General features: G+C 50.2%; 1 protein-coding gene across 4 annotated transcripts; it reads right to left on the minus strand.

Annotated features, from left to right (window-relative positions):
• Positions 1–781: 781 nt before the first annotated feature.
• CB3H15orf39 (chromosome B3 C15orf39 homolog) lies at positions 782–25,994 on the minus strand. Of its 4 annotated transcripts, none has more exons than XM_060618027.3 (3): positions 25,956–25,994; positions 4,062–6,791; positions 782–2,124 (listed from the first exon to the last, which is right to left on the minus strand). In XM_060618027.3, exons 2-3 carry the CDS (start codon positions 6,739–6,741, stop codon positions 1,757–1,759), a joined length of 3,048 nt encoding a protein of 1,015 aa, XP_060474010.1. In that variant the 5' UTR covers positions 6,742–6,791; positions 25,956–25,994; the 3' UTR covers positions 782–1,756. The 4 variants fall into 4 exon arrangements, with proteins under 4 accessions (XP_060474010.1, XP_060474009.1, XP_060474011.1 ...); XM_060618026.3 differs by lacking the exon at positions 25,956–25,994 and adding an exon at positions 10,147–10,324; XM_060618028.3 differs by lacking the exon at positions 25,956–25,994 and adding an exon at positions 9,304–9,713.
• Between the last annotated feature and the right edge of the window lie 44,960 nt (positions 25,995–70,954).

A 70,954-nucleotide genomic window follows, 5' to 3' on the forward strand; every position in this document is an offset into this window, starting at 1 on the left:
CCGTCACTTACCTTGAAGGCTTAACTCCTGGTGGCAAAGCTAGTGGGTTGGGCTCCTCAGCCTTTTGTACTGGGTTAGAGCCCCAAGTGGGGCAGCCAGGAGGCAGGGCCTCACTCAAGCTGGAGGCTCACCTGAGTGCCATCTTCCTTTTATTAACTGAGGCCAGAGACGCACCTAGCGTCTTGCCTAGTGAGGCCACCCGAGTCAGAGAGAAGCCTAACCAAACAGGCCTGGGCTCAGCCATTGGGGCAAAGCAGAGCCAGGAGGGATCCTGTAGCCGGGCTCAGGAAAGACTCACCAACACTAGGACTGACACTGGCAGGTCTGACCAGCCCTAGTAGACCAGCCTCCGGTCTAGATGGAGTGAGACACCACCACAGCAGCCCCGAGAACGAACCTCTGCAGGGAGAGCCCAGCAGAGGCAGGGTCTCTGGAGGGCGTGCTGGGTCTCCCCACACCAGCTCACGTGTGAAGGATGAAGTACACCTTGCTGGGCATGTCCTTGGTGCTGGGGTGTGTGGTGACTAGCATTTCTCACCAGGTGGTGTGCTATAGACCAACAGCCACCAGGACCCACAAGGGGAGGGGCTTTCCCCGAGCAAGGAAGTGGCTGCCCAGTGGGTGTGACAAGGACCCACATGGCCAGAGCAAGCGAGCAGGGGTGCCAGAGAGCCTTGGCACCTTCTGGGCTGGGAACAGGGAGAACTGCTAAGGACTAGGCACCTGATGATGGCCTATTAAACCTGTGGACGCCCCGCCAAACACACAGCCAGGCCCCAGGTCCAAAAACAACCCAATTGCTTTTAATGTTTAATGGCCTGCCTCCAGGGCCCACAGCCTTATGACAAACCTTAGCCAGGCCAAGGGCCCAGCCTGCCAGCCTCTGGCTCAGGTTAGCACTCTGCAGGGAGGTAACTCATAGCAGGCATGACGGATGGGGCTCTAGCTTGGGAGTGCCAGGGGCCCCAGTCCATATCTTCAGAGACCTCCCAGGACTGAGCTGTCATTCAGCCTGTCTCTTCCAGTCCCTGAGTCCCTGCAGCTGCATGACTTCTAGCAAACACAACTTCTTGGGAAAACACACAAGGATGTCAGCCCCAGGCTGTATCCCTGCACCCCCTGTAGTGCAGGAGGGAAGAAGCAGGCTTCCCCAGAGTGCTCCAGGCTGGGGGGTCAGGGCCCAACACCAAGTGAGGGGGTATAGCCCCAGGCTTTCCTGGGGATGACTCTAGAAAGTGTAAGTCATACACACTGTACAATAACCAAGTCTCATGACACACAAAGACTTTCTAGAAGAAGGTTCTGCTTGCCTTAGCCTCCTACTCCAGGCCCCGGCTGGGATTTAGGCCCTGGTCCTGGGGAGGGAGCAGAGAGCAAACCCTAATGGGTGTGTGTCAGGCATCACCCCACAACAACCCTGTGAGGTAGGCTGCGTTGTCCTATCTTACAAATGGAGAACTGGGAGCTCAAGGAAGGAAGTGACTTGCCTGGTTACACAGCAAGGAACACAGGAGCCAGGATTCAAGCCCAAGTCTGTTGAGCTCCAAAGCCCACACATTTTCTCTAAGGAAAAAAACAGGAAGTAGTTCTTTCTAATGAAGGCCCTCAAGTTAAAAGCGGGGTCTCCAGCCCAGTGGGGGCAGCAAGAGCTGGAAAAGCTCCAAGGGTGTATCCACTGATGGCCCTGGGCCGCTGGCCTACAAGATAAGGGTACAGAGTGACCCCCACACAGCAGCTGTCCAAACAGCAACCAGTGCTACAGGTGATGGCTCTGGCCACCCAACACCTGTGGGTGGGGCACGGGCCGATCCGGCCCTGAGGCCTTGTGGCCCCAAGTGGGCAGTGCTAGGCCATTGAGCCAGGCAGTTTCCAGCAGGTTGCGGAAGCGAGCCCTTAGTGTGGGGCCAGGTGGGCTGGCGCTGGTGGCAGGGGTAGGTGAGGCACCGCGGGACCCTTCCCCAGCATTTGCCTCCGCTTTCTCCGGGCCAGGGGTTGGTGGCTTCCTCCCCGGCTTCCTGGCCTTGGGGGCGGGTGACTTCCAGGCCAGGGTTGGGCTTTCTGGCTCATCTCTGGCCATGGTGGGTTCTGAGGAGGGCACGGATCCAGCCTCAGTGTCCAAGTCACCTGGAAAATGAACACACAGTCAGGCTGTAGACCCCAACACCCTTAGGTCCCATCTCCTGGCCTCCCAGCCACCTAAACCAGTGGTTCCACTCTGCTCAGGCCTGGGTGGCCCCAGCAGGGTCACAGACATCATGACCCTTCCCCACACATGCTGGAGGCCAGACCACCAAACCAAAGGGTGTGATTCTCCCCTGGTGATACCAGAGCTCTGTCTGATGAGGGTACTGCTCAGGAGAAGTGTCTGGTGCAAGAACAAAAGGAAAGGGGCCAACAGGCCAGGAACCACTGGCCTGTACAGGCAGGGAAACTGAGGTATGAGAGAGGGCCCTGCTATACATCAGCACCATCATCTTTCCATCACACCACCCCAGAGCTTGGGGTGGAGGAAGCAGCAGAAGGGACAGAAGGGGAGCTTCTGACCAAGAACACACCTACTAGTAAGGGAGGCTGTCAGGGTAACACTAAGGACACCCACAGAAGGGTGGACCCCCCCCCCTCCAAGGATCGGGGGAGGACCCACAGCCCAGGGAGGGAGTGGGGACTGGGATGCAAATCCAGCCAGCGGCAGGAAGCTGGGTCCCAGTCAACTCTGCACTATGCCCCAGATTCCAGCAGGCTCAGTCAGAGCAGGAGGGGACTATGAAGTGCCTGGGCCCCATTGCCCAGCAAGCTGTCCAGGAAATACGCCCCTGTCCTCTCTAGGCCTAACAGCCCAATTGTACAGAAACAAGATGGTCTTTGCACCCATTAGGGCAAATGCCCCAACTGTTTAAGTGCTCAGGGGACAGCAATGCTTGTCACCCAGACCCCAAGCTCCACATTTGTGCCTCATTGCCTCAGGGTCTTCTCCACCCTGACCTGAAACTTGGACAAGGTAAGGGCCCAGGCCAAGGTTGCCATCATGGCAAGGGGACAAGAAACAGTTCCTGTGGAGACACAGCCCAGACACAGGCTTGGTGGCAGGGATGGCAGAGCAGCAAGGGAAGAAAGACTACCGAGAGGGTCACAGGCCTCAGGCCTCAATATGCCACATGTAGGAGAGGCCACGATGGACACCGCCTGGCACCATCACCAAAGTCCTGGCCGAAGAAGTGAGTGTACAACAGCATGAAACACCACAGCAGCTCCCGAGAGCGGGGCCAAGCTACCCACACCAATGCACATGATGCTCCAGGACACAAAAAGAGCGAGCTGAAGAATATGCACAAGGCATCATTTAGTAGGGGAAAAGCAAACCACAAAACACTGCTCCGACTTATGGATGCACCACCCATAAATACGCGGGAGGACTGAAACACTACATGTTCAAAAGGCAACAGTGTTTTGGAGGGGACAGGGGATTCCTGCCCACTTTCGGGGATGAGGTGCCATTCACTGAGATGGAGAAGGCGGGGGGCAGAGGACTTAGGGGGAAGCTCAGGAGCGTGGGTCTGGGAGGAGTTAAGGGTCAGACAGACACCAGGTGCAACATGCCAACATGCATTCAGTTCTTTGCGGCCCAAGCCCAGAAGGGAAGCCGGGCGGGACACAGACACAGTGGGGAAAGACCTCAGATAGAGAACACAGCCTGGTCAGAGCCCTAGAACCCAAAGGAGAAGCCTGCACCAAAGCCAGAGAAGGCACAGCAGAGGAGGAGGAGGGAATCTGGGAAGGTGCTGCACCAGGGAAGGCCGAGAAAGTCTCCATAGGGACAGAGCAGTTGGCATGCTCAGAGGCTTACAGAGGAGGCTGTGAAGGCTCTTCGTGCTGGGGCGAGGGGGGGTCCACAGAGCCTACCCTGGATGGCCAGCCCCCTCCCCAGCATGAGTTCTTGGGCCTCCCTGCCCTTTCCAAGGTCCAGGCATCCCTCAGCCCCTAGCCGTGACCATTCACACAGCCCACACACCTGTCACTCGCTCACACAGCTCCGGTGGCTACTGGGGCTGCCCCATGCTCACCCAGCTGGCGGCGCACACAGTCACGCCACTGCAGGCCCAGCAGGTCAGGGTAGATGTCGGGCAGCTGGCGCAGAGCCAGCAGCTTGAGCATGCGCGAGGTACAGCCATGCAGGGCCCGCTCGCGCAGCGCCCGCTCCTCTGACAGCGTGGTGGGCCGCAGCTCCACACGGTGCTCCTGCAACACATGGTCCACCGAAGCGGGGGGCAACCGTGGGAAGAGCCGCTCCTTCACCAGGTGGATGGGCACGAAGATGGCACCGGCCCGCACCACGTGGGGGAAGGGGCACTGCTGGGTGCACACGAAGCTCTGCAGCTGTGACAGCAGCTTGCCCAGCAGCCCCTGCACGCCCTGGCAGTCCTGCCATGCTGCCCGGCCCCACGGCCCGGCCATCTTGAGCCACTCGCGCAGCTTCTCGGGCGGGGAATGGGCCACCGAGCCCGAGATGGCATCGCACAGGGACGCATGCAGTCCTGTAAAGTGTTGCTCTGGGGAGTCCGCCGTGGCAGGGGTAGAAGCCGGAGTCGGGGCCTGGGCCTGGGCCGGCGATGGAGCCGGAGCAGGGGCTGGGGTCGGGGATGTCATGGCTACAGCTGGAGGACTGGGCAGCGCCAGGTTGAAGCAGGCCACGGGCAAGGGCTGGCTGAGAATCTGCAGACCAAGGGGCACAGATGTGGGCGTGGGTACAGGCTGGGCAGACGCAGGGGCCGGGGTAGGCGCAGATGGGACCACGGCTGCAGGCAAGGGTGCCGGCCGGAGGATCTTGAATTTTCGGAACATGAAGGCCACGGAGCTATGGAAGTTGGTCCTAGGGGTGGCCTCTGTAGTCGCTGGCGCCCCGGGTGCCTCTGGGACTACCTTTTCCAGGTCAGGCAGATCCGAGACCGTGTTTCCCACACCAGGGGCATCCAGGGCCGGGGGCTTGGCATGCGCTACAGGACTAGGAACCCTGACTGGAGCCTCTGCCATGGGCTTCTTCACACTTAAGTCCAGTGCCACCTCCTCTCGAAGCGAGCATCGTGCCTTCGAAGGGGTCTCCCGGGCAGGCAGGGGCTCCCCACAGCCTTTGGCAGGGCTCTCCCTGGGGGCAGGGGCTGAGTCAGGCTCGGCCGCGTCCTCAGGTGCCTGCACATCCAGATAGTCACGGTAAGGGGCCAGGCTGAAGACATTGTCAATAACAGGCATGGGAGGAGAGCTGGGTGGCAGCGTACCCTGATTCTGTGGAAGAGACTGGCGCTCCTGGGCACAGGCTGGGAGTGCCGGTGGGGTGCGAGGGCCCGGACTGTCTTGGATGATAATGGGCGCTCCAGGGTGTTCATCAAGCTGGGGCTGGAGCTGCTCTTTCCTGCAGCTGGGCAGCCACATCTTCTCCTCTGCTTCCCGCACCGGCTTCTCTGCAGGCCTTCCGGGCTCTGGGCATGGCTGGCTGACAGGGAGAGGCTGGCATCCTCGCTGGAAGGCACCGGGCTGTGGCACAGCCTGCACACTGTTTTGGGAAGGTGGCGTCCCTCCGAGCCCTGGGGATGCCCCATAGAGAGAGAGGTCATCCCGGGCATAAGGAAAGCCCAGTGTCTGGGGAGCAAAGTCCAGCGGGCACCGGGGAGCAAGAGGTGGCTCCAGCTTGAGGCCTGGTGAGGGTGCTGGGAGCGGGGCAGAGGGGTAGGAAAAAGTGTCCAGGCCCACTGGGGGCATATAGGGTGTCTGGGCTGCCTGCTGCCTCAGGTAGGGGCTGCTCAGCCCACCAGCTGGGTACCCAGTCCCTTTGTGGGCTCCCAGAGGCTGCAGTGGGAGCACTGAGCTGTAGCTGCCCTGCTTGTCTGGGTGGCGACAGGCTGGTGGGCAAGGCAGGGCCTGTGGAGGGTGAGGGTGAGGGAGCGGGTAGTGGGTGGGCACCGTATCCTGGCAGGCTGGCCCCAAGGGTTGGGCCAGCTGGGTCCAAGGACTTGGGGGGCCCTCAGACAATGCCTGCTTGGGGTCCCCAGAGTAAGGACCCGCATACTTGGAGGCTAGGAAGCCTGTGCTGTGGATGGTCCGATACTTCTCCAGGAATGCCTGACACGGGGAGAAGCCCACGGAGTTTTTGCTGGATCCCCCAGCCGGCACCCCACGCAAGAAGGTGCCATCCAGAGACTGGCTCTTGCCAGGAGTTGGGGTCAGTGAACAAGGCGGGTCAGCCGGGGGTAACAGGGGTCCAGTCACCATTGTCCAATCAACATCCAGTGGCCTCTTCACCGCCCCTTCGCCCAGGCAAGTCGAGAGCCCGTAACACAGAGGGCTGCGGTAGACAGGTTTGGGGGCCGCCAACGGTGGACCTGGGTAGGAATGAGACTGGGGACCGAAGGGCAGGAGCTCAACGGGGCCAGAGTCCTGCACCTTCTCAGAGCTTTCTGTTGGCGGGCGGTAGAGCAGGCAGCTGGTCAATAGGTTGTCTGTCCGAAGAGGGGGTCCTGCCACGCTGGTAGGGTACAAGGGTGGGTATGGGGTCCAGGATGCCAACCGCTCAGACCCTGCCTTGGGAGCACCCCCCATAGGGCAGGAAAAGTAGGCACCCTTGTAGCTGCAGGGGTCCTGGTTACCAGCAGAGGGGGGCAGGCTGTGCCCGGGTCCGGGGTCTGCCTCTAGGCGGGGGAGCTTGCCATATACCACAGGCCCCAGGGTCCCCAGTGGCCGCTTCTCCGCCATCACTGTGAAGGCTTCAAGCCCTCAGGGGCCCCGGCTACTCAACTGCTGACCTGGGGGAGAGAGAGAGAAAGAGAGAAAGGGAGGGGCTGTCAGAATGGGTTCCAGACAAGCAATGGAGGACTGCTGCTCTCACTGGCTTGTTGCCACACCTAAGAACTTGGCACTTAGTAGATGCTCGATAAAGACTATGAATGAATGAACGCATGAGTCATACAACACAGAGATTTCCAATGTATACTCCCCACCCCCATCCCAGGAGCCTCCTTCTGTTCAGCTTCTCTCCACATGACTCCCAAGACCCCTTTCTTGGGGTTTCAGACTTTACAGAGCACAGTCTGAGGATCAGCTCACTTGGTTACCCCCGTTCCCCATATTGGGATGAAACCCATTCATCCCAACGTCACTGATAAAGGAGATGGGACAAGAGGTAGGCTTCCTACCTCCCACTATAGCTCTCACTACAGATGCTATAGGGTTCTCAAGGTGCCCACTGCAGCCAAGATGTGGAATTGGACATTGTCTGTGAATTCAGACTTCCTGAGACACTCTTCAGCTCTTACTCTCTGACCTGCCAGTCTTATCAAAAATGTCAGAGCTAAGCCTGGAACCCAGGTCCCTCAGCCCAGAGTGACACAGACACTGGGCCTGGTTTCGCAGGGTAGGGCTATTCCCCCAGGAGAGGCTGTGGGGTGCACAGCTTTGTACAGGCCCTGCCCCCAGCTGGAGAGCCAAGGCTGTCCAGTAGATGGTGCTGTGCCACCAGCAGGAAGGTCCCAAAAGTGTCCAGAAGGACAGCCTTGTGTGCATCCCAGCCCCTAAGCTGCAGTTGGGTATTCCAAGGCACATGAGGGCAGCACAGCACCAGGGACAAGCAGGTAGGGAGGTGGGAGGGTGTGACTGTGCAGGGAAGGAGTCCCCAGGGGCCACAGAGTGCTAGTTGGCAACTACCCCCACTGTACCGATAGAAAAACTGAATGCCAGAACAAGACTAAAGTCCTGAAGCAAGGCCAAGCAAGGATTGGGAGCCGGGCCCAGAGAGGTCAAGCATCAGGGCAGCAGGTACGCAGTGATCCGTGAAGGGTCATCTAAGGTCAGTCTTCTAGGGCCACATTGCCCTGCCTCTACCCCTCCTAGTACCCTGGTCTCCGAAACACTCAGGTGGCTTAGAAAGGATGAATCAGCTCACTCTTGTTATGATTAGGCCATGGTTCAGGTGCCACAGGTTTCTATCACTAACAAGCCAAGCCAGCCCTCTCTCCCAGCCCTCTCCTCCCTTCTGGCTAGTGGCCAATGACAGCCACAGGCCCAGAGTGAGACCAGCACATTTTGGGGGCAGGAAAAGCCAAGGGTAGTGTGAGGGCCAATGCTCACTCCTATCCTAGCTTAATTGTACCAAGGAAGCCGGGCAGGACTCTCACAAAGTTGGCTCATCTTCTGGCCAGAATCCCAACACCTCAGGCCAGCCTAGGAGACAGGAAGGGGCGTCAGGGCAACGGTACTGAGAGCAATGCTCTATGACAGAGATCTGCATCCCAGAGAGAAAACCCCAACCAGCTGCACGGCAACCTTACAAGGAGTTGTACTGTGTTGGGGGTGTTAAGGCTCCGTTCCCCGCCCAAGGATAGCTCTGGATTAATTAAGTGCTGGCTCTGGTCTCACCACCTCCACATGCCCCTTGGGGCCTGCTGCACACCCACCCCAATCCCAGGAGTCCTTCTCTCCTGGGCTCTGCCCATTGCGTGCCCTTTGCCCCGGAGATTTCCTGAGACAGCCTCCCCTCTACCCTGGGACTCAGCCAATAGAGGCAAAGCCCCCCGGGGACCCTTGGGAGTCTTTAGGGGAGAGATGAGGGTTCTGGGGAGTCAGTGGAGGACTATGAAGGATATGGGGCTGACCTGACCTCCTGCCAGTAGAAGGAGCCCAGTGTACACTCCCTTGAGGGAGGCCCCTCCCCACTCAAGACAGTAGCCAAAATGTAGGTGCCTTCTTCCCTGACACACACACACACACACACACACACACACACACACACACATATACTGAGGAGGCAAGCGATTGTTTGGAGAAGGGCAGGACCACAAGGAGCAGGGTCATATCATCTTTTGGGCCACCAAGCTGTCTGCTGACTGAGGTTAGAGTTGGGCTGGGAGGATCAACCTCGGCCAGGGCCTAAGGCAGGGACAAGGAAAAGGACCCCCCCCCCCTCCCGCCGTGCCATCCCTGCCAAGCATCAGGGGAAGCAAACAGAATCTGGAGCACAATTCCCTCTTCCATCTCCTAGCTGCTCTCCGGAAGGCCCATGGACGGTGGGAAAGACCAGGAATAAGACAGCGATCCTGCCTGGCTATGACCAGCGTCCGGCCTCCCCTAGAGGGCTGAATCAGGCCCTTCCCGGGGTTCTCACACCTCCCCCAGCTGAGACTCTGGGCCCTGCTGACGGGAACAAATGAACCTGGGGCGGCCCAGGCTCCAGGAGAGGGGGAAGGGTCGCAGGATCAGCCTCCACCACCTTTCTTCTACCTGCCCGGCCCATAACCGTGGTGCCAGGGGCCCTCGGCCAACCTGGCTTTGGGGCTGCCGCCGCGCCTGACCCCGCGGCTTCCGCGTGTCCCCATGCTCTGCCCGTTGGCGCTGGGGCGCACGTGCACCCCAGCAGGCTGTTACACAGGCCGCAGCCACGCATGCAAACCCGTGCTTGCAAGTACGTGCACGGCCCACATCTGCACACACGCCCCTTCAGAACTGCGTTCTCCCCTCGCTGGGGCCCGGCACACGTGTGCACCCCAAGAAGGCCCGTGCACCCATGCCCACGGACCTACACCAAAGACTGGCGGGAGGTCAGGCGCAGGGGGCGGCCTGGCCTCAAAGTCCGGGCAGCCACCGCCTCGGGGCGATCCCGCCAGCCTGGGCTGCGGCCAGAGGGTGAGTCAAGCCGTAGCGAGGAAACCACAGGGCCGTCCCGTCCCAGCAGGGCGCGTCCAGGGCCCTGCGGCGCCTCCGCGCCCGCCGCCCCCCAGGCCCAGCCCCCCACCGCCCCCTCATCTCCGCCCGGCAGTCCACGTGAGCGGGGCCCCGAGGGAGGCCCGAGGGCTCCTGCCGGAGCTGCTCCTCACCGGCCCCTCGCCGGATCTGGCGCCAGAGCCCTGCCAGAGCTGCGGGGCGCTCCCGGGCCCCGGGAGCCTCGAAGTTCGGGGAAAGTTGGAGCAGCCGCGCGCCCCCTGCCCCTCAGCCCGCCAGCCCCCGGCCCGCCGCAGCCCGGAGCCGCCGCACCTCTGCCCAGGCCTGGGGCGCTCCATGCGCCGGCCGGCCGGTAGGGGCGCCCTAGGGCAGCGCCACCCGCCCCTTCCCCACGCGCCGCCCGCAAACTCGGCCCAACTTTCCGCGCCGGAGCGGGCGAGCTCGTACCTGCAGGGCGCCAGGCTTCCCGCCGCTGCTGCCCGGGGCCGCGACCGCATCGTCCAGCGCCGCGGAGGCCGCGGGTCCTCGTCGGGCCAGGCCCTGAGCGGGAAGTCGCGGTGAGCACCGAGCTCGGAGCCACCCTCCTCGCGGCCGTTCGCGCCGCCGCTGGGCGCCGTCTGCGGTCCCGGGCGGGGCGGGCTGGGGGCGGAGCGGGGGCGGGGCGGCCCGCGTGGTGGAGGCTGAGCCCGGCAGCGCCTCTGGGAGCCCACGTTCCCCTGGGCCCGGGGTGCGGAGGGCCTCCGGCGGCCAGCCCTACCCGGCCCCGGCCTCGCGTGCCGTGCACCGTCTGTGTCCACCGCACTCCGCGAACCGCTCCCCAGCGCGCCCAGCACACGCCTTCATGCAGTCACTCCGTGAGATCATTCATTCATTGCCACTTTCTAGCTACGTGGCCTCGTGCATGCCACTTGACCTCTTTGGGCGTCAGTTTCCTTATTTTAGTAAAACGAATTATATCATAGTGGTGGTGCTGTAAAGGCTTAGAAGAGGTTGTATTAAGATATCTGGCACACAGTAGGTGCTCCGGTTCCCTTGGCCAGTACTAACTAGTTGCGTTAGAGAGCTGGAGAAGGGTTCCTTAGTCTGTCCCTCAATCTCAGTGCAGCCAGTGAGAGCAAATTCCAGACCAACATATGTCAATCCCTGTTAGGGCACCACATGTATCTGAGGAAGAGGTGATTTCCCCATCACTGTAATGAGCCAGGAGTGAGGGTGCTGGGGGTTACGAAGTGGCCTCAGTGGGCACCTCTGAACCTTCTTGACAAACCTCCCTCAGTAAGACAGGTCTGAGCATGTGAAGCCTGCAAGGTGGGATGGGGTGGAGCATTCCCAGACAGGAATGATATGTTGCTGAGAGAGGGGCTGGAGAGGCCCACCGGCTGTCTCCATTTGCCCCGACTCTCTGAACCATCTGATTTTGGATGTGAAGCCTCTCAGTGCTGCTACCTTTTTGAAAGAAACCTGGTCCCTCACAGTTCCTGGGCTGTCCAAGGACAGGTGTGTGCAGTGGAGGAGTGGGGAGGCAGGTGGACATGCCAAAGGTCAGAGCAAGTTCATGGGGCAAAACCACCCAGGCCACCTGCTTGGATCCCAAAGGTCAGGGCTGCCTGAGTCAGAGGGCAAAGCAGGCCTGAGGCCATAGGTTCCAAGAGTCAGGAAGCAGCTGGAGCTGAGGAGGAGGGGCTGGACACTAGAGGTAGAAAGGGAAGAGGAAGTGGAGGTCACCTGGGTGGCGGGGAGGGGGAGAGAGTATCACTTCATTGAGAGCTGGAGGGTCCTTAGAAATAGGGTTTGGAGAGAACTGGGGAGCAGACACTCAGAGAGGTTTGGGGCTCTCCCGAGGGTCCACAGCAGGTTGGGATAAAAACTCAGATCTCCTGGCTCCTGCACCTTGGCATCAGGAAGGTGCACCTGTGTGTGACAACTGGGGGTATTGGCCAGGCCCCCATCAACAGGCTGTTCGTCCCCACTCTTGCTCCTCACCACCTCTGCACTCCCCTCCCCGTTCTTTAGCCCAACACCCGGTTCTCTCACCTCTGCCCTGCGGCTGAGGGGTGGGAGGAGGTTCAGTTCTTAGGAGCTAGGACTGTCAGGTTGTGTGCTCAGTTCACCCGATGTTCTCTCCAATCTCTCTGGGCCCGAGTGGGACCCACCCAGGCCGGGATGAGCCTGGTGAGACCCTAGGGGCCAGTTAAGATTCTGCAGCCCCACTGAGTCTTGCCTTAATCCACAAAGACAGCAGCCCCCTTAATCAGTATCTCGCCCCTTCCTTTTCAGCATCACTTAAATACCTTGCACTACAAAAGCAAGGACATGGTAGGGAACTTGGGAGCCACTTTGTTGTTACTTTCTGAGCCTCAGTTTCCTCATCAGCAAAATGGGAACCTTGAGATCTGCCTCACAGACTGAGGTGAGTGTTGCACAAAATCAGCGTGGGAAATTGCCTATAAATGGTAAAAAGCTCTGTAGGGTATCAGCTGTGAACTCCTGAAGGCCCCAACCTTGTCCTTTTCTTCTCTACCTCAGCGGTCATGTATGTGCAGACTGTGAAGAAAAGCGGCTATCAGGTGTCTCATGGATGAAGGAAGGTAATCAACACAAGGTGACTGCCTTGGGAGCCTCCACGTATTTATTAGGCTGTGGTCGTGGAGAGGAGAAGTGGTGTTGTGGCTGGAAGGGACAGTGTTAACAAAAGCAGAGAAGGGAGCAGCCTGTCTTTCTGTGGGCTTCTCGGGCGGGGTAAACAAAGAAAAGTAGCATAGAAAAGTCTGAAAGGGAGGTTTCACACTCCCCCAGCTTCCCCCCTCCCCCCACCAGGTCTGCACAGGCTCTACAGGCACACACTCCTCCTGTACCCCACCCCTGATTACTCCCCCTTGGCTCTCTGGGAAGGTGAGGTAAAAGGTCACCTCCCCGAACCTCAGCTGTACCTACAGTTATTAATAATGTTGTTCCCTCTAATGAGGCCACATTTGCTATTTACAAATCTCTTTCCTTCCTCCGAGGAGCTTCTTCTCACCCCAGAGGAGGGAGATGTGGCGCCCGCAGCCACTCTACAGGCAGAGAAACAGAGAAGTATGGCATCTTTCCCTGAGACACACAGCAGTGCTCTCTCCAATCCTTTCAGACCCAACTATACACATTGCCTCCTCCAGGAAGGCCCTTGGACTGCTGCTGCAGCACTGTCTGCCCTTTCTGCTTCCTCATCCCTTTCCTACTCCCACTTAGCAGAGGAATATTTCAGTGTTGGTGGGTGGGCTAGACAAGGCGCTCCTACTTGACACATGGCCCTGTGCTGGTCACTTAATACGCATCTCATTTAATTCTTACAACAACCATATGAAGCCAGGGTCTGAAAAACAGGCAAACAGGTTTGACTTACCGAGCTGTGTGACCTTAAGGCAGCCCCTTAACCTCTCAGTTTGCTCATCAAATGGGTATAATGAGAACATGTCACAGGGCTCATGCAAATCTAATGAGTTCACAGCTTGCTTTATGGTAAGACCTTAACCAGTGGTAGCTCTAGAGGAGGAGGGGGAAGTGGCTTGCCCACAGAGCCAAGAAATGGAGGAGCTGGGACTCCCCACGAAGAACTGTGACCCCAAACCATTCTGAGCAAAGGCTCAGGTACAGTTGGTGGTCAGGAACTCTCTGCCACCCACCCACACAAAGCCTGAGGGCTGCGCTGACCCAGCAGCCGTCAGTGTGGACTCACACCATCTCAGGGAGTCTGGGTTGGATAGGACCTGGGGTGAGGGGCAGGGTCAAGTCATCTCATCAGAGTGAGCTCAGCCCCTCCCATGGGTATGCTGGCAAGCCAGAGCTTCCTTCCGCTGGGGAGGCAGTAACCTGCTGTCCTACCAGGTGAGCAGGGAGTGGGAAGCCCCCAAATTCCAGAGGAGCCCCACTCCACCTCCCGAGGAAATCAGAGTCTCTCAGAGGGGAATCCCAAAGACCAGGAAAGGGAGATGGGCTTTCACTGGGCCCCTCTGGAGGACTGTGCCTGCCAGCCTACTGGCTAGACAGAAAAAGCCCACACACAGTAATTTTGGGACCTTACTGAAGGGGAGGGGGGAGCACTTTGATTAATTAACAGCCAGGGTGGGTTAACCATCCTTCCCATCCTTCCTTCCAGTGCTGTTTCCCAGTGCACTGAGAGAGACAGATGTGAAACAGACTGTGGCATTTCAGTGTGACGTGTGTTTGCGTAGGGATGGGCTGCCCAAGAGAGGCCTGAAGAATAGGGTACTGTGTAGGGTCCCCCATTCTGGTTGTGCCAGAGCCCAGCCACGGGGCGGGGTGGGGCGGGGGGACGAGGGGGTCTGGCTTGGTTTTGTAAGCAGTGGGAAATATTACCTTCCTTCCTCTAGAGAGGTCTTTCTAATGCCCACATCTGACCCCGTCACGCCCCAGCTTGGAGCTTCCCATGGCTCCCCAGTACCCCCAGGATCCAGTTTCTCACTCTGGCTTCTGCCTGCTTCCTAACTGGCCCCCTCCAACCAGCCTACCACTAGAGCCCCCAGAGCCAGCCTCAGGGCCTCGCTGGGGCATACCTCTACGCTTTAGAATACGCTCTCCTGGGCTGAGAGCACTGGCCTCTGCTGCTTGTCCAGCTCTTTCTTTGCTAATTCCCACTGGTCTTCAGGACAGCTCAGGCTCCCTCCTGTGGGAAGCCTTCCAGAACTCTAGGCTGGGCTTCTTCTGAAGCCTCACAGCACTGCAAACTCCACTCCGCCCTAGCCTAGCCTCAGTTCCCTATGCTAACACGGCCTGGTTATAAGCCTGGCTTCCCTGCTAGACTGGGCAGGGACCTCTTCCAGGGCAGGGCCTGGGTCTGCCTGAATGCTGATACTCTAGTGCCCAGCAGCGGGTGGAGTCTGGCCATGGTTAGGGAGTGGAGGTCTAATGGTAAAGCAGGGCTCTGCTCATCTGAAAGGGAAGAAAAGCAGAAAAACTTCCTTGGGCCCAGAGATGAGGGCCTGAAGGGAGCCTCTACAGCCGAAAGCTCCCCTAAAGCCCCTGTACTTCCCCTCTCAGCCTCCCGGGACCCATGACACCAAACCTCAGACCAGCAACAGCCTGCTGCCAAGCCCACTTCAACAAGGAAACACTGAGGCCCAGAGAGGAGCAGCCACATGCCCAGGGTCTGGGGTGGGCGGGCCTTGAACCTAGGTCTCCTGAAAGCCTGTCCAGTCTGCACACCAGCTTCCTTCTTGTTTTGACGCGGCCTCCCCCCGCCTCCCTCTCCATCCCCAGACCCAGGATGGAAAAACACCTGGCTGAGCTCCACCTGAGCTTTGGGCTGCCTGCAGCCCCCTCCTTGGAGGCCCCTAGCCTGGAGCTGGGGGTGTGAGAAGAGGAGGGGGAGGACCAGTGAAAAGGAGAGAGGCTGATGCATTTCCCCCTCAGTGTTGCAGGAGGCTGCAACCTACCCGGAGCCTGGACTTCTGCCAGCCTCCCTAATCACCTCCTTTCCTTTCCCCATCCAGGGCCTCTCTCTGGGGATCCCCTCCCCCACCTCTGTGCCCTGGGCAGAGCAGCACAGCTGTTTCCAGGATGGTGGTTTGGGCCTGGGCGGGCTGTACCCACAGCCCTGACTCCTGCCCAGTGTCTGTCTCGCTGCGGCCTCCGTAGGGAATTACCTTCCCGCAGCTCCCCAGTTCAAAGGTCTTGGGGGGCTGCCAACACAGCTCCTCCTGGCCCTGCCCAGGCCCCCTCCCCCAGTGCTAGAGCACATCCCCTCCTACCGTGGGCAGGCTGGGCCGGGGGACTGTCCATCGAAACCTTCCCTTAGCTTTAGCCGCTGGGGCAGTGGGGTCTGGGCCAGGTGGTTGGTGCTGCCCCCTCGTTAGTGGCCTGCTGGGGTTTCCGTCACTTAGGGCTGGTTACCAGGCAACCGCGTCGGGAGGGCTGGCTCTGGCTGAGGCTGGCACAGCCGCTGCTGCTGAGGGGGAGGCGTGCAGCCAGGCCAGGGTCACGGTCAGGAGGCCTCTTGCTCCTGGGAGGGGTGGGGGTGGGGGCCTCAGCTCTGCAGGAGCTGGGGGTGGGGCCTCAGCTCTGCAACCTCAGAACTCCTGTCATTGTCTCAGCCTAGACTCACAGCCCAGCCCCAGGAAAGGGGTCTCCGAGGCCCTCCATGGTCCTCCACACAAACACTCATACTCAGAGTTTCTGGGAGCTTGAGGGGAGGCTGAGTGGGAGCAGAGAGGGACTGGCTGTATAGCCGTGTTGGGCTTATTGACCACCACCCTGTGGCCTGAGGTGGGGGACAAGAGGAGTCAGATTTCCCAGTGTACAGGGCTTAGACCTGAGTTTAAATCCTGCCCTGCCTTTTTTTTTTTTTATTAAATTTTTTTTTTAATGTTCATTTATATTTGAGAGCCCGACATGGGGCTCAACCCCACCAACCGCGAGATCATGACCTGAGCCGAAGTTGGATGCTTAATCGACAGAGCCACCCAGGTTCCTCATAAATCCTGCCCTGCCTCTTAATGGTTGTGTGGCCCTGGGCATGTTAATTCCTTGTCTGAGCCTAGGTTGCCTCGTCTGTAGAATGGGATGCTAACCCCTGTCTTATAAGGCAGTGTGCAGTATGTAAAATGCTCAAAGCAGCGCCTGTCACATAGCCTCCTCTCCATACCTGTTCGTTCCCTTCCTCTGAACCCCAAGCCTCCCATGTTACGGGGGACAAGCATTACAGATGCTGACAGCCCACACACCGTCCACCCAGCATTGCCAGGTGACCCAGGGACGTGCCATCCTCAAGTCCAAGAATAGCCTTGTGCCCTCACCCTGCCCCTTGCTCCCCCTGTCCCTCCTGCCTTGTTTTTTCAATGTAATACTCATATAGCCCTTTACTATGTAGCAGGGCACTGGTTTAAGGGCTTTACAAATATTAATGCATTTAATTTATTTAATCCATTTAATGGATTAAGTCACTTAATCCGTTTATTTTATTAATCCATTTAATGGATTAAATGAAGTAATGCTGAGGTAGACCTGGAGAGCTGTGTGGGACAGGGGCCCAGGCACACCTCCTTGCCATGCTGGCGTGGCTTCACCCGGCCGCTGGGTTAGATGCCAGTCCCGCCTCTTTCCACAACGCCAGGCTGGGCTGGTGTAGCCGTGGGCAGGTCAGAGTTTCAGGAAGAGCAGTGACGACTAATTAAAACTTTGGCTCAGGGAGGCCCCCTCGGGGCAGGGATTGCCTCAGTCAGCTCCCTTGGGGAGGTCCCCTAATTGGACCCACAGGCTCTAGTAATGATGCAAACTCACCAGATAGAGGATAACAGGCAGGGAGGGAGGGGAAAGAGGGAAGGAAACAGGTTGGCAAAAATAATAATAATAATAATAATAATAATAACAACAACAACAACAACAAGCCCCCTCTCATTGTGAGGGGAATGACGGGAGTTGCCAGACTATCACTAAGTTGCTGTATGACTTTGGGTACGTTGCATGGCCTCTCTGAGCCTCCATTTCCTCACTGGAAAGTGGAGATAATAAGAGAGCTCTTGGAGGGTTGCTGTGAGAAAGTATGTACAGAAAGTTCCAAGCACAATGCCTGGCCCAGAAGTAGGGACTCATAAAATCGGAGCAATTATTATCATGTTATTAAACCAATATTATACCAAAGGCCTTTCGTACCCATCTTCTTGTTTAGTTCTGGGGGCATTAGCCTCCTAGCTGTCTCTCCTGATTACCTGAGTGTGGGTCCTGGGCCTGGGGAGGGATGTGGAGGAGCAGGGGCTGTGGGTGCGGGTCAAGCAGGAGGTCACACAGCAGTTGGGATGCAGAGGGAGCCAGAGCCTGCGGAGTGGGGAGGACCTCACTAGGCAGCGAGGAGAAGAGAGGGGGTGCTTGGTGGGGTGAACAGCCCAAATAAAGGCCTGGAGACCAGAGAGAATGCAGAATGTGGACAGGAGCCATGGGGAGCCAGGGCCAGAGCTGTGGTCTGCTGAGATACCTAGGCCAACGTGAGTGACAGCCACACACTGCCCGGCTGAGGCCAGAGTGCCCCCTAGCTCCAGGGTGCTGAGAACGCCTGCACTCTGCAGGTGGGCTGTGAAGCAGGGAATTTGAGATCTGGGCGAGGGAGGTGGGTGCTACTTGTTGCCTTTCTGGTTGCAGCCAAGTGGCCTTACTGACTCCCCTGCCCTCTGTCTGGGGCCAGTCTCATCCCCAATCTGGGAGGTCTCTGTAGTCACGGGGCACGAGTTCATCTCCTCCGGCTCTCCGGCCCCCTCAGGAAGCCACACAGGCCTGTTCTCGGGACAGGGCCCAGGCCAAGTTCCAGAAAGAGTCAGGGCCTGCCATGGGTGAGACCAGACCCCTCAAAGATGACCCAGCTCAATGATGTCACTTCTATTTTCACAGGCAGCCTCCAACAGCACCCAGCCCGGTGTCTGCCTGGGCTGCAGCAAGCCTGGAGGCCCCAGGACAGGGTGGGGGGTGGCTCCCTTCTCCTTGAGGGGTCCCCAGAGCAGAGCAGTCTGCCCCTGCAAAGTGCTCAGTGGACCCTTCCAACAAATAGGGCCTCAGAAAACAAGTCCTTTCGTGGAGGGAAAGCCAGGGCCAAGGTATAGAGGCGACCGGGCTGCATTTCAAAGCAGCTGGTCAGCGCTAGTGAGTCAACAATTCCTGAACAAACACGGCCCTCTGGACCTGGGCCTCTCTCCTCACCCTCTGCTGGCAGCCCCTTCCCCTCCTGCAGGCCTCAAGTCCTGTCAACTAGGCCATCTGTAGCTCACACAGGCTCCAATTAGCTCAGTAATTAGCACCTCATCAGGCCTGTCTACCTTTGAATAGCTCTCCTGGGAAGGGGTTTCAGGAGGTCTCCACGACCTCAGGGGCCCAGGGCTATGGCAAGTCCTAGCAGGCCTCCCTGCATTCACACGTGCCCCCTAGCACTTGCTAGTATGAGTTTCCCAGCATAGGGCAGTGGACCCAACTGAAGAATCCCTCTGAGACTGGAGTAGGGCAGCTGAAAAGTAATGGAGCCTCAGGCAGGACACCGCTTCTCGCAGCAATCCCCAGGGCCATGCACTGCACCCACACAAACCTCCTCACCAGCTCTGCTTACTCAGGAAGGCTTGGCTGGTTAGGATATCGGGATATGGGCAGGGCAGTGGGGAAGGGTAGGAGGATAGCCAAGTCCCCAAGGTCCCCTAGGGAAGAAGGCAAAACCAGTTGGGGTAATATCAGGGGGCTGAGGGTAGGATGGCCTGTGGCTGGTGGGGTCAGAGAAGACCTCCTGCAAGAGACAAAAGTAGGTGGTAAGTCGTGAGGTGCTGTCAGCGTGTGTGGGGTCACAGCACAATGGAGTGGCTCCGGGGGCAGAGGCAGGCAGAGATGTCCCCTGACTAAGCTCAGTTCCTCCATCTCTAACATAGGGACAATGAGAGTAACAACCCCCAGGGTCTAGAGAGGATTCGAGAGGCAGGGTGTGGGATGGGCAATAGTGCCATGGGGGTAGGATGCAGGTGGCATTGGCACCCAGGCCACGGTGTAGGAGTGAGCGGCCAGGGAAACCACATCTCATCTCCCTCTCCCAGACTCAGAACAGCAGTGGCCCTAGGAGTGGGCATCCCATCGCTCAGCCTTGGGGGAAGGAGTGCACACTGGGCCTGAGTAATGAGTGTGAAAGGCACAGGGGACCCAGACAGACAGGAAGTCAGCCCCACCACAAGAGGAGGCCTGCAGATCGAGGCAACCTGGGGCTGATGGCCCGCTGTGGTCAGTCATGAAACTGGCCTCCAGCCACACCCTGCAGAGGCTCATTGCCAATAAAATCTCCTGCTTTTAAGATTCTGGCTCTCAGCCTAAGATTCTGCCCCCATCCCAGCCCATCTTCACCCCCATCTGGCTCCCAGTCCCAGCTCTGGCTTCATTCCTATCCCAATTCTGAGGCAACAGCCAGTAAACACACCAGGAAAATCCTAATAGGGACAAAAGGCCTGCAGTGGCCCTGTTCAGTTAAGGGGAAGCCTCCATGTTTCCTTGTGTCTGGTGGGCAGCTGGCCTGTTTGTACCCAGAAGTGGAAGCATGAAACCCTTGAGGGCAAAGAGTTCCAGAAGGCATTTGGGGGAACTGGGGAGACTTTGTCCACTGCTCAGCCAGGCTGCGAGGGCTGTGGGAGATGAACCCAAGACACGGGGCTGGGCTTGGACACGAAAGGCCCACACGGCCCCCAGGGCCCACCCAACCACAGCTTTCTCCATGAACTGCCCTCAGCAGGGCCTGCCCAGAACCAAGCCACCTCCTTCAGCCCCTCAGGTGGCCAGCATCCCTTTGAACTTTGAGGGGCTCCCTGATTGGCTGACCCCATGCTCAGGTTCAGTGGGTTCAGTGGGTACAGCACTACCCACCACCCCCTCCCCCCAGGAGCCAATCCCTGGGGAGCCGGGACTGTCACTGTGACCTGATATGCTTCCACCAGGATGCCAGGCTCCCCACCCCGTGACAAGTCAAGACAGGCCTCACAGAGCAGAATGATCTCAGGAATGTGCTCCTGGGGCCAGGGGACTGGAGAGAAGGGGGCCCGCACCCTGTGCTCGTGCTGTGCCCGAGTGGCCAGTGAAGATTGGTGCCCATCCTTAGCTCACATCCCGCCTCTGCTGCTCCTTAGCCGTGTTGCCTTAGGCAAGTCACTTCACCTTCCTGAAGCACAGTTTACACAGGCAGAAAATTGGGATAACTGTCACTTACCGACATGGGACAGCCAGGCAGACTAAGTGAGGCTGTGAACATGCTGCAGCCTGAGCTGGCACAGGGCAATACTCCTGGAGGAAGTCAACCTGAGGGGTTGGGGGGACCCAAGCCGGGCTGTGCAGCCAGCGGCGCACATGCACGTGGGGGGACTGTCTGGCCCGGGACAGGCAAGAGCACCCCTTCTTCTAGCACAGGCTTGCCCGGGGTGTGCACTGCTCCCCAGCCCTACTCAGCCTTCCCTCCTCTATCTTCCTCCCTTCCCCATTTCCTGTCCTCTCTCCTCCCCACCCCTCTGCCCGTGGACTCTGTCCAGGGCTGTTGACTCCTCTTGTAATGAAAATAATACCAGTGCAGAGACTTACAGCTCATGAAGCTTAGTGGGCTGGCATGCACAACCATCTCCCGGGCTACGGGTTCATAGGCCTGTTGTGCAAAGGAGGAAGCTGAGGTGAAGTGACTTACTCGAAGTCTCACCACCAGGAAGCAGCAGATCCAGGAGTCAAGCAAGCCTAGGGTTCCTCACTCCCAACACTGTGCTCTGTCACCCGGAATGGAGGCCTTCTGGCAAGGCGGGACTCACAGGAGCTGCGACAGATGAGAAGGATGTCACGTCCACCCATGAGCACCCCTGTGCACAGACAGACCTCCAGACATGGCTTTTCATGCATTCTTTCCCGCATTCATTCATTCATTCATCTGCTTTCTTTCTCAGTGTGCTGCACCCTGCCAGGCCTGTTAGGTCAGGGTATGTATGACCTCTGTGTATGGTCACAGGAGCCACTAGTCACAGCCCTAAAGGGCCACTAACCTCTCCTTCCTGGCTCCGAATAAGGAGGGGCTGGGAAGGTGGGTTTTGGGGTGGGGGTATTCAATCACCCACTCCCCCCTCTCCAGCTTTGCTCCCAGCACCCCATTCCTGGCACCCACTGCTCTAGGGTTTGCACCAAGTTCCTCCACCAGAACAGCAAAGGCAAGTTTGCATCCTGGCTGTACCCCAGCCTAACTCTGTGACCTCAGGCACATCACTGGACATGGTTGGCCTGCTTTCTCATCTCTAAAATGGGGCTTATGCCTTTCTTATGTTTTTTTTTTTTTTAAGATTTTTCTTTAAGTTTATTTATTTATTTTGAGATACAGGGAGAGAGAGCAGGGGAGGAGCAGAGAGAGAGGGAGAGAGAATCTCTCGCAGGCTCTGAGCTGTCAAGCGCAGAGCCCGACGTGGAGCTCGAACTCACGAATGTGAGATCATGACCTGAGACGAAACCAAGAGTTGGATGCTTAACTGACTGCACCACCCAGGCACCCCAACCTTTCTTATGTTCTTATTATGGAGGGGAGGGAGGTAGGAAGTCTTGAATGAAAAGCACTATGCGCTGTGATCGGTAGCTCATCCTCTCCCACCTGCCAGGGATGGAGCTGGTTCCCCTCCAGACAGCTGCCCTAGACAGCACCTGGGGGTGGGTGGAGGCCCAGCTCACCCAGCTGGAATCCTCCCTTCTGCTTACCTCAGAGGAGCAGGCATGGGCAACCCACCCCACCCTCAAGGTAGTCCCCATCACTTTATGCCAGGAGACCTCTGCAGGGCGAGTTCCGCTGGGCACCCACCAGCTTCCCATCCCTCTAGCCTCCACCTGCTTCCACAAGGCCCAGGGAGCACCCTGTCCCCTCCCTCCCTGTTTTCTATCTTTGTGCGGGGTCCACCTGCATTCTCTTTCACAAGCCCCTCTTTGCTCAGTGTGGCTCTTATGTGGGTCTGTGGCCCGCAGGCACACCCAGCTCCCCTCATCCCCTTCTTCAGTTCAAGGTCCAAGCCCAGGATGCCCCAGGCCCACCCCTACTGAGCTGGAAGACTGGTACAATCCAGACAGGCGTTGACTACCAGCTCAGTTTCCTCATTGGTAATTTGGGAATAAAAATACCTAAAGATATGTTGTGACACTAAATTAGAAAAGCAATGTAGCTAGTATATAGGTTAATATAAACGATAGGAATAAATGGATAGATAAAGGAACATACTCATGAGTCTGCTCTAACTTAAAAAAAAATTTTTTTAAATATTTATTTTGAGAGAGAGCGCGCGCACGTGCTCGAGCAGGGGAGGGGCAGAGAGAGGGAGAGAGAGCATCCCAAGCAGACTCCTCCATGCTGTCAGCACAGAGCCCAATGCAGGGCTCGAACCCATGAAACTGTGAGCTCGTGACCTGAGCTGAGATCATGAATCAGATGCTTAACCAACCGAGCCACCCAGGCGCCCCTAACTTCTTAAAAAATGCCAAAACTCTGGTTAGCAAATTCTGATACTAGTATATTGCTAGGGATTCCCATCGTGGGCCCCATCTCTGTGTCTTTGAGGTGCCGCTGACAGGATACCCTTGTAGAGACAGACTCCCCAGGGGAGGCTGGCCTAGGGAGGCCTCAGAAAAAAGTGGGAGGCTGAGTCAGGAGTCAGGATAAGGAAGGCCTGGGAGGCCCAATGAGGCTTTCTCTTACTTTGGAGGGTCTAGAACAGCAGCCCAGGACCCACACTATGTGTGGGACCCAAGAGGCTGCTACCTGAGGGGCCTCCTCCATTCCTCGGCCGTCAGCAGAGGCTCCCCACAGGGCAGCTGCCAAGCCCACATGGACCCGGAAAAGGAACCCCTCTGGGCAGACAGAGCCCTGTGTGCCAGGATACCTGACTGGGGGCAAGAGCATGGATTTCAGAGGCTAGACACCATTTCGGCTGGACACCCTTGTGTACTGCCCAACCTGCAACTGGCAGGAACCCTGTGACCCCCCAGTAACTCTGAGGATAGCAGCAACTTAGATTTCTCCAGGCAGACTTCCCACCCAGCAGCTCCCCGTGTGCCCATGGCCTCTAGGCCCACTGCTCCCCAAGCCGGACCCTCTCCCTCCAGCCCCTCAGCACCCACTGGCACAAAGCAGCGTTGGTATTAGACTTTGACCAAAGGTCAGGAGGATGAGGAAGATGAACATCCCAACTCAGAACAAGCAAGGCAGACAAGCAGTGGCCATCTTGTTTTCAAACCCATCAGCTATTTCGTGTTCTGCCACACCCCACTCAGGTCACAGCTGGCATCTTCTTTTCAGGTCCCCCTTCCCCCTTTCCCCCCTTGTTCTCCTGTCCTCATTCAAAGCGATTTAGCCCTCCACCCCACCCCCACCCCCATACGTGCAAACCAGATATGGCTCCACGTTTCTAAGCCCGCCCAGGCCGTTTACTAAGTTGGGGGTACCTATCAACCCCAGGCCACAACAACCTTTGGCTGCGGGTCTGTCTTCTCACAAGCTGCACTCATTCTCAGTCGGGGTGCCCTTGCCCACTCATGTAGAGAAACAGACAAAGAAGGATAGAACGATCTTTTTCTTTCAGGAATTTCTTCTTCCCCACAAGTCTGGTCCCAGTCACATCTCATCCTTTTTAATCTGTTAAAGCCGATTGCAGACAGTTTTTAGATTGTGAGCACATGCCACAGGTTTATCATAAACTGCTTAGCAAAGGAACCAGTCAAGGAAAACAAAACACACCAGATTCCTCCAGCATCCTGGGAGAAGCTGTGTAATGCAGTGGTTTGGAGTACAAACACTAAAGCCAGACTGCTGGGTTTCAGTACCACTTTTGCACCTTTCTAGCTGTGTGACCTTGAGCAAGTTTATTTAACTTCTCTGTGCCTCAGGGTGCCTGGGCAGTTCAGTCAGTTAAGCGTCCGACTCTTGGTTTTAGCTCAGGTTATGACCTCACGGTTTCGTGGGTTCAAGCCCCACATCGGGCTCTGAACTGGCAGCGTGGAGCCTGCTTGGGATTCTGTCTCCCTCTCTCCCTGCCCCTCTCCCACTCACACTGTCATTGTCTCTCTCAACCAAACAAACAAACAAAAAATCTTCTCTGTGCCTCAGTTTCTTCACCCATGGACAATGGATAATAATAGTACTTATCTCTGGGAATGCAAGCTGGTGCAGCCACTCTGGAAAACAGTATGGAGTTTCCTCAAAAAAGTAAAAATAGAACTACCCTACGACTCAGCAATTGCACTACTAGGTATTTATCCAAGGGACACAGGTGTGCTCTTTCGAAGAGACACATGCACCCCCATGTTTATAGCAGCACTATCAGCAATAGCCAAAGTATGGAAAGAGCCCAAATGTCCCTCAATGGATGAATGGATAAAGAAGATGTGGTACGTATATATATACAATGGAGTATTACTCAGCAGTCAAAAAGAATGAAATTTTGCCATTTGCAACTACGTGGATGGAGCTAGAGGGTATTATGCTAAGTGGAATTAGTCAGGGAAAGACAAATATCATATTACTTCACTCATATGAGGACTTTAAGAGACAAAACAGATGAACATAAGGGAAGGGGAACAAAAAGAATCTAAAAACAAGGAGGGGGACAAAGCACAAGAGACTCGTAAATGTGGAGAACAAACAGAGGGTTGCTGGAGGGGTTGTGGGAGGGGAGATGGGCTAAATGGGTAAGGGGCACTAAGGAATCTACTCCTGAAATCATTGTACTATACGCTAATTTGGATGTAAATCAAAAAAATAAAATAAAATAAAAATAAGTAAAAAATAAAAATAAATAATAGTGCTTATCTCATAGGGTTGTTGTTTGTGCCTAAAATCTAGTTGGATTCAAATTAAATGAATTCATCAATGTAAGCTACTAGCACAGTGCCTGACACACAATAAGCACGATAAGAGCGTCGGCTATTATTATTATGAGCACATTTATATAGGAGAAGAAACAGGAATGTTAGATAAGGTTGTTTAACTATGTACAGGTCTGGTTAGCTTTACATGGCTGTAAAGCTGTCACATTTGTATCAGCTGCATGGGTTAAACCTGGGTCATACCAAGCAGGACCATCCCTCCAAATTGCTAGGTGTGGGCTGTTAATCAGAAACACCAGCTGTAGTTGTCTTTTTTGAGCCTGGGATATTTTTTCCCCCAAACTGCCACCTGTACCCCTGAATGACTATCAGAAATATCTTTTAATCAAGCAGAGCCTGGGGGCTGGGAGGTGGCAAAGAGAATGAGAGAGCAGAGAAGCCTGTTCCATCATAGCCAGGTGGTGCTGGCAAGGCTGGTGGAAGGTTCTGTTGCCACTAAGAGACGGCCAGGAGGTGCTGGGCAGTGAGGCCTGGGACTGGGGCAGCTGAAAGGCCTGTCTGTGGTCCTGGCCATGGGAACAGCTCTCAAGGGCCAACCGTGGTTCCTGGCCAGTGGCTACACTGTCTTCTGAACCCTTGCCCTGCATGAAGCTCCTTCCCTAAGTTCCCAGAGCCTTGGCAGTCCTCAGAGCCCTCTGCCCAGCCTTCTGCTGGCCTGAGTGTCCTGTGGAGGCAGGACTGCAGGAGGACTCAGCCAGGCTGAGCTGAGAGCCAAGAGGGGCTTGGCAGCTTCCCCGAAGGCTGGCGCAGTATCTCCCCCGTCTCCACCCGCCCCCCGCCAAAGCTGTTCAGGACCTGATGCAGAGCATTCAGTTAACAAAGCCCGGTGATGTTGTCTGGTAAAAGCAAACCCAAAGATACAAGGTTACCTGACATTTAGTAGTTCTTTCCAACAGGGACATAATGCCAACCGCATATGTTTTTTTTTTTAAGTTTCTCTAGTAGACATGAAAAGAGTAAAAAAAAAAACAGGTGAAATTAATTTTAATAATATATTTTATTTAACCCAACTTGTCCAAAGTATGATTTCACATGTAATCAATACTTGGAGTTATTAATGATACATTTTACATTCTTTTTTTTAATGTTTATTTTTGAGACAGAGAGAGACAGCACGTGAGTGGGGGAAGGGCAGAGAGAGAGGGAGACACAGAATCTAAAGCAGGCTTCAGGCTCTGAGCTGTCAGCACAGAATCCAATGTGGGGGTCGTACCCACGAACCGCGAGATCATGACCTGAGCTGAAGTCGGAAGCTCAAACGACTGAGCCACCCCGGCGCCCCTATTTTGCATTCTTTTATCTCATGCTATCTTTGAAATCCTGTGTGTATTTTACACTTCTTGCACTTATCAATGTGGACTAGTGACTGTAGGGGAGGGAAACAAAGTTTCCCGTACCCTCCTAGGTGCAGTTGCTGGGACTACATTGACAAAAGGCAAATTAACAGGAGAAAGGGGGTATTGGTATGCATACAGGAGCCAACAAAGGAACAAAGGAAGTAGGAGTCTCAAACTATTACAGGTAAAGGTTTACAGACCTTAGTAGGGAAAAGTGAGTGGAGGGAAGTGGTTCAATGGGAAAAACAAATAGATTTCTTTAGCAAAGACAAATGGACTTTTAGGAGAACATAAGATAAGAGAGTTTGTGATAATATTTATCTATACGGGTATGGATGGTCTCTCATCTTCTTCTGGGCCATAAAGCTCTTTTGAAGACAGGATTTATGGTAGCCTCACTTCCCAGAAGTTGATGTTCTTAGTCAGATAAGGGAAGCTCTGAGGAAGCCTTTTTCCTGCATTGGTTGAATCTCAAATGTCTTAAGATAATCTTCATGCCAGCTCTGGGGTTCTGAGTGGGTCCCCACACCATATTTCAAGTGCTCAACAGCTACATGTGGCTAGTGCTTTTCTTTTTGGACAGTGTTGGTGCAGAGTCACCAAATAGTCAAGTCCCAGGACTGGGCAGCCCCCGGAGATCTCAGCAAGCATCCTTTCTACCGCCTCCCTCACCAGCTCTGGCCCACATTTGCTTGGGTGTCTCCCAAGCGCAAGGTGCCCCCTGCCTCCTCAGGCAGCCTGTTTCTCTCAGGCCCCAAGGGGGAAGCTGTTGTTGCGCAGAAATCTCCCTCCAGGTTGTGCAACCGAGTATCTTTTCCAAAGCTCTGGGAGAGTGGTAGCCTGAGACCAAGTTTTTCATTTTACCCAGAGGGTCTGTGTCCGCAACAAGTGGGGAGAGGGGTAGGCTAGGGTACTACAAAGTCATCCTTCTTCTGCGAGGCTGAGTGGTCCCTAAGGCCCTCGGGGGCCGCGACTGCCTTCTGAGTCAAGTGGCTTTGTGAGCAGCCACCACTTGGCTAAAGTCGAAAGCCAAGTCAGAGTCACTGACCCTCCTAGGGCCGCCCTTCGCCAGAGGCTCAAGGAGCATCTCCTCGTCCCCCAACTGGGAGACACCCACTCCTAACGCAGCCCCTGGTTTCAGAGACGGGGAAACTGAGACGCAGATTCTGCGCGGCTGAGGCAGAGGCCCCACCCTCCAGCCGAGCCAGATCTCCACGAAGCCCCACGGGCCTGCAGGGAGAGCGCAGGCAAGCAGGCCAGGACAGGCGGGCGCCTCGCCACCCTCTGCTCCTCGGACACCGGCGTCAGGCGGGCAGGCGAGGGCCACGGGGACCTGGCCGTCGGGGCAGGAAGCTCCCGGGAACCGTGATGTAACTCGGCGCCCGGCTTGCAGCAGAAGCCCCCAGGCGCCACGGCCGCCTGTTTACGGAGTGGGTTCAGGCCGGGGGGCGGGGTCACAGTCACTGGCCCCGCCCCCGGAGCCCCGCCCCCAGAGCCCGCCCCGCTCCCTCAGGGAGCCCAGCCGAGTCCTGGGACATCCGAAAGTCCAGGACCTCGGAACCCGCTCCAGGAGGTCGCTCGGCGCCCGTGGGAATTGGTCTCGTTTCCAAAAACCTCAGACGTCCAAAACCCGGAGCAGTGGCGGCGCCAATGGGTGACTCCGAAAGGGCCTAATCCCCCAAAGCAACTCAAAATAACATTACAACTAAATAAAAAGCTGGTGCTTGGAAGGCCCACGAAGCCTCAAGACAAGGGCCCTCCCTCTGAACACACTAGCGTCTCCACGCGGTGGTGGCGAGTCCCCGTCTCTCTTCAGGTCTTAGTTTTCTCATCTGTACAATTACGGTGCGTTGCTGTGACAGTCTCTGATTCTATGCATTGTGGCCCTTCAAGAGTCTGTGAGGGTTGGTGGTGGGGTGGGGGGAAGGAAGACTCCAGCACTTCCCAGGGGCCCTTTCTAATTTTGTTGGCATGGAGAGGGAATTTGCTCTTAACTGGGAAAAGTTGTTAACACCCTGGGGGTTTGAAGGACCCAGCTGCCTAGGGGCTGGGACTCAAGGTGGCCTCCAAACCCTCTTGCTGCAGGCCCCCCAAACCCCACACCCAGGTCTGGCTTACTGGAGCCAGTGGAGAGGAGCAGGGGCTGCTGGGCCCACAGCACCCAGCCCAGCTGAGCTTTCAGGCCAGACACAGGCCTCCCCTAGCCCCTCGCCCTCCCCAGAGGCAGAAGACAATACAAGGATGTGGCTGGATGACAATGGATCTGAATGGAGCCTAAAGTTTGGACAATGCTGATGCCGACAAGAACCCCAGCAGCTGTGGCCTGTGTCCACTGCCAGGATTTTCCCACCCAGACTCTCAGTTCCCTGGTGAGGCAGGAGAGCTGAGTCCAGATGAGCAATCTGAGACTCGCAAGGTAGCCCCAGGTCACCCCGCAAGTTGGTGACAGAGCTGCAACTAGGATCCAGACCCTTGCTTCCAGTCCTTCATGCTCCCATTCTTGTGAGGGCAAGAGCCCTGTGGGCAGGAACAGTCCCGGACAGCTTCCCGGACTGGAGGTCTGAGCTAGGCAAGGCAGGAAGGGCAAGACTGGGGGAGAGTGTGGGGCTGCAAGGGCTCCCTGAGCTGGGAGGTAAGAAGAGAGGGGAAGAAACAAGGGTACGGGAGGTCTGACCAGAGAAGATGGTCTGGCAGTCCGTCAGGGACTACCAACTAGTCCAAGCTTAAGGATCCGACTAGTCCAAGGCTTAAGGGAAGTTCTTGAGGAAGGGGGCAGCAGACCCAGTGCAGGATGGGAGACTGTTGGTGCTGGGTGTTAGCTTTCTGGTCCTGTCTCCACTTCAGGCTCTCCCATTTCCCAGCCCTTTCACACAGTCTCTTCCCTCTGTGGGCCTGGCTTTCCTCATCTGTAAAAGGGGGGTCAGCTCTCTGTTCTGCTCACGGCTGAGAAGGTGCTTTGTGATAAGACTTTACCTACTTACGGGTGTGAGAGCCCAGTATACAAATGTGACGAAGAGAATGGGGTCAGGGGACACCTCTTCAAGGGGCTCTTACCTTCTCTGGATTTCCTGGCCCCAGAGGGAGAGGCTCCATACACTTGCTTTCCCCAATCCTGCCAGAATGTCTGGGAGGCCCCTGGGCTTAGCAAATATTTGTGCCTCTGATGTAGTCACTGGCTGCTGGAACGTTCTGTCCTGCTGCTCATTTGTACAGGCCTCTGCCTCAGGCTGTGAAGGTCCTGGAAGAGGACAAAACTGCAGGGTTGGGACTTCTGGGTCCTTCCCCCAGCTCCCCTCCTGCCTGCTCCTCCTGAGCACTTTGGTCCTAGTTATTCCCGAAGTTCAGACCCTGCGCTAGGTGCTGTGCAGGGACAGGAGACATGCAGCTCTAAAGAGCCTCTCCGAAGAGCCAGGACTTTGGATCCAAATGTAAGCTCAGCAGTTGTCCTGCTGTGTGGTCTTGGGTGAGTCCCATTACCTCTCTGAGCTTGTTTCCTCATCCTGATAACAGTGGTGAAGTGGTTTGGGTCAGTCCCTGGCTTTCTTCCTTGGCCTTCCTTCCAGGGCTCCACACTGTCTCCATAGAAGTTTGGGCCTTTGGGTTTAGTCAGTACAAGAGTAGGAAGTTTCCAGTGTTATTTAATGCTCTGTAATGGTGTGCTGGTAAATGTTTAACAATCAGCTCTTAAAAAAAAAAAAAAAAAAAAAAAAAAAAGTCCTGCTTTGCAGCATTTGCCTGATTTCTGTACTATTACCACCATGGCCCTTTTAAGCTTCTAACATGATGTCACTGAACATGGAGTTGGGAGCTAGTGAGAGCTGGCTCCAGCACAACCTGCATCCACGATTGGTTACATAATTTGCCAGGCCAAGTGCAAAGGGAAATTATAGCGTTCCTGTTCAAAAAGCAGAAAGGAAGGCTTTTTCCTTTTTTCTGCGATTTCTCTCTCAACCATTATAATGTTCTTTTTATTTATTTAATAAATAAATCCCCTCCTTCCAGTATGGGGATACTCACAGGGCAAGTGCAGAACTGCCAATGGGGAGGTGGAGGTGGATGAGCCCCAAGACTTGGCACGTATTTATGGGACCCACCAACTACCAGGCTGCTCCTCCGGCCAGATGGATCCTCCTCCGATCCAGAGAGATGACCCACAAAGTCAAGTCAAGCATCTTCCCTTCCCAGAGGCCTTCAGTCTAGACCCGGGTCCCAACCTTCAAGCCAGGATACGCTAGGCACCCAAATGGGGTTGGGAGAGGGGTGACTGGGTGGTTCAGTTGGTTAAGCATCCGACTTCAGCTCAGGTCATGATCTTGCAGTCCTTGGGTTCGAGGCCCGCATCGGGCTCTGTACTGACAGCTCAGAGCCTGGGGCCTGCTTCGAATTCTATGTCTCCCTCTCTCCCTGCCCCTCCCCCACTTGCACTCTGTCTCTGTCTGTCTCTCTCTCTCAAAAATAAATAAACATTGAAAAGCTTAAAAAACCAAAAAGAAATGGAAGTGGGAGAGAGGCTCGCCCTGGGCAAATCACTGTGCTGAATGCATCATATCACTGCCTGTCCCGGGAAGGATGGCCAGTGGGGTGGGTGGGGAGGAACAGGAGGCCAGGTGGGCCAGTGCACCAGACCTCACATTGGTGGGGGATCCTGGGGGGGGGAAGGAGAGGAGAGACCAAAGAGATTCCCAAACCCTCCCTCCCTCCTCAGTGAGAACCCCCACTTGGGGAAAGCACTCACAGAGCATTGCAAGTGGGCAAAAACTTGTTCAACAAGCAAGACTCGGTTTTGTTATGGAACGTTGATCGCCAACTATCAGGCTTATCTCTTCCATTTTATTTTTATATTGTGCCACTTTTCTCTTTTTGAAAATACTTTCTAAAAATGTGTCTTTTGCTTCTACACAAGTGAAAGGTAACATTTTCAAACACCCAGTTCACTGCCCATCTGTACAACATGTAATTGGCCACATTCATTGGTCTGCAGAACACTGACAACTATAAAACTTTTCTCCATACTGATATTTGTCCTCGGGATTGAAGCCAAATATTGACCCAGTTTTAGCAAATTTAGAGCAGCAGGCTTCCTGGCTTAAAAAATATTTCCACTTATTAAGCATGGCGGCTTGTTCCCTTGAGCGGAATGACCGTGGTGCCCCAGGTGTCTACTTCCTGATAGAGTTTGGAAGAGGCACTCTTCATACAACACCAGCCCCAGACCAGGGTGATTTGGGTTCTGTTTCTCAGGTGTGGCCAGATGCTCCAGACCAGTTGCTGGAGGGAGCGTCTCACCAGGGAGGAGGGCTGCAAAGTGTGGGCAAAGGCCAAGAGGACCCCAAAGCCTGATGACACAAGTTCAGCCTAAGAGTTGTGTGCCCCCGATGACCCATAATGGGGGCCGAAGCTCAGCCCTCTAGCTATCAGGCTGTGCTGCACTGAGGAGAGGAAGAGGGTGAGCACTCACACACACACACTCATACCCAGACAGGAGGCCCCCCAGGACCCTTAGCCTGAAGTGTGTGCAGGGGCATTGGCCACAAACAACTTTATAGTATAGTGAGAAAAGCTGCCTGATTAAGGAAAAATGGGCATCCCTCTAGCATGTTCTTCAGTTGACTTTCCCGTAATATTCAAACTATAGTATGGGTTAAGTCTACATCAGGCTCCTCCTACTCCTTCGTGGTCTTGGGCAAATCCCAGAGCATTATCCAAGCCTTAGTTTTTCCATCGCTTCTCGGCCTTCTGGCTAAGATCAAGTGCAAGCCTTAGTTTTTCCATCTGTAACACGGGGAAATGATGCATAACTTCAAGGTTGCGGGCAGGATTAAACAAGATGCATGTGTGTATGTTCATGCTTATATGCCAGACACAAAGCTGTTGCCACAATGAAAGGTGGTATTAGGGGCGGCTATTATTAGCAATCAAACAGTAGAGACGGGGTCCGATTCACTTACGGGTCCCTGGCACACAGTAAGTGGTTACTGGAGAATGTGAGTTCTGTTATTGGGCTGTGCTGGGAGATGGCTTGGGGGGTGTGGTCACAGACAGCCGAAGGCAGAGGTGTGAGTGAGCTGTGCCGGGCCCCTGGTGGCCTTCCTACCTCTCCCTCCCCCGCCCCAGAATTGGAGTAGGGAGACATGAAGGTCATCCTCAGCTCCCTCGTTTTACAGAGGGAGAAAGTGTGTCAATGCAGTGAACACATTGTACTGATTCTCCTGGCTTCAAAGCAACTTTGGATCCCAAACAGAAGAGCATCTGCAGGTGCAGACCTTGAGTATTTGCTCAGATTCACTCAGCAATCGGCTTTCGTCCTCTTGTCCGGCACGCCACCAGCACTGGGCGACGCTCCGCTTTTAGAATAGGAGAAAATGCCACATCACAAGGCACGGATCGCACCACCGAGGAACTTGGTGATGAACCCCTAAGAATGGGTGATTTCACTCCAACTGAGGTGAAACTTGGCCAACAAGAAATAGGAGATGCGGAGCAGCTGGGCAGATAAATTCTGCCTCGTTTGTCTCCCCTGGGACTGCTCCAAGGTGCCATTCCTCCTTGTAACCCTCTGGCCACATCCCCAAGCGGAGGGACATGCTTGCTTGCTGTGAGGATACCGTCAGCTCGGTCACACATCACACAGTGCATTCCACCTCCCCTGGCCTCCCTCCCTTTCCTTCTTCTCCCAAATAAAGTGTTAGCACCTTAGTCCTTAGTCCTTGCATCCAACTCGGTTTTTCAGAGGACCCAGGATAAGATGGGTAGCACGTCCAAATTATTCACACTTATTATATGGTTATTCAACATAAAAAATCCTAAAACAGGGACGCCTGGGCGACTGGCTCTTGATTTCAGCTCAGGTCACGATCCCAGTTTCAGTTTGTGAGTTCCAGCCCCGCTTGGGGCTCCGAGCTGACAAGGGGAGCCTGGTCGGGATTCTCTCTCTCTCTCTCTGCTTCTCCCCTCCTTGCTCATGCGCACGAGCACTCTCTCTCTCTCAAAATAAACTAAAAAAAGAAAAGAAAGATATTACAAAAGATCCTAATATAGAATCATACGCGTTGCTTTGGGGCAGAAGTAAACGGGCCACGGCTCTAGGCGATGCCCGTGGTGGTCCGCTTTACTGGTATAGACGTGCCCTCTCACCAACAGTGCTGCCTCCCCGAATGTTATTCTGCAGCAGCTCTGGTTTGAAGCTCTTCAGGGCAGCACGCAGAGCCTCCTGATGGACACTTGCCCTTTATTTCAAACTTTTCTGTGCATGTTGCTGAGAGACAGCATGCACCCAGCATGGCTCTTACACTCTGTAGCCGAGAACTCCGTTTTTGTAAGTGTTTCCCGTGTGTAGTTTTTTCCACGCCAACAGCCAATTCTCTAACTGGGTGTCCAGCAAGTCAACTTAATTCTGACACTGTCTACCTGGAGTTAGCCTCAGATCTTACAACTTAAAGGGCTCAGTCCCACAAGACTAGCCCCACTTCAGACGCCAGTTGCAAATGGGGTGCCTGGGCTACGCACACCTCTGCTGGGCTGACTATAAACTCAGGGGTTCCCACAATCGCCCCACCCCCCAGTTTCAGTCATTTGCTAGAATGAACTCAGGAAAACACTTTACTTACACTTACCAGCTTATTATGAAAGATACAAACAGTCAAATGGAAGACACGCATGGGGCAAGGCATGGGGATAAGGCACGGAGCTTCCGTGCCCTCTGCAGCTACACTACCCGCCCACCCTGCTCCTTCATGTATTTACCAACTCGGAGGCTCTCTGAATCTTGTTGTAAAAGAGTTTTTATAATCCAATAGTCAGCCCTCTCTCCCTCCTCCCAGGTCAGGGTGGGTGTGGAGCTGAAATCACATATTTGGCGTTTCTGGTGATCAGCCCCCATCCTGAAACTATCTTGGGGGCCACCCACCCTAAGTCACCTCATTAGCATAAATTCTAAAGTTTATTTATTTAGAGAGAGAGAGAGAGAGAGCAAGAGTGGGGCAGGGGCAGAGAGAGAGAGAGAGAGAGAGAGAGAATTCCAAGCAGGCTCTGCACTCTCAGTGCAGAGCCTGATGCGGGGCTTGAACTTACCAACAGAGAGATCATGACCAGAGCTGAATCAAGAGTCAGACACTTAACCAAAGGAGCCACTCAGGAGCCCCAATTACATATATAATATTTTTTTTATCATACTACAGTTCCTCTAAGGGAGTTGCCATTCATGTCTTCACTATGATTGGCTACATGCAAATTAGTTAAATGAGGTGTTGCTCTTGATTGGATTGGCACATATGCAGGCTCCACCACCCCCTCAAACCTGGCAGCAGGTCTGATAAATATGCAAATTAGGCAACCCTCATATGCTGATGCTGAGGTGCGGTCACCATATCACTGGGACTCACAATTCATGCACTGATACTCTACATTTTGAGTATATTCTATATAGTTTACACTCTGTCTTCAGATCTTCAAGACTAAAGACCAGGTAGATGAGATATGAAGGCACTGAGACTCAGAAAGACAAGCAATTGGTCCAAAGGTCCACGGTAAGGCAGTGGCAGAAGTGGGTAGAACACCCAAGTCTTAGGGCTTCAGCCCAGCCCCTCCCTCTGCAGCCAAGGGCTTCTTCCTGTAGTACGACATTATCTCTGCTGGCCATGTAGATGGGTCACACTCCAGCTGGTGTCCTTGCCGGCCCCACTGTCTTGGGACTGAGAACTATCAGAGCTAGGAGGGACATTACTACCCCACTGTGAAGACAGGGAAACTGAGGTCCCAAGTTACAGAGCCAGTGGTGGCAGAGCCAGAAGCAGGACCCACAGCACCTGTGGCCTGGCCCCAGCTCCTTAGGCTTGAGCTCTGGGTATGACTGGTTCAAATCCCAGCTCCACTGCTTATTCTCTGTGCCTTGGGCAAGTTAACCTCTTTATGCCTTAAGTTTTGTTTTTATTTTTATATTTCTTTCTCCCTCCCTCCTTCCCCCTCTCCTTCCTTCCTTGCTTCTTTCCTTCCTTCCTCTTTCTTTCCTTAGTGAGCTCTACACCCAGTGTGGGTCCTGAACTCATGACCCCAAGATCAAGAGTCACATGCTCCACCGACTGAGTCAGCTAGGTGCCCAACTTTTGTTTTTATTAAATGGGGCTAACAACAGCATCCACCTCAAAGGGGTATTAGGTGGATTAAATTAGATAACACATATAAAGGTTTAGGACGGGGCCTGGCATATAGTACATGATCAATGAATGTTACCTAGTACTATTTTGATTCTAATCATGTTGGGGAGGACAAACTTTTCCTCTACCTACTTAGATCCGGTGATTGAGGACCTGTGAATTAAACTGACAGATTAAAAAATTAATAGAAGAAAAGATAAAGTTTATTCATGCACTAATGCAGGAGCTCATGGAAAATGTGCTCAAAGAAGCAGTTAGAATTTGGGGCTCCTACACCCAATTTTGTTTTCCAGTTTTCTTGAGATTTAATTGACATACAACACTGTGTAAGTTTAAGTAGTACGTGTTGATTTAATACAGTTATGTATTGCAAAATGATTACCATCATAGGTTAGCTAACACCTCCATCATGTCATAGAATGAGTATTTATTTTTCATGGTGATAACTGTCAAGATGTACTCTCTTGGCAACTTTCAACTATATAATACGGTATTATTGACTATAATTACCATGCTACACATTAAATCCCCAGAACTTATTCATCTTATAACTCAAAGTTTTTACTGTTGGACCGACAACTCTCCCTTGCCCCCATCCTCCTAGCCCCTGGCAACCAACACCGTATTCTCTGTTTCTACGAGTTCTGCACATATCACATACAAGTGATACGTTACAGTATTTGTCTTTCTCTGCCTGACACTCAGCATAATGCCCTCAAGGTCCATCCATGTTGCAAATGGCAGATTTTCTTCTTCCTCCTGGCTGAATAATATTCCACTGCATATATGTACCATTTATCCCTCGATGGACACTTATGCTGTTTCCATGTCTTGGCTGTGTTGAATTATGTTGCAATGAACACGGGAGTACAGTCATGTCCTTGAGATCCTGCTTTCCTTTCCTTTACATATATGCCTAGAAGTGGGGTTGTTGAATCATAGGGCAGCTCGTTTTAATTTCTCGAGGAACCTCCATACTGTTTTCCACGGTGGCTACACCAGTTTGCATTTCTACCAATGGTGCACCAGGGTTCCCTTTCCTCCACATCTTTGCCGACACTCATTATTTCTTGTCTTTTTTGACGACAGTCATGCTAACAGGTGTGAGGTGATATCTCATTGTGGTTTTGATTTGTATTTCCCTGATGATGAGTGATGTTGAGCATCTTTTGATGTATCCGTTGGCCATCTGGATGTTTTCTTTGGAGAAATCTCTATTCAGTTCTTTTGCCCATTTTTAGTTGGATTGTTTGTTTTTTGTTTTGCTCTTTAGTTGCATGAGTTCTCTATATTTTCCCCCTTGTCAGATGTTAGATCCCGTCCCAATAAGGGAAGGGGGAGGGGAGAAATGACACTTTATGGGAAAACAAATGACTTTTAGGAAAGATACATGGGCCTCTACAATAGATGGGAGATAAGATCGTTTTGTGATATGTCTGTTTAGGTGATTTCTTATCCTGGTCTCAGGTGACAGGAGTCAATCTTCTCTGGTTGCAAAACTCCTGGGGAGGGGGTTTATGACGCTGGAATTCTTAACCTACTGAGCCACCCAGGTGCCCCCTATGACGCTGGAATTCTTTTGGGAGGCTCTGATTTTAGGCAGATAAGGGGAAGTTAAGAAAAAAGCGCCTCTTCCTGCATGTGCTGATTCTCAAATATCTTCAGCTCAAAATAATGCTTAAGACACACTGGCATATTTTATGCACCTCCAGTCATGCAGGGGAGACAGTGGGGTAGGATGGGAGCTGCAGGCTGAAGCTGGAGAGCACCTGTCGGTTTCCTAGACGTCTTCCAGGCTGTCCTCCCTGGCTGAGGTTGGAACGCTTGGGGCCTCTGCTTCTCATCAGAGCTCCCTCACAGCTAAGCTGGGGCCATGCCATTCCCTGCCCCTCTGACCTGGTGCAACGAGGTGGCTTCAGGCTACACTGAGGATTCTCACCCACAGGTGAAGCTGGAATGGGGGATGGTGCCCACTGCTGGGCTGGGAATGTCAGAGAGGGCGGTTTCTCTGGGGAGGCCGAACACCTTCCCTGCCCTCCCCATGGGGTCAAGGTCCCCCAGGGTGGAGAAGTGGCTGGGTTCCCCCCTGCAGAGCTGCTCAAGAAATTTGACTCTATCAAGCATATCTGACTCTCATAGTGGACCATTCTTTAATACTTCCCTCCTCTACATGATAAGGAAATGAAATGAATATATTTCATAATGAACTAGAGTTTGCATTTATCAGACAAAAATTATTACCTCTCTTACTTTGCACCATTTAACTAGTTTAAATTTTATTTTTTAATTATTTTTTTAAACATTTATTTATTTTTGAGACAGAGAGAGACAGAACATGAGCAAGGGAGTGGGCAGAGAGGGAGACACAGAATCTGAAGCAGGCTGCGGGCTCTGAGCTGTCAGCACAGAGCCTGATGTGGGGCTCGAACTCCCAGAACTTGAGGTCATGACCTGAGCTGAAGTTGGATGCTCAACGGACTAAGCCACTCAGGGACCCCTAACTAGCTTAAATTTAAACAGAAATAAAACCTCCAAGCTGTCACAGAGTGGCAGAATTGAAGGCACTCAAGTTCTGTTTCTTCGTCTTTACAACCATTGGACTATCCTGGTGTATTTGGAATCCACTGTTTACACATAGGACCATGTCCTGCAGGGACTGGAGACAGGAATGGCCCGGAATGGGCAGCGGGGACCCTACAGCTTGTCCGTGCGTGTGTAACAGGGAATTCTCTGAGTGAACGTTTATGTAGAACACAATATTCCTCAATAAGCAGTAAAGGTGCTAATCTGAAGCTTATTTTGTTTATTATAAAAATTCAATAGTAATTGTAGCAATTGTTAGAACTTTGATCAGTAAGACTTTCAGAGAGGAGTCTTTAATCACTGTCCTGGTTTAAAAGTGCTGGCACAGGGTGAAAATAAAAGGCAGATAGACTTTATTATTGTTTTTAAATTCTCTGCGTATGATGCCCCTCTTACTGCCTGCACTTGGGGTGCACAGCCCCCACCATCCTGATCTTTGAATACCTAGAGCACAAGCTGTCCCCACCTCTTGCCCACCCCTACCCCCAGGCCCATCACCTTTCACCTTGGAGCCAGAGGCTGGCTGGCCACATTGTTGGGATGTCAGGCCCTAGGACTGAGACTGCCTCCTGCTTTCTCTGGCCTCCAAGATCCCCCCACCCCCTAGGCCACCTCACCCTAAGGCCTGGCCAGACAGCCTCAGTTCACTCGAGACAAGCTCTTGGAGATAGCTCGTGTGGGGAAACTGAGGCTGTCAGAGGAAAGAAAACTCTCTTAAGGGTAAAGGGGCTGAAGGGAAGAGGCTGACCCAGCTCTGAGCCTCCTTGGTGGCTGCTCAGACCCAGCGTGGTCTCCCTGGGGCAGGAGGAAGAGGAAGGGATGGCTGTGGGACAGGCTGGGGCACTGTAGGTAATTTACATCTCATTTGAATGGGTTCCCCCTGCCTCACACCCAGAGCAGGCCCACCTGCAAGACCCTCAGCTGAAGGAGGGTCCCTCTGGCCCCCACTACCTCCCCTGTGCAGTGTCCCAGAACCCCCTTCCCTATCAGTGCCTGTCCCTGAAGCAGGCTTGCCCTTCCAGTATCTGGCTGTGAAGGAGTTCTCCCGGAGAGAGGCGAGGCTCACAGCACAGGAGGGGCAAGGTGCATTGCTCAGACCCCAGAGGCTTCACTGGAGCAGCAGGTCTGGGCCTTGAGAGGGGAGGCCCCTCACTCACCTGGGTCCAGGAGGCACTAGAGGGAGGTGAGGCCCAGCCCTGAGGAGTCTGAGGGCACTGAGGTGCTCTGGTCTATGCTGGGCAGTGGGGTTTTCCTTAGCAGTCCTGCCTTCACCTGGCTGTGAGAATGTGTGGAGTCGTGACAGGAGCTGGGATAGAAACCGGACTGGGGAGGAAGCCAAAGTCCAACTGCTGATGCCCAGAGGAGAGGCATGTCCTGAGAGCAGGATATTTGGGCAATGCCCAGGCTCCACCGCCCCAGCCCTCCAGCCTGCCAGCCCTCTCTCAGATGGGCCAGCGGGGATTTGGGGAGGAGATACCCTTCCTGGCCATCTTCCCAAAGGAGTGAGATAGAGAAAGTGAAGGGACTCCATTTTAGAAAGGCTCCATTTCGGTTGTTTCTCTCCTAAGTTTGCTCATGCTCTATATTTTGCATCTGAGTAAACCAAAGAAGCTATGTTCCCACTCCACGGGGAGACAAGAAACTTAATCATTCTCTAAGTTTCTTCCCAGGCCCCCAAACACCTGATACTATGTAAGAAGAACTGGATCCCAAACATGTTCCAGGACGGTAGCTTTGAACAAACCTCGGTCGACACTGGCATCAATCCCCCCTACCTTTGGTGATTTATGGAAAAACACCTACTGTTCACCTGACACTCGCCTTTGATCAGACCCTACCCTGGATTCCTGAAGGAATGTGTATCCTGGACCCCCTTCCAATAGAAACCCCTAACCCCAAGTGGCGGAGAGACTCCCTCCTTTTCTGAGTCCCCCAGATACTCCCATCATCTATGTGCCTTCACTTACGCTATTCAATTAAACTCTACTCTCACTTCCGCCTGGTTCGCGTTTGATTTCTATCCTGTATGAAACCAACTTTCTTGGCTCGTCCTGCAGGGCCCCCTCTGGGTCCTTGGACCTAGCCTGCCTCGGTAGGGTCGGTAGGGTCCTGTCCCATCAGGAGGGGCCCCTCTGGGGGCCCTTCTGGAAGCTCTCGCAGTCCCACCTACGGGCTACTCTCTATGTACTCCTCAGTGACAGAAAACTCATTAGTTCCCCCAAAACCAAATCACTGGCCTCCAGTTCTGCTGAAAGTCTTTCTTCTTTTTAAGCTGGAATCCCTCTCCCTGGGACTTACCTCATTGGCCAGTGGACCCCAGACACTGTTATAGGGGCCGGAAACTGTCCTTTGGCTGGTCTACTAATTAACTTGACATAAAACAGATTAACAAGAGGGGTGCCTGGGTGGCTCAGTTGGTTCAGTAGCCAACTCTTGATTTCGGCTCAGGTCATGATCTTGCGGTTCGTGGGTTCAAGCCCCAAATCGGGCTCTGCACTGATGGCACAGAGCCTGCTTGGAATTCTCTCTGCCCCCCTCTCTCTCTGCTTCTCCCCTGCTCTCTCTCTCTCAAAAATAAATCAATAAACATGAAAAAAAAAAAAAGATTGACATGAGAAAAACACATTTCATGTGTACGGGAAACCCATAAAAATAGAAGACCCCCAATGATAGTCAGGTAATTGAGGCTTATCTGCTATCCTGAGCTAAGAAGAAGGGGGTAGGGGGTCTGGGACTTCAAAGTGGAGGAAGAGAATTCACAGGAAGATGGGAAGAGCAAATGTTTGGTAAACAAATGTTTTCCATGCCATGCAGATAATTCTTTTTGTTGTAAAAAGTCATCTCTGGTAATAGCTCTCTTCTTGGTACAGGCCCCCTATCTAATTCTTTTAGGCAGTTAAGGAGGAGGTAAAAAGCCCTTCCTGAGTCTGCTGGGCCCAAAATGTCTTCAGCTTCAAATAATCCACACACCAAAGTGGCACATTCTACGGTGGCGTATTCTGTTCCCCTTTACTGTCAAAGCTGAGGGGCCAGTGCTGTGGGGTCTACCCCACCAGTTCTGGTTTATGAGCACGTCTCTCCAGCCTCTCCAGGCCACCACCTCTCAGCCTCTTTCCGAAGTCTGTTGTGTTTTTAGCAGCTCATACTCTCTGGAGCACAATGAACTCCGCATCACTGGAGGGACACAAGCCAACACTAGGCACAAGCCTGCCAACCAGAGGTCTCGTAAGTGTCAGGTGGAAGCTTGGGTCCAGATCCTCCTGGGAGTTTCCCAGCCCTAAGGGAGCTAGGAGGAGAAATATGGGAGGCAGGGAGTTTGAGATCACTTCACCCCCTGGTTGGCGAGGCTCAGAATCATCAGCCATTTTTTCTTTGTTTTTACCTTTCCCAAACAAAGTGAGGAAACACCTCCTGAAAACAATACCCTGCAGGCCAGCTGCCAGGGTGGTGTCTGTCTAGTGAGCTCAGGCCTCCCAGACACGCAGAGAATGCAGAAGGCCCACCCTGGAATAATCCAGGAGCACCTCAATAGGCGCGCACTGGCTCAGCACCTCCCCAGATAGGGAAGGAGCCCACCCTTCTCTTGGTTCACCCGCCCACTCCGTTTCAACCACACAGACATACAGACCACTGCCACCCAATCACTAGAAGAAGCCAGTGAACAAGGGCACGCGCTCCTTCAACTAGACTCAAGAGAACACTTCCTGTGGAGCACCTGGGTGGCTCAGTCGGTTGAACATCCGACTCTTGATTTCAGCTCAGGTCATGATCCCAGAGTGCTGGGATCAAGCCCTGTGTCGGGGTCCACACTGAGAGTGGAGCCTATTTAATATTCTCTCTCTCCCTCCCTCTGCCCCTCTCACTCGCCCACTCTCTCTCTCTCTAAAAGAAAATAAACAAACAAAAAAAGAGAAATAAAGAAAGAAAACATTCCCTGAGACCATAAATAGCAATTCAGGCACAGAATGGGTTTCAGGCTCTAGATGCACTTTGTTTTTGTTTTTAGTTTTTAGATTTTATTTTATTCCATTTAATTTTAATTTAATTTTTTGTTTATTTATTTCGAGACAGAGAGAGAGAACACAAATGGGGAAGGGAAGAGACAGGGGAGAACAGAGGATCCAAAGTGGGCCCTGCACTGACAGCAGAGAGCCCGATGTGAAGCTCAAACTCATGAACCATGACATCATAACCTGAGTTGAAGTCTGACACTCAACTGACTGAACCACCCAGGCACCCCTAGCTTTTACTTGAGAGAGAGAGAGAGAAGGGAGAGGGGCAGAGAGAGAGAGAGAATCTTAAGCAGCCTCCATGCTCAGCGTGGAGCCCAACACAGGGCTCAATCTTGTGACCCTGGGATTGACCTCAGCCGAAATCAGGAGTTGGACACTCAACCAACTGAGCCACCCAGGAAAGTAGGAGGGACACCCAAGGGATCAGGCACGATAAAGCTACCTGCAGAGTGAAGAACGGGCAGGACCAAGAGGGGGGAAGGTTGCCCCAGTGCAGGTACTGAGGCCTACGCATGCAAATGGGGGACACCCCCCAACCTCCATGCCCACAGGCACATAGGCAGGGTCCTTTACTGCCTTGTTTCTCCTGGTCCACAGTAGCCCCTTTCACAACTAATTCCTATCAGAGATCTGGGATCTAAATCATCCCCGCATCAGCCTGGCCTTTCCTGGAGTCCTTCAGATCCCTCTGGGGTCAAATTCAACTCAGACGTCTGGGTTTCACATCAGCACTTGGTCCCAATCACAGTCTGGCCAGCCTGGTTCCTTCTGTGGGCAGGTCACTCTGACATTCCTTCCACACGGTTTTCAGTTCCTGGGGTGTGGGGGCTCCCCTCCCATCCTTGTTCTCATATAGAGTCCTACGCACTTCAAACCTTCTTCCTACATCTTTTAGCTGCCCCTCTAAGAGGATTCAGGGGCCAGGGAAGGGGGTGCCTAGGCCAGCTCAAGGACAGACTCTGGACCTAACAGCTTTTAGGGCATATTTGATGAAATTTGATTTCAGACTCCAGAGGCCAGAACACCTCCAACAGAGGCTGGGGTAAGGCAAGCGAGGAAGCTAGGGTGCAAAATTTGAGGAAGCACTCACCCTCAGGGTCTTGCAAGTGCAGACTGGCACCTAAGGAGTGAGTGCCTCCTTACCTTTTTTTTTTTTTTTTTTCACTGTAGGCACCTTGCTGGCTTTACTCTGGTCCCAGCCTGGACTCTAGGGAGGATTGAGGAACCTTGTCCTCCTGAGGCAGACAGGCACAGAGTAGAGCTCTTTGAGGCCAGAACTCAGAGTTCCTGGCTGGCTTTAAAAGGAGAGAGAAGTGGAGTGCCTGGGTGGCTCAGTTGGTTAAGTGTTTGACTTAGGCTCAGGTCATGATCTCATGGATCATGGGCTCAAAGCCCACATCAGGCTCTGGGCTGGCAGCTCAGAGCCTGGAGCCTGCTTTGGATTCTGTGTCTCCCTTTTTCACTCTGCCCCTCCCCTGCTGGTGCTCTCCCTCTCTCTCAAAAATAAATAAGTAAACATTAACTTTTTTTTTTTTTTTAAAGAGAGGGAAGCCACCAGGCAAACAGAGGCAAAATGCTATGCAAATCAGTCTCTTGGAGGTTTGCATGGGGTGGGGACTGGGATGCCAAGGGGCAGCGCACCACTAAGCAGACTGCAGGAAGGGGACGTGGGTGGGTGCTACACTCACTGCACAAAGGAAGACTGATGCTCTGATGTGAAGGGGAGCTACGGAGACAGGTGTGTGTGGGGAGGAGGAGAGACAGGCAAGCAGATAAAGGGATACAGAAACTTCACAGCAGGCTCATTCTGCTTATTGCACTGGCCACTCCAAACGCCCCACCCGGCTCTCCTTCCTCCTCTTCCATGAAGCCCACAGAAGTTCTCTTCTGAAAGGACCTCCTGCTCTGGGCTCACACCGGCAGAGACTTGGCCTGCAGGATACTGGGGGGCAGGGTTGGGAGAAGGCAGAAAGGGGTGAGCTATGTCGTCCTCTTCCTTTCCCTGGCCGGAAGTGCCAGCTAGGGTCTGCCCCACCTCCCCCTCAGCCTCACTTCCCAGAGGAAGCCTTTCTTGACTTAGCCTCCCCTTCCCTCCTCATTGTATGCACAGGGAAGAGGAGCCTAACTGGATGTGGCCTGGGAGCTCTAGAGAGGTTTTGCTGAGCGCTCTTAGGTTTCCTGCCTCCCCTCTCAGACCATGTCACGCCAATCAGATGTGATGTGCGGGACGTCCTCTCATCCCTCGGTATCCCTCTCAGATCATCCCTGGGAGAGCAGGCCTTTCTCTCCTGTCAGTGGATTCCCCCTTAGGCTGAACCCCTCCTTTTGCCTGTCGGAACCCATAGAATGCCTTGTGGATTTACCTCCCTCCTACATGCATCCTCGTCAACCACAGCCTCCCTCACCCTCCTTCTCAGGACACAGCTGAGGAAAGAAGAGGACAGGAGTTTAGAGAGTGGTCGGGAGGCTCTGAAGCTGCCAGTCACCTATGGCCAGGAGCCCAGGGAGCCTGCCCCAGCCTTGGGGCGTGTGGGGTGGGGCAGAGGGGGCAGTAGCACCTCAGGGGCCGCGGGGACATACATATGTGAAACACTGGCTCTGAGTTCATTACTCGCAGAACAAACAAACAAACAAACATTCTAATTACCAAGAAAGCACAGAATTACCGCCATCCGTGTTGACTATATAGAGTACGGAAAGCATGCTGCTCAGCAATTGGCTGCCTTTCAGAAGGTGGTCTGTTTGCAGATTGGTTGACTTTCAGCCTTGGAGTTTAGGGATTGGCTGACTTTCAGAAGGGTTCTCGCTGGCTCTTGCTCATTGGCTGACCCTCAGAAACGTGGACACTGGAATGAGCCTGCCACTGATTGGCTGGCTCTCGGGGTACGCAGGTAAGGCAGTCTGTGATTAGTTGGGCTAGATTTACCGGGGATCTGTAGTGACTTGTTCGCAGTTTGGGACTTGGGCCCAGAAATCTTTTCTTTTTTTGAGTTTAGAAAATAAAAACCTTTCATTTTCACCTCCCCACCCATGCTCGCTCTGACTTCTCCCCATGGACCAGCCACGCACTGATCATCTGGACCGACCAGCCACACACTGATCATCTGTGCTCAAACTGTCCAGAAGTTAAGAGTCTGCCCAGCCTGGTCATTCATTCCTCTAATAACTCTTTCTCAGGTGCTCACAATGGAGACCAGAGCTCTAGAAGGCAGGCCAGGGGCCCTTCCCTTCTGGGGCTGCATATACCCGTTTCAGGGTAACTGAGCCCAGCCAGAGCTGGGTACCCAGACGATGTTCGAGTATTTGTTGGTGGCCATGGCCCATTTTACCTCTCAGGCCTCCAGGATGGGCAAAGGAGACTTGGTAGCTGCGGGTCTGTTCACTAGTCTGGGTCAGATGGGACCCAGAGCCTGCTGGCTGAGAACACAGCTGAGGGAGAGAAAAGGACCCTGGGGCCCTCCTGGGGAAGTTCAGAGCACAGCACAGTGTTGCCTGTTGCACACTTAGATAACCACTGGCCCTGACCTAGCTTTTGTACTTGGGCCTGGGTGCCAGAGCAAGGAGAGAGCTGCCACTGAAGATAACAAAAGCCCAGAGGGTGCTTCTGTGGAGCCTCTGTTCAGTGCAGGCAGCCAGATGGGCACCAATGACTTGTTTCCCCCCACCCCCCACCCCGCCTATTGTTTATAGACTCTGGCTTATTCCAGAGAAGATTGGAACCTAAGCATCAAAAAAGTTGGAACCTGTCAGTCTCCCTTACTAGCACATCCACTGCATGAGTGGATGAATGGATGAATGGATGTATGAATGAGTGAATGAATGGCTGTAAGGGGATTGTGTGGTGAATTTGGCAGACCTCGTATAAGCCATACTTTTCCTTTCCTTGCTGCTATAAATTCCAGCCTCAACATAGGCCACCCCTCCTGGCCACATTCAAGAGTGCGGACTGCCCAGAGCTCCCCAGTTCCTCATGTCTGGGATCCAGTTTGAATCCCTCATGACCCAGCAGGGCTCCTAGTCCTCCTTTGGTGGAATTTTGGTCCTCACCCCAACTCCACCCCACCCAATCCTGGATAGTTGAGGATATTCTGATGTTCTGGATTAGTTGGACTTAACTGCTTTAGAAAATGGTAGAATACCTTTGTGGGGGGGGGGGGGAAGTACATTAATTTGGGTCCTAGGGCAGAAAAACAAATTCATATTTGGCTTTGGTCTGGGTTGGTTTTGGCCTTTGGCCACTGGTCAGGAGAGCAAGAGGACAGGGAGAATTGTCTTGGCCCCAAAGCAAGAGAAATGAGTTGAAACCCAGCTTTGGCCAGAATCATATAGGGAACAGGGCCAGGCCTTCAACTATCTGGATCATTCACTTCAACACACATTTACTGAGCACCTGCTACGCGCTAAATACAGTGTAGGACACATATAAACTCTGCCCCATCCCTCAAGGGGTTCAGAGTCTAGTGGGGAGACAAATAAGTGACTAAGGGCTCTTGGTGGGTTGGTAGGGAGGAAGTGAGCATGGGGGTTGTGTGAGCCCAGGGGAGGCACCAGACTCAAATTAGGGTGGGAGGTGACATCAGAAAGATGTTGTTGGAGGCAGGACCAGCTACATAATTTGGACGGCCCGGTGCAAAATGAAAATGCAGGGTCTCTTGTTCAGATTTCAAGATGGCAATAGCAGAGCACTCGACCCAGCACAGGGCCCTTCGCAGCCCTGGGCCCTGCGTAGACTGCACAGATCTCACACTCCCCAAAGCTGGCCTTGCCTAAAAGAGGACACGCCTGAGCTGAGTCTGAAGGATGAGTGTGAGCGTGTGAGGGGAAGCATCCTGAGCAATAGCGGAGGCCACGAAACAGCGCAATGTGTGCGAGGCCCTGGCAGTTCTGTGAAATTCCCAGAGCCTGTGTCCTCAGATCTGGGCCTTAATACCCGCCCAGGGGCTGATGCAGCTGGACAAAGTTTTCCCAGGCCTCAGGGGTCAAGTGAGGATGCCAGCTGTCCTTTCTCGGCAGGGAGTGGGGCTGGAAGTTGGGGGTGGGGGGAGCACAATCATTTTAATCTGACATTATAGCCTTCCCACTCAATGGGAGTTGAAACTCCCTTTTTTCTTAAGAAATAAAAGAAGTTGCTTTTTGTAATGTATTTGGCAAATAAATAAACATACATACAAAAGTGAAGTGAAAAGCCTGCATCGGTTTCTCTACTTAAAAAAAAAAAAAGTGGGTGCTCTGTGAACTCCCCAAATCTAGTGTCCACCTGGTGTCATATTTCCCTGGAGAAGCCACAAATGACACCCAGCCAGCCTTGGTGAGAGCCCAGGTGGGCAAGGGACAGGCGAGTTCCAGGAGCTGGAATCTCAGGAGGCTCTCTGGCCTCTCTGCAGGGTAAGGCTCCAGCTCAGGCCACGGGCTGCTGTGAGGGCAGCTTTGAAACCCAGCAGGGAGATAACAGGAGACAGAAACCAAAGCCTCCCTTGATAACCCTCCAGGAAGCCAACACAGTACAAAACAGAGAGATAAGGAGTAGACCGCCTTTCTCAAGGCCAAACAGTTTAAAAAGACACTCTTTGGGGGTGGACGTTAGGTTTAAAGGCTGGGTAGCCGATAAAGAGATCCCTTCGTGGGGAGCTAAAGAGATAAATCAGTCTGTGCCAGCTGCTTTGATGACCTCCAACAAGACTGGGCTCCCAGCTGGATGGCAGCTGGATGCCTCCAGCCCTCTGAGTTCTGGCATCATCCTCCAGGGTCAAGGCTGGGTCCTCCTTTTTCAGGTTCCTTGGGCCTCCCCCTTTAGTCTAAAACTTTTACAGCTTTGTTTTGTTTTAAAGCAAAGATAAGTAGAACTATATTTCTAAGAAATGCTCAATCAAATGTCTTTGAGCCAGAGAGGACCTTGGAAGCAGTGTGGTATAATGGAGAGGGCTTGACCTTGGCTGCAGTTGATGTGCCTGTCTTGTGACTTACTCTCTGCGAGCCTCTGTGTTCTCATGTACACAATGAAGACAATGAAGCCAGAAGGGCAAGGCTAGGGGGAGATTAAGAGATGATGCGTACAAAGTACTCGGTCAGTACTGTCCTAACCATGGCAGCAGGCCTCTGTCTGGACCCTGCACTTCGGAGGTCCTTCCCTGCCTGCTCCCCACCCCACTGGGACCAAGGGTAGAACCCAGTTGGAGCCCACACCCCCCTTCTAGACTATACTCTGGGTCTCCTGCCCAAGCCCGCTTTCTGGACCTGAGCTGGCCTCTGCCCCACCTTGTCTTCCTGAGGGCAGAAAGACCAGCACATCTAGGCCCGGGAGGCGCCCAATCATGGCTGCTTGTACGGGAGGACACAGGGAGAGTGTGGACAGAAGTTCTGGGGGTGCCCACACACTTGAACCCCTCTTCCATCATCATGCAGGATGGAGCCTGGAAGGAATATGTTCCAATCACTAGTGTGTAAAAAAAACACCCCAAACTTAGTGGCATAGAACAAGAACAATCATTTTACTATCATCTCTCATGGTTTTGGAGTTTGAGCTCCGCTAGACTGTTCTTTTTTGGGGTCTCTCTCTCTTTCCCTCTAAGTTTATTTATTTATTTTTAAGTAATCTCTACACCCAACATGGGGCTCAAACTCACGACCCTGAGGTCAAGAGTCGCATGCTCTTCCAATAGAGCCAGCCTGGCACCCTAGGGCTCTCTCTTTTTTTTAATTGACATGTAATTGACACACAATATCTTATTAGCTTTGAGTGTACATCACAGTGATTTGATATTTTTATACATTATGAAATGATCCCCACAATAAGTGTAGTTACCATCTGTCATATAAAGTTATTACAATATCATTGATTATATTTCCTATGCTGTACATTACATCCTCATGACTTGTTTATAGTTTTTTTTTAATGTTTTTATTTATTTTTGAGACAGAGAGAGACAGCATGAGCAGGGGAGGGGCAGAGAGAGAGGGAGACACAGAATCCGAAACAGGCTCCAGGTGCTGAGCTGTCAGCACAGAGCCCAACGCGGGGATCAAACTCACGGACTGTGAGATCATGACCTGAGCGGAAGTCCAACGCTTAACCAACTGAACCACCCAGGCACCCCCCTCGTGACTTGTTTATTTCATACCTGGAAGTTTGTCCCTCTTGATGTCCTTCACCTATTTTGTCCACCCTCCGCAACCACTCCCCTCTAGCAGCCGCCAGACTGTTTCCTGTATCTGTGAGTCTCTTTCTGTTTTGTTTTGTTTTTTGTTCATTTTTTTTTAAGATACCATAGATAGGTGAAATCCTATGGTACTTGTCTTTCTCTGTCTGACTTATTTCACTTAGCATAATCCCCTCTAGATCCATCCAGTTTGTCATAAATGGCAAGATCTCATTCTTTTTTTATGGCTGAGTAATATTTATATCTATCACATCTTCTTATCCATTTATCTATCAGTGGGCCCTCAGGTTGCTTCCATATCTTTGCTGTTGTAAATAATGATGCAGCAAACATAGAGTGCACTTAGCTCTTCAAATTAGTGTTTTCATGTTCTTCAGATAAATATCCAGGAGTTGAACTGCCGGATCATATGGTAATTCTATTTATAACTTTTTGAAGAACTTCTGTAACTGTTGTTCACAGTGGCTGCACCAATTTACTGCCCCACCAACAGTGCACAAGGGTTCCCTTTTCTCCATATCCTCACCAACACTTGCTATTTTTCGCCTTTTTGATCTTAGCCATCCTGACAGGTATGAGACGATAATCTCATTGTGATTTTGATTTGCGTTTTCCTTATGATTAATGATGTTGAGCATCGTTTCATGTGCTTCTTGGTCATCTGGATGTCTTCTCTGGAAAAGTGTATTCTGAAAATTAGAAGACATTGATAAAAGAAATTGATGACAACACAAATAAATGGAAAGACATACCATGCTCACGAATATTGTTGAGATGTCCATGCAAAGCAATCTACAGATTCAGTGCAATTTCCATCAAAATACTAATGGCATTTCACAGAACTAGAACAAAGAATCCTAAAATTTGTATGGAACCATAAAAGACCCCAAATAGCCAAAGCAATATTGAGAAAGGAGAACAAATCTGGATGTATCATGTTCCCTGATTTCAAACTATATTATAAAGCTATATAAATCAAAACAATATGGTATTGGCATGAAAACAAACATATAGATCAATGGAATAGAATAGAGAGCCTAGATATAAACCCATACACGGTCAATTTATCTATGACAAAGGAGGCAAGAATATACTATGAGGAAAAGACAGTCTCTTCAAAAAAATGGTGTTGGGAAAACTGGACAGCTACATGCAAAAAAAATGAAACTGGACGACTTTCTTACACCATACATAAAAATAACTCAAAATAGATTAAAGACTAGATTGTAAGACTGGAAACCATAACATTCCTAGAAGAAACTATAGGCAGTGAGCACTCTGACATCAGTTTTGTTTTGTTTTTTTAATGTTCGATTTATTTTTGAGAGAGAGCTTGAGTGGGGAAGGGGAAGAGAGAGGAGGGAACAGAAGATCCAAAGCGGGCTCACTGGGGCTCTGTGCTGACAGCAGCATGCCCGATGTGGGGTTTGAACCCACAAACCATGAGATCATGACCTGAGCCGAGGTCAGACGCTCAGCCAACTGAGCCACCCAGGCGCCCCTCTCTGACATCAGTTTTAACAATATTTTTTGGATCAGTCTCCAGATGACAAGGGCAACAAAAGCTAAAATAAGCAAACGGAAGTATATCAAACTAAAAAGCTTTTGCACAGTAAAGGAAACCATTGACCAAATGAAAAGGCAATCTACTGAATGGGAGAAGATATTCGCAAATCATATATCTGATAAGGAGTGATGAAAAACATGAAAAACATACACAGTGTAATGGCAAGAAACCAAACAATCTGATTTAAAAATGGGCAGAGGACTTGAATAGACATTTTGGAGGTTCACATGGTGGCATTGAGGTGGTGGCTGGGTGAAAGGCTCACTCACATGCTCGTGATGGATGGTCAGAGAAGTTCACCTGTGCAGGCACAGGCCAGGGCTTCCTCACAGCATGGCAGCTGGGGCCCAAAAGCAAGAGTCTCAAAAAGAATCAGGCAGAAGCTGTATTGCCTTTTGTGACCCAGGAGCCAAAGTCATAGCAATGTTTCTGCTGTTGTCATAAGGCTGCCCAAGTGAGAGGGCAGGGCGTATAGGCTCCACCTCTCAACGGGACAAGTGTCGAAGTACATTGTAAGAAGGGTATAAAGGGGCACCTGGGTCACTCAGTTGAGTGTCTGACTCTTGATTTCGGCTCAGGTCATGATCTCGCAGTTCGTGGGATCGAGCCCCGTGTCGGGCTCCTCACTGACAGTGTGGAGCCTATGGGGGATTCTCTCTCTCCCTCTCTTTTGGGCCCTCTCCCACTTGCATGCACTCTCTTCCTCTCTCAAACAACAACAGCAAAATAAGAGTATAAGGACTGAGGTATATTGTGGGGACCACGTTGGAATTTGCAATGTGCCACAGAAGACCAAGGGAGCCAGCCCCGGGTGGGAGCCTCTGTACGTACTCCTCCCGCAGGCCTGCAAATTATAAGGGTGGTGGAAGTCTGGTGCCAGCCAGTTCCCTAGGATCTTGGCATCTACACCTGTGCAAAACCGTTCTGCTTAAACCAGAAGGCACCTAGTCAGGTACCAGTCTCCGAGCAATGACCTAGGGAATCCCACAGCATCAGCTAGTTTTTGGGCCTTGGAGGAGAGGGATGTTTGAATTAGTCCCGAGAGTTCTTTCTGACATAAGACTCACCAGGAAGCCCTGTCCTTTCCCCTCCAGGAGCCAAAGGAGAATCTGCCATATGGCCATGCAGCCTCCTATCCTGCAGAGGGCCCGGAGCGCTGGGTTCTAGACCTGATTCAGTCACTGTGCAATCTTGGGCAACTTGCCTCTCTTCTGGGCCTCACTCACTCTTCCTCCGTGAACCAGGCGGGCAGGGCTGGAAGGCTGGCCCTAAAACCTCTCCCCACTGCTCCATACCCAGCCACAGTGACCACATGAGCTCACACAGGCCTTAGCACTCCTGTCACCTTCCCTAGGAGAACACATCACCCTTGTCTCCATGAAAGCAAACCTGTGCTGGTTTGATGGCCACCATTCCCCCGAACAAGTGCCCACAATGGGAGACTCTCGATCCAGATGTCACAGCCTGGGGCAGTTCTGTAGGTCTCAGACCTATCCACAAGGGTTCTCCTAGGGACTGGGGCTGCCTCTCCCACACCTCTCTGCCTGTGGCCTCATTCTCAGAGGGAGCCCTGGGCCGCCAGAGAGGGCGGTACACGCCATCCAATCAGAGGCTGGCAGGAGGCAGTTTCAGTTGCTGTGGGGACGTGGGGCCAGCCTGGAAGGAGGGAGGGTGCCTTGTGGGGGCTGTTCTCTCTACAGGGATGAGGGTCAAGGTCATGTTAATCTGAGGAAAATCAGGGCCTCAAGCAAGCTGGAGGCTACACTCCCATTCTGGGATCTTGGGAAGGAAAAAGTCCTCCCAGCAGGGAGGAGAGTTTGCCCTCGAGTCCTTAAAAGGAGAAAGCTGGAGGCAGCTGTGGCTGGTTGAGAGCGACTGGCGGGGAGGGAGGACCCATCGTCGTCCCCAACCTTAGACCAGAGCCCCCCCCCACCCCCTGCCTGGGGACTCCCAGACACTCAGGGGTGCTTCTGGGAGGGCAGAGCTGGTTTCTGTGCTCTGTGGGGAGTGGTGGCTAGTCCCGTGGGGGGACGGTTTGCAGCCACCAGGCCTGGGCGGTTAGAGAGAGGACTGGGGAGAAGATGTGACTTAAGGAAGATGGTCGTGTTCCCATAGGTACCCCAAGAAGGCCCAAGTTGTAAGGGAGAACTCCCTTCTGCAGGAAGAGAGAGTTCTCCAAAGCAATGGCCGTACTCCTAGGATCTATCCAAGCCCCCAGTTTGTCTCTGCTCCCCCCTGGTTCCAGGCAGCTTTGGGACTGAAAAATTCGTTTCAGTAAGATGTATAAGCTTCCTATTGGGCCAGCAAGGACTAGGTTCAGGAAAGACCAAAGTAACATGGTGTGTGAAAGGGGCTCACCTTGTTTGGGGCACCAAATAGTAATGGTCTGCCTAGGGTTGCCAAATTTAGCAAATAAAAATGCAGGACTGCCATTGAATTTTGAATTATAATAAACATTGAATTTTTTTTTTTTTTTTTTTTTTTACGGTACCCGTGCTCTAACCCCTGAGCTACAGAGCCTGAATGATTTTTTTTTTAGCATAAGTATGTCCCATGCAATATTTGGGATATCCTTATACTAAAAGAATGTATTTTTATCTGAAATTCCATTTTAACTGGGCAGTCTATATTTATCTGGCAGCCCTAGGCCTTTCCCACCAGGGTCCCCAGGAACCACTCATGAGGACCATCCCCTACTAAAGCATGGAGAGAGCCAGGACCCTGGCAATAGAAAGGAGTAGACTTCCTATGTGGTGCACTCCTGAATTCCTGGCAGGCCTCCCCCCCCCCCCCCCCCAGCACCTGCCCCTACTGCCCTGCCTAGATTTTCAGATCTGACACCAGAGGTCCTTTGGCAGACTAGGCCCCAGGAAGACGTTTGGTTGTTTGCACCACATCCTACCTGACTTGGGCATCAGCCATTCACCAAGCACTGTGGCACCAGCCTTATTGCGAGAGTCAGGGGATATGAAGGTGGCACTAGGGCTTAAAGAAGGTTTGAGAGAAAATGAAGATGGACAGGAGGAGAGCAGCACCTGCCAATACAGCCTGGGAATTCTGAGAATGGAAACTCCCTTAGGGGGCTGCTGTTCTGACACTGGGTAAGGATCCACCAGGAGCTCTCAAGGCAAGATCATGCAGGCTTCGGATCTTATGCCAAGGCATTTATACTTTACCCTTGGTGCTGGGATCCATGGAGCGGTGCTTTAAAATTTATTTGTTGATGGGGTGCCTGGGTGGCTCAGTCGGTTAAGCGTCCGACTTCAGCTCAGGTCACGATCTCGCGGTCTGTGAGTTCAAGCCCCGCATCGGGCTCTGGGCTGATGGCTCAGAGCCTGGAGCCTGCTTCCGATTCTGTGTCTCTCTCTCCCTCTCTCTCTGCCCCTCCCCTGTTCATGCTCTGTCTCTCTCTGTCTCAAAAATAAATAAACGTTAAAAAAAATTTTTTTTAAACGTCCATCTTTGGCTCAGGTCATGATCTCACAGTCTGTGAGTTCGAGCCCCGTATCGGGCTCTGTGTTGACAGCTCAGAGCCTGGAGCCTGCATCAGATTCTGTGTCTCATTCTCTCTCTGCCCCTCCCCCACGTGTGCTCTGTCTCTCTCTGTCTCTCAAAAATAAATAAAAATGTAAAAAAATTTTTTTCTAATTTATTTGTTGGTAAAGGTAAACAAATAAAGAATACAATACAGAGGGCAGTGCTCTCAAAGTGCAGTCCCTGGGCCCTGAGGGTCTCCAAGGTCCTTCCAGGAGATCCAAGAGGTCAAGATTATTTTCAGACTAAAACTAAGACATTATTATTTTGCCCTTTGCACTGTGTTAACATTTGATCACTCAAAAGAGTGGCAGGTAAAACTGAGCACTGAATTATGGCAGTGGTACCTGAAGGGATCAGCATATACCACCCCCAAATAAGCCTCTTTAGCCTAAGGATTATTTGGACCGGAAGGTAATTGAAAATCAGAGGGTACAGGAAGAATTCTTTGTCCTGCCTTTGTCTGATTAAGGTAGGGCACCAATTTTTCTTTGTGGAAGTGTTTTTCCCCCCACACCAGGAAGGGAAGAGCCACCCTCATCACTGGAGATGGAGCACGGACAACAAGCCGAGTCTGCATAGACAGACCTTCTTGAAATAAGCCTTATCTTTCATTAGTTCCCTCATAGAAGTCCTACCTACTTTCCCACATTCCATTGTCCCTTGAAGACCAGAGCTCCTTCCTTTGTTAGAATGGGATATAAACCCTCAAGTTCACCCACCTCTTTGAGTTTCACTGTTTGGTGAACACTCCGTGCGTGTAAATACTAATGAAAATTCCATGCCTTTCTCCTGTTAATCTGTCTTTTGTCGGCTTAATTCTCAGGCTCCCAAATTCTAAATTTAAGAGAAGAGAATTCTAAATTCTAAATTTTTTTGTTCTCCCCAAAGCATCAGATTGTACTAGTAGTCATTGTATATCTTCATTGCCATGTATTTGCCATGAACATTAAGAAAAATGTTCATGGGGTGCCTGTCTGGCTCAATTGGTAGGGCACACGGCTCTTGATTTAGGGGGTTGTGAGTTTGAGCCCCATGCTGGGTATAGAGATTACTTAATAAATAAAAGTAAAAACAAAACAACCAAAGTTATTTATTTTTTTATTTTTTTTTAAACGTTTATTTATTTTTGAGACAGAGAGAGACAGAGCATGAACAGGGGAGGGGCAGAGAGAGAGGGAGACACAGAATCGGAAACAGGCTCCAGGCTCTGAGCCATCAGCCCAGAGCCTGACGCGGGGCTCGAACCCACGGACCGCGAGATCGTGACCTGAGCCGAAGTCGGACGCTTAACCGACCGAGCCACCCAGGTGCCCCAACCAAACTTATTTTTTAATGAAGATTTATGAATGTTCTTGATGAAGCAGTAAAAGATATTAATTTTATTAAATCTCAATCTGTGAGTAGAATACATCTTTGTCTTTTAAAAAAAAACTTTTTTTAACGTTTATTATTGAGAGACAGAGAGAGACAGAGCATGAGCAAGGGAGGGGCAGAGAGAGGAGGAGACACAGAATCCGGAGCAGACTCCAGGCTCCGAGCTGTCAGCACAGAGCCCGACACGGGGTTCGCTGAGGCGGGGCTCGAGCTCACAAACCCCGAGATCATGACCTGAGCCGAAGTCGGACGCTCAACCGACTGAGTCACCCAGGTGCCCCCATCTTTGTCTTTTTAATGTTCTGTGCAAGAAAGGGGGAAAGTATATATACACACAGCACTTTTGCTGCTTACCAGAGGATGTTGTTCGTCTTAAGGAAAAGCGTTTGTGTGATTCTCTGAATTGCCAGCCAAATTAGCTTTTTTCATGGAATCCCAGTTTTACTTGAAAGAAAGGCTGACAAGCAGTGGGAACTCAGACTCTGATAACTGGCGCACATTTTCTCAAACATCGGTTTGAAGTGAGGCTGTCACTCAACAAGAAACCACTGGCAGTATTTGTTGCTTATGATAAAGTTTGAGCTTCCAAGCAAAAGTTAGAATTTTGGAAAATTTGTACCAACCATCGTGAGTTTGACAGCTTCCCAGTTGTGATACTGCGATATAATAACGTGTGTTTGGTCTTCCTCCCTGTTCTGGGCACAGAGCTCCTAAAATCCTTGGAATTTCTGGAGAAACAGGTTGAGTGGAGGGTCTTTTGTTATTCACAATAGGCTCCTTTCCTTGGTACCTGAGTTTATGCCATTAGGGTGACTCCTGGCGGATGGGGGCTGGTTGCCAGAGGAATCTGTCCTGTGATCAGAGCTGGAACTCTTGGTACCATCGCCTTTCTCTGGGGAAGGGAGAGGACCTGGAGATTGAGTTAATCACCAATGGCAAATAATTAAATCAATCACACCTACAAAATGAGGCCTCCATAAGAACCCTAACCAAAAGAGTTTAGAGAGCTTCTGGGTGAATGAGCTGGGAGCTGGGACACCCCAACTCTATGGGGACAGAAGCTCTTGCACTCAGGGCCCTTCCAGATCTTGCCCTGTGTACCTCTTTATCTGGCTGTTCATCTCTTTACTGCATCCTTTATAATAAACCAATAAATGTAAGTAAGCATCTACCTGAGTTTTGTGAGACATTATGGCAAATTATCGAAACTGGAAAGGGAGTTGTGGAACCCCAGATTTACAGCTGATTGGTTAGAAGCACAGGTGACAACCTGGCACGTGTGGCTGGGATCTACAGTGGGACTCAGTCTTGTGGGACTGAGCCCTTAATGGTGGGATCTGCTCTAAGGGCAAGTTGCTGGTGTCAGAACTGAATCGTAGGACGCCCAGTTGGTGTCCAGAGAATTGGTTGAGGTGGGGACCCCCCACATTTGGGGGTCAGAAGTGTGAGTAAAGAGGAAACAATACTTTTTTTCTTTTACTGGTACTTAAAGACTTTTCTGATGAGATTAGTAGTGATAATAGCAAATGTGATTTTTCAATATTGTACAATGCAATGTGTTAAAATTTGGAAGATCTGCATAAATTAGTCAATGTTTTCCAAATATCAAATGCATGTTGTTACAAAATTGTGCATACGTAGAAGATTCATTCACATTGCAAGGTAGAATAATAGAACAATAGATTTTAATGTAACTGAGTATGAAGATGTCATTACTATGGTCTTAGATTCTACATTGCAACTAACCTTTGAGAAACTGCCACTCATTGGAGCACCTGGGTGGCTCAGTTAGTTAAGCGTCTGACTTTGGCACAAGCCGTGGTCTCACGGTTCGTGAGTTGCAGCCCCACATCAGGCTCTGTGCTGACAGCTCAGAGCCCGGATCCTGCTTCAGGATTCTGTATCTCCCTCTCTCTCTGCCCACCCTCCCCCCCCCCCCACTCATTCTCTCTCAAAAATAAATGATATTTAAAAAAAACTTTTAAATTAAAAAAAAAGAAACTGCCACTTGCCGAATTTTGATGTGCTATCAAAGAATATACACAAAAGGCTATTAAAATACTCCTCCCTTTTCTAACTTTGTGACACTGAATTTTCTTCACATACCTTAAGTAAAACAATATATGCAACAGAATGCAGAAGCAGATATGAGAATCAAGCTGTTTTCTATTAAGCCAGACATTAAAGAGATTTTCAAAGATGCAAAACAAAGCCATTTTTCTCACTAAAATTTTTTGTTATGGAAAAAATAGTTACTTTTCACACACACAAAAATGTTCTTTACATCACCATATAATTGGCTTATTATAGTATTTATAAATGTATGTATAATTTTTTAAATGTCTTAATTTCTTTCTTTTTTTTAAAAAAATTTAATGTTTATTTATTTTTGAGAGAGACAGAGACAGAGGGCAAGCAGAGGAGGTGTAGAAAGACAGGGAGACCCAGAATCTGAAGCAAGCTCCAGGCTCCAGCCTGTCAGCACAGAGCCCAGTGCAAGGTTGGAACTCACGAACTGTGAGACCGTGACCTGAGCTGAAGCCAGACATTTAACTGACTGAGCCACCCAGGCGCCCCTCATTTCTTTCTTTTTCTTCTTTTTAAAAATATTTATTTTGGGGAAAACGCAAGTGGGGGAGGGACAGAGAGAGAGGGACAGAGGATCTGAAGAGGCCTCTGCACTGACAGTCTGACAGCAGTGAGCCCAATGTGGGGTTCGAACTCAACAAACCGCAAGATCATGACCTGAGCCAAAGTTGGACGCTCAACCGACTGAGCCACCCAGGTGCCCGTTAGCTCTCATTTCTTTTTTTTTTTTTTTTTCAATATATGAAGTTTTTTGTCAAATTGGTTTCCATACAACACCCAGTGCTCATCCCAAAAGGTGCCCTCCTCAATACCCATCACCCACCCTCCCCTCCCTCCCACCCCCCATCAACCCTCAGTTTGTTCTCAGTTTTTAACAGTCTCTTATGCTTTGGCTCTCTCCCACTCTAACCTCTTTTTTTTTTTCCTTCCCCTCCCCCATGGGTTTCTGTTAAGTTTCTCAGGATCCACATAAGAGTGAAACCATATGGTATCTGTCTTTCTCTGTATGGCTTATTTCACTTAGCATCACACTCTCCAGTTCCATCCATGTTGCTACAAAAGGCCATATTTCATTTTTTCTCATTGCCACGTAGTATTCCATTGTGTATATGAACCACAATTTCTTTATCCATTCATCAGTTGATGGACATTTAGGCTCTTTCCATAATTTGGCTATTGTTGAGAGTGCTGCTATAAACATTCGGGTACAAGTGCCCCTATGCATCAGTACTCTTGTATCCCTTGGATAAATTCCTAGCAGTGCTATTGCTGGGTCATAGGGTAGGTCTATTTTTAATTTTCTGAGGAACCTCCACACTGCTTTCCAGAGCGGCTGCACCAATTTGCACTCCCACCAACAGTGCAAGAGGGTTCCCGTTTCTCCACATCCTCTCCAGCATCTATAGTCTCCTGATTTGTTCATTTTGGCCACTCTGACTGGCGCAAGGTGATATCTGAGTGTGGTTTTGATTTGTATTTCCCTGATGAGGAGCGACGTTGTAGCTCTCATTTCTAATAGCCCTCATTAACAGAAGTGCTTTGGGGTCCTCAATGATTTTTAGCAGTATAAAGGAGTTCTGACACCAAAGTTTGAGAACCACTGCGAAACAGATTACGTGAAAAAGCCTTCATCTTATTCCTGAATCTCAGTCTCATTTGTTTCTCTCCAAAGACAACTGCTGTGACCGACATCTTACCCATCCTCTTCTACATTCTGGCTTTGTACCCAAAAGGTCCCCACTATTCTGCACCGGGTTCTGTTCAGTATGAAAAGACTGGGCCATAGGAAGCAGTCCATATCGGCACACATACGGCTGCTGACGTCTTTGTAATGGCTGCATTGTTTGCCTATAATGTGAATGTGACGGAGCCTAGCAAGCCATTCCCCTGTTGCTGCACATTTGGGTTTTCCTAATTTTTTAAAACTAATTTAAACAATGATGCAATGAACATCCTTGGAAATATTTTAAGCAGGTCAGTGATATGATCAGATTTGCTTGTTAAAAAAAGATCATCCTGACATCCCTAAGGGGTAAACCGCTGAAGACTGAACAAGCTCCGTGGATGCACGTCAATGTCAATTTCCTGCTCGTGAGTAGGATCCTATTGCAAGATGTTATCATTGGGGAAAACTGGGGGGTGGCAACCAAGTGAAGGGGATCTCTCTAGTATTCCTTTTAACTGCAGGTGAACCTGACAATGATCTCAAAATAAAGAGTTTAATTAAAAAATACTGACACCACTAAGAGGGCTGCTGTCAAAAACAACAGGAAATAGCAAGTGTTGGTGAGGATGTAAAGAAATTGGGACTTTTGTGCACTGTTGGTAGGAACATAAAATGGTATACAGCCTCTGTGGGAAACAGTATAGAAGTTCCTTAAGAAAATTAAGACTAGAATTACCATATGATCCAGCATTTCCATTTCTGCATATATACCCAAAAGAATTCAAAGCATGATCTCAAAGAGATATTTAGACTTTCTTTCCTTCTTCCTTTCTTCTTTTTTTTTTTTTTAAGTAGGCTCCACCCCCAACATTGGGCTCAAACTCACCGCCCTGAGATCAAGAGCCACACGGTTTACTGACCAAGCCAGCTGAGAGCCCCTCAAAGAGCTATTTGTACACCCATGTTCATAGCAGAACTATGCGCAACGGCTAAAACAAGGATGTGACCGAAGTGTCCATCAATGGATGAATGGATAAACAAAATGAGGTGTATACAATGAAATATTCGGCCTTCAAAATTCTGCAGCAGGCAGTAACCTTGAGGACATTAAGCCAAGTGAGATAAGCCAATCTTAAGAAGATAAATATTATGTGATTCCACTTATATGAGCTTTCCAGAGGAGTCAAATTAATAGAAACAGAAAGTAGAATGGTGGTTGCCAGGGGCCGGGTAGGGAGTTGTTTAATGGCTGTAGAGTTTCAGTTTTGCAAAATCAAAAAATTCTGGAGATTGGTTGCACAACAATGCAAATATACTTAACACCACTGACCTATACACTTAGAAATGGTTAAGATGGTCAATTTATGTTATGTCTTTTTTATTACAATTATTTTAAAAAATTTTTAATGTTTATTTACTTTTGAGAGAGAGAGACAGAGACAGAGTGTGAGTGGGAGAGGGGAAGAGAGAGAGGGAGACACAGAATCTAAAGCAGGCTCCAGGCTCTAAACTGTCAGCACAGAGCCTGACACAGGTCTCGAACCCACCAACAGCGAGATCATGACCTGAGCCGAAGTCAGAAGCTCAACTGACTGAGCCACCCAGACCGCCTTACAATTATTATTATTTTTTTAATTGGAGGAGGGCTAGTGAAAAAAGGTTACTCTGGCAGCAGCAAGGTTTGGAAGGGCCAGACTAGAGGCAAGAAGATCTCCTAGCAGAATGTTCTTATTGTGCAATGCTGGGGCTTGAACCAAGGCAGTGAGTGGCATGGAACTAAAGGGGCTATGAGAGATTGGGTTATTGGTCCAGAACGTTGCTCCACTGTAATAGAATTTGGTCTTTGTGGGCAAGGAATATTTTCCCATCTTTGGACTTCGTGTTTGGCCATGTGACTTGCTTTGGCCAAAAGGAAGTTTGTGAATCTGATAAGAGAAGCTTTGAAATGTGCTTGCTCAGTAGGACATGGCCTCCCGAGCTGCAGTTATCTGCCCTGATAAGAACATACTCCAGATAGCGCTTCTTTTTCAATCTGGTCCTGGAATGAGTCTCCAAGAACAGACCATTTGCCCTGGATAGCCACTGGTCCAAGGAGAATGAGAGCCATGTTAAACACACCTGAACTGAACCTGTAATTTGGAGCCTGAAGCTACATCAGTCAAGGGATGGCTGACCTACGGACCCACAAGCATGACAATATATAATTATTGCTTTAAGCTTCTGAGCATTTTTGTTTGTTTTTGGTATGGCACAAATAATCATTTTATTTATTTGTTTGTTTATTACAAATAATCATTTTATAACGACATTTAGCAGGCTTTTATAACTTCAGCCATCATTTGGCTAATAGCAAATTTTACCATCCAGCAACATTCAACTCCAAATACAGAAGGCTTTCCAAAGGCAGTCAGGAGAGGGCTGAGATGGTTTAAATCCATGTACATTCATGTACTGACTGCTGGTGAAAGCAGAGTAAAGAATCCCAGAAGACTGTTTGTTTCCTAGATGGGAGGGAGTATACTAAGTATACTATACTAAGACCTTAGCTGTAGCTCAGTCAGGATAGCGGTATAAACTCTGTAGGAGAACATGATCAGCTCTTAGCACAACCTTTCTGGAGTGGCTGGAGTCTGGAGATTGAAATGAATATATTTTTTATTGGTTGGGATTATTTGAATGCTACTGGGAATAAGCATTGTCCTGTGATGATGAATCACTGGCCCTTGCAGGATGGAAGGGGCCCAGAGCTGTTAACTTGCCACTGAGGAAGCAGCTGGTCTTTTTGAGGAATGGTGTTAGTTGGGGGCCTTGGTGGTCATCTGTGTTGCTGGCAGGTTGGACGTTCTGTAGCAACAGTAGCTAAGCCACCCTTTACTGGGAGCACTTGTTTTTTGTTGGGCCCATGTGTAGCCTCCATCCCTCTGACTGTGGCTACTTCCCTCATGTGTCCATTATGCCAGCATCAGAGTGGTCAATGACTGAGGCTGGCTGATGTCAGATGATGAAGTCATCTTGGTAGTTTAGTGCCTCTTCAAAGGTGGACACACTTCTGAGTTTTGGGGGGCCGTTTGTTACACAGCCACATTGTAGCTATAACAAACTAATCAGAAGAATTAAAAAACTTACTGTGGGAAATCTCAGACATATGCAAAAATACAGGAAATAGTATAATAAATCTCTGGGCACCCCTATGTCATATGGCCAATCTCAATCCACCCAGTCCTCCCACACCCTTGGATTACCTGAAGCATTTCATCTGTAAATATTTCGGTATGCAGTTCCAAAAGATAAGGAATTAAAAAATACATTAGCATACAAAAAAATCAATAATGATTCTTTAATGGAAACAGCTATATAGTTTATATTTCTTCTATTATAACTTTCTTTCTCTCATTTTTCTATTTAAAATCTTTTTCTCATTTTTATTTATTTTGAGAGAGAGAGAGAGCACGCACATGAGTCTGCACGTGAGCCAGGGAAGGGCAGGGAGAGAGGGAGAGAAGGAGAGAGAGAATCCCAAGCAGTCTCCACACTGTCAGCACAAAGCCCCACAAACCATGAGATCATGACCTAAGCCTAAATCAAGAGTCAGATAGATGCTTTAACCAACTGAGCCACCCAGGAGTCCCTGGGTTACTTTGTTTTTAAGGTTCACACTTTTTACCTTGACTACATCAACCCGAAAAGAGTGAAATGCTTCCTGGTTGGGCCCCAGGCTAGGGTGAGGGGGCAGCTGGCTCTAGTTGTGTACCCATTCCCTGGGCCTGTATTTCCTACCCCCTTCCACAGAGCTCCAGCCGGGACAGTCACCAGTCTACAAGAAAGAAGGGTTCATGATTTGCCTGGAATTGGGAGTTGCTAGCATCGGCCTTCAAAGGCCTGTTGGGGCCCTTGCAGTTTTCTTGGGTAGATAGGAATGCTCCGTGTGTCTACTGGCTCAAACTCAAACTCAGCTTCCTGCTCCTAGTCAGCTGCCCAGGGACCCTGGAACTTAAGCACTCTTCTGGGCCTATTGTATGTTTTGAGAAAAGTACTGTGGAAAGAAGGGAAGGCTTTTCTGAAGAAAGGCAGACTTGGTAGAGAAAGTGGGGAAACTCTGGACTAAATTCTGGCTCAGCAGCTTGTACACTATATGGTCTTGGGCAACCTCTGTAGGCCTCAGTTTCCTCATCTATTAAATGGGAACCAAAGTGACTATCCTAATATGGTTGTAAGGATTCACTTAGATGATGTTTATAAAGCACTCAGCACATGACAGCTCGGAGCCTGGAGCTTGCTTCGGATTCTGTGTCTCCCTCTCTCTCTGCCCCTCCCCCACTCATGGTCTGTCTCTCTCTCTGTCAAAACTAAATAAACATTAAAAAATTATTTTAATAAAGCACTTAGCACAGTGTCTAGCACATCATAAGGATTCAAAAAGTGGTAGCATTAGCTCTTATTATTATTGACTGGCCTGTTTTCCAAAATAGGGCATAAAAGGTAGATTCTGGGAACTCCAGAAAAGGATGCTTGATTTTGACAATTTCCTTGATTTCACAATTTTAGAAGAAATATTAAAGTACATATTAAGCATTTTGAACCAGTGACATTTACTTCTGTATCTGGCAATATGCAGGCTAGATGAGTAGTGAAATCTTTCCCTTAAAATGCTGAATATAAAAACCGTGTATTTTTTTAAATTCTGTTTTTATGTTTAGTTTTTATTTTTGAGAGAGAGAGAGAGAGAGACAGAGCGTGAGCAGGGAAGGGGCAGAGAGAGAGGGAGACACAGAATCTGAAGGAGGTTCCAGGCTCTGAGCTTTCCGCACAGACCCCAATTCGGGGCTCAAACTCCCTAACCATGAGATCATAACCTGAGCTGAAGTCCGACCTCTAGCCAACTGAACGACCCAGGTGCCCCTAAAAACTGTGTATTTAAAGCACAGATGATCTGGTGTTAAGTTAGAGAAGCAGAAGCCAGAATAACAAGAGGATGAGTTCTCACCAGGAGTAAGCCTACACTTGGTCCCTTCCTCCTTTAGGGCCTAGCTTGTAAATGGCAGTTTTCAGGCACTACTTCCGTCCTTTTGGCCCCCGCTCTGACTCTGCCCACTTCGGAGCCACTTTGTATGGGTTCTGGCCAGCGTCGACCAGGTGCCGCCTCACCTTGGTTACTTGTGTCCTACTTCTCACTTCCTGTCCAAGTCTATTTGGACTCCACAGGGTAGGGTCCCCTTGGGAATCTCTTGGACCTCCACACATGTACATCTGGGGAAGTTAATGCCTATAGGGCCACTCTTGATCACTGGGTGACAGAAACAACAAACGTTTCTCCCTCCAGCCCCTATTTCACAAGGCTCCTCAGAAGGTTCTGTAAGAATCAAGAAATATCAGAGGTCCCCTTGATAAGGTGACCTTGTACTGGCTTCTCTTCTTTCTTTCTTCCACTCTCCCCATCCCTCACTCCTGTTCCCTGAAATCACTTCCTAAATTAAGTACATGCAAGCCTCTGTCTGAAGCTCTGGTTTTAGGAGAACCAAAACAAAGCAGGACAGAGAAGAAAAAGCCTTAGGTCTGTGCCTAAAAGAGGTCATCAAGGACCCCATCAAGGATCCCAAATTTGGGGCTTTCTCAAAAGTCAGTGCTCTAGGGAAGAAATGGGGGTAAAAAGTTCACCCACAGGAGGCTTTCCTATGTCACTCAGCTCTGGGTGGAGTAGGAACACAGGGAATAAAAGAAGTCTGTGAGGATTCCTGACACAAGCTAACACTCATGCAGAGGGAAGCCCCAAATCGTCTTTCCTATGTGACTAGATAAAACCCAAGACCAAAACTTACTTAAAAGTAGTTCTGAGTTGGGGCACCTGGGTAGCTCAGTTGGTTGAGTGCCCAACTTTTGACTTCGGCTCAGGTTATGATCTTGCAGTTCATCAGTTTGAGCCCCACAGAGGGCTCTGTGCTGGCAGTGCAGACCCTGCTTGGGATTCTGTCTCCCTCTCTCCCCTTCCCCCACTTGCTCTCTCTATCTCTCTCTCAAAATAAATAAAAATAAACTTAAAAAAAAAAAAGTAGTTCTGAGTTGGAAGTACCCCTAGGTGACTGGCAGAAGCAAACAAAGTCCTCTCTGGAGTAACAGGTTTGTTTGATTTATTTATTTATTTATTTATTTTTTTTTTTATTTATTTTTGAGAGAGAGAGAGAGAGAGAGCACGCACGCAAGTTAGGGAGGGGCAGAGAGAGAGAGGGACAGAGGATACGAAGCAGGCTCCACGCCCAGTGCAGGGCTTGAACTCACGAACCCATGAGATCATGACCCGAGTCAAAGTCCGAGGCTCAAAAGACTGAGACACCCACGTGCCCCTGCAATAACGGATTTTAAACACAAATCTCAAAGAATTCCAAGGAACATTAAGCTCAAAATCAAAAATCAATAAACTCATGAGGAAACAAACCACAAGGATCATGAATTAGCAGAAACAACACATACCATGGTGAAATCTACAAATACTTCATAAAATGGAATAAGAAACAAAGTAGAAAAAAGTGCTTGAATATTTTTAAAGAAGTTTTAAAAAAATATTGAAAATATGATGACAGAATAATATACTAACAAAATTATCTAGACATATTTGAATACAAACCAGATAAAACTTCAAGAAATGAAAACTATAATAATTCAAATAAAAAACCTCAAAGGACAAGATCAAAAGCAGAGTAGACAAAGTCAAAGAGAGAATTACTAAACTGAAATATAAAGCCTAAAAATTACCAAGAATTCAGTAATGAATGATAAAAATGTGAAATATGAAAAAGAAGTTAAGAGGAATAGAAGAGATTCAACATTTATTCCTGATAAAAACATCTCAGCAAACTAAGAATGAGAGGGAATTGCCTCAACTCCATGAAAGACATCCACTAAAAACCTACATCTGCTTATATTTTAAGGTGAAACATTGAATGCTTCTCTAAGTTCAAGAACAAGCAAAGATGTACACTCTTACCACTCCTGTTGCATTTATTTTTTTTTAACGTTTATTTATTTTTGAGAGAGCTCATGTGCATGCACAAGTCGGGGGGTGGGGGTGGGCAGAGAGAGAATCCCAAGCAGGCTCTGCACTCAGAGCAGAGCCCAACATGGGGCACAATCTCACCAACTGTAAGCCTAATCAAGAGTCGGGCACTGAACCTACTGAGCCGCCCAGGCACCCCCTCCTGCTGAACATTTAAAGGATGTGCTAACCAGTGCAATAATAATTCAAGGAAAAGAAATAAAAGGCATATAGACTGGAAAGGCAGAAGTAAACCATCTCTGTTAGCAAAGAACATAATTGTCTATGTAGAAAATCACAAAGATCTACAAAAAACTACTCTAATAAATGAGTTTAGCAAAGTTACAGGATACAAAGTCTACACAGAAAAATCAATTGTATTCTATCCATTTGCAATGAAAAATTCTAATGGAAATTTTAAAAATAGTATCATTACAATAGCATAAAAAGCACAAAATACTTGGTATAAAATCACAAAACATATGCAAGCTTGGTATTCTGAAAACAACAAAATAAGAGAAACTAAAGGAGATCTAAATAAGTATTTATGGATTGGAACAATCAGTATTGTTAAGAGGCCAATCCTTCCCAACTTGATGTATAGATTTAATGCAATCCCAATCAAAACCCCATTAGGTTTTTTCATAGAAATCAACAAGGGGATTTAAAAATATTTATGGAAATACAAAGGAACTTGAATATCCAAAAAAACAACATTAACAAAAAAAACCCTACTTTATTTTCAAGATTTACTATAAAGCTACAATATTCAAGACAGTGTAGCACCGACACAAGGAGACACACATACGTCCATGAAACTGTTAAAGTAATTATACAAGAGGGCCATTAGACTGAGGAGGCTCTAACGCCCTGGCATCCTACGTAAGCAAACTGAACCCAATCCAGAGTAAATCCTGTAAACGCATCATGGTTAAGAAGTCAAAACTTAAGAACAACCAATTACAAATAGCCAACTAGACTTTCCCAAATAAGGCAACTGCTTAAGCTATAGCGAATCAAACGATTTCCTTGCTTTGCTTCCACATCTGCTCTATAAAAGCCTTTCCCCAAAGCTCCTGCAAGGTGAAATGCCCCTAACGGCTTTTGTTTCCAACAGTCTCTTACATGTGCTTTCAGAAAGGGGAAAAATAATGTGTCCACTCTGTCCCTTCATTTAGAAAAAGCTAAATGGAGTCTTATTCCTGGTGGTCAAATTTCAGTGTTCATATTTCCTCCCTTCTACAAGTAAATGCATTTATATAATGTGTCCTAAATGCTTTTCTGTATAATGAATAGATCATCGTTTTTATTTTTATTTTACTTTTTTTAAATGCTTATTTATTTTTGAGAGTGAGAGAGCGTGAGCAGGGGAGGGGCAAAAAAGTGAGGGAGACAGAGAATCTGAAGCAGGCTCTGCACACTGTCAGCACAAAGCCCGATGTGGGGCTCTAACCTATGAACTGTGACATCATGACCTGACTTGAAGTCAACTGACTGAGCCACCCAGGTGCCCCAGATCATTGTTTTTAATGTTAACAACCATTGTTCATTCTTTAATTAAAATTTTTTCAACTAAAAAAAAAATCGATTTTCTGCTCAAATAAACTTTTTTGTTGCTCAAATATACTCTTTCAAAATTTAATGTACTTTAGTTTATCTTTCAACAGATCAGAATTGAGAATCCAGAGTTATACTCATACATGTATAGTCAACTGAATTTTGACAAAGGTGCTAAGTCTATTCAATGGACAAACAATATTCTTCTCAACAAATTGTGCTGGGACAATTAGACATTCATTAAAAAAAAAGAAGAAGAACCTCAGCTCATTAAAAAATTAGGTTTAAAGTGGACCAGAGACAGAAATATAAAACCTAAAACTATGAATTTTCTAAAAGTACACATAGTAGAAAAATCTTTGTGACCTTGGGTCAGGCAAAACTTTCTTTTGCACAATCTATAAAGAAAAAAAAGCACAATCTATAAAGAAAAAGCACTATCTATAAAGAAAAAAATATCAGTAAACTGTATTTCATAAAAATTTTAAGGTTTTCCTCTTTAAAACACACTGTTAAGTAGATAAAAAGACAAGTCACAGCCTGGAAGAAAATATTTGCAATACACATATCTGATAAAGGACGAGTATCCAGAATGCATAAAGAATTCTCAAAAGTCAATAACAGGAAGGGGGCCTTCTGGCCGAGGAGACATGAAGAGGTTGGCAAATAGTCTTCCCCCGAAACAAATATAAAACTGGACACATTTTCCAAAAAACAAAAAAACAAAAGAAACAAACAACCTTTAGAGGGTTCTAGCAATTAACCAAAGGCAAACCACAGGGTTCTGAGAAGCATTTATTCATGAAAAAATGTTAGAACTTTGAAAAACAACGGAATTTTGCAGTTTTCCTGCCTAGGGCTGTTCCCCCTCCCCACCCCCTGCCCCCAGCTCAGTCATTAAGAATGATAGTGTTACCAGAGTCAGGAAAATGATGAAAACCAGAAGTATATCCACAAGAGAGGATGTATTTGAATTGAAGCAAGTAAAAACTGAAGCCGGCAGCATTATTAGTAAACGTAGGAAACAAGTGGGAAAAATCTGCAGCTTTGCTAGCCTGCTTGGGGTGAGCAACCGACCCCTGAGAAATTTAATGGGGAGATCCTTGATATCAGAGAGCCATACAAGGACTAGATAGACTCCATAGATGCCTGGCTGACTGAGAAAGTATATATATTCACAAAGGAGATCGATGAGAGCTCTCGTGAAAAGTAAACGTAGAGGCAGTCTTGAGAACTGGATGAACCATCAATAACTTCCACAACCCATACACAGATCAGTCGGCAAAGGGTGAAACCTTATAGATTCAAAGTATTTGAGCACATCCCCTGCCCAAATTCTTGGCAGATCACTAAGCTATGCAGATGAAGGGCAATCGCTAGGAAGCTGGGATAAGCATGAAAATAAGAAAGAAAGGTGAGAAAAACACCCTAAACAGAGATGCCAGTGGAAGTACACCACAGGGAAGACAATCTGCAGTTTAAGTCCAGGCAAATCACAAACAAAAGCAAAAACAAAACATTCTTGGGAAAAATGAAATTATAACCCAGAGTTTCTCAATATTATTATTAAAAAAAATCATGAGACACACAAAGGAATAAGGAAGTATAATCCACACTCAGGGAAAAAAAAGGTCAACAGGAACAGACTGATTGGGTATGGATGTTGGATTTATCAGACAAAATTTCAAATGTGCTTTTATAAAAACGTTCAAAGAGTTAAGGAAAATATGATGACGAGAATCCAACAAACAGAAATTCTCAACAGAAAAATAGAAACTTTAAGAGCTGAAAAGTAAGAGTTAAACGCCTGAAAAGAAAAATTCACTATAAAGGCCCAGCTGCAGAGCTGAGTTACCGGAAGAAATAGTGGACTTGCAAACAGATAAGAAGAAATGATCCAATCTGAAGACCATAAAAAAAGAAAGATTGAAGAAAATGGAAACTCTGTACCCATCAAATATTAACGCCTCATCCTCCCACAACCAGCCCTGGCAATCACCATTCCACTTTTTGTCTCTATAAATTTAACTACTCTAGGAAACTCACATAAGTGGCATCAGATGCTATTTGTCCTTTTGTGACTGTCTTCATTTAATTTCTTTTAGAGGAATAAAACTATACACAACAAAAATTATAACATTGTATTGTTAAGTTTGTAACATATATAAATGTATATATGTATATAACATGGGTAAATGGGTGTGTGTATATATATACATATATATACGTATATATATATATACGTATATATATGTATATATATATATATATATATATATATAGTCACCAAAGAGGGGAGAAGAAACGGAGTTGTATTAGAGGAAAGTTGCTATATTTTACCTGAATTAAGTCAATATAAAAGTGGACAGTGATAAATTAGGATTTTAACCATTTAGCAACTACTAAGAAAATAACTTTAAAAATACGATTTCGGGATGCCTAGGTGGCTCAGTTGGTTAAGCGTCTCACTTTGACTCAGGTCACGATCTCGCAGTTCGTGAGTTTGAGCCCCATGTCAGGCTCTGTGCTGACAGCTCAGAGCCTGGAGCCTGCTTTGGATTCTGTGGCTCCCTCTCTCTCTCTCTCTCTGCCCCTCCCCCACTCATGCTCTGTCTTTCTCTCTCAAAAATAAATAAGTGTTTTTTAGAAATTAAAATATTTAACACAAATGAAGGCAATGAAGGAAGAACAGAACAACAACAACAACAAAGACATGAGATATGAGAAAATAACAGAATGGATTGATGTAAATCAAATCATATCAATACTTACATTAAATGTGAATGCTGTAAACACTTCAAAGAAAAGAT

Source organism: Panthera onca, chromosome B3 (genome assembly GCF_046562875.1).
Source record: "Panthera onca isolate mPanOnc1 chromosome B3, mPanOnc1 haplotype 2, whole genome shotgun sequence".
In the NCBI taxonomy this organism is placed as follows: Eukaryota; Metazoa; Chordata; class Mammalia; order Carnivora; family Felidae; genus Panthera; species Panthera onca.

Excerpts from the sequence above, each read along its gene's own strand:
- CB3H15orf39 (XM_060618027.3), bottom strand. The coding sequence starts at position 6,741 with ATGGCGGAGAAGCGGCCACTGGGGACCCTGGGGCCTGTGGTATATGGC. Across the intron at positions 2,125-4,061 it reads CTGTGTGCGCCGCCAGCTGG|GTGACTTGGACACTGAGGCT; the intron begins GTGAGCATGGGG and ends TTCATTTTCCAG.